The sequence below is a fragment of the Malaclemys terrapin genome, chromosome 7 (assembly GCF_027887155.1).
Source record: "Malaclemys terrapin pileata isolate rMalTer1 chromosome 7, rMalTer1.hap1, whole genome shotgun sequence".
Classification (NCBI taxonomy): domain Eukaryota; kingdom Metazoa; phylum Chordata; order Testudines; family Emydidae; genus Malaclemys; species Malaclemys terrapin.
In genome coordinates, this window is record NC_071511.1 from 24,119,161 (window position 1) to 24,191,249 (window position 72,089).

General features: G+C 44.1%; 1 protein-coding gene across 1 annotated transcript; it reads right to left on the reverse strand.

Moving 5' to 3' along the window:
* Window positions 1-1,734: 1,734 nt before the first annotated feature.
* On the reverse strand, window positions 1,735-32,813 carry IP6K2 (inositol hexakisphosphate kinase 2). The gene is made up of 6 exons (XM_054033972.1): window positions 32,735-32,813; window positions 10,922-11,218; window positions 8,503-8,725; window positions 7,424-7,599; window positions 5,090-5,265; window positions 1,735-2,528 (listed from the first exon to the last, which is right to left on the reverse strand). Exons 2-6 carry the CDS (start codon window positions 11,121-11,123, stop codon window positions 2,031-2,033), a joined length of 1,275 nt encoding a protein of 424 aa, XP_053889947.1. The 5' UTR covers window positions 11,124-11,218; window positions 32,735-32,813; the 3' UTR covers window positions 1,735-2,030.
* Between the last annotated feature and the right edge of the window lie 39,276 nt (window positions 32,814-72,089).

Sequence of the window (72,089 nt, forward strand, 5' to 3'; positions counted from 1 at the left end):
GAAAAGCTAGAAACACTTTGCAGTGAGTGACCCATCCTCTTCCACTTCGGTATTTCAACTCATTGCATCATTTTCTCACATCCCTCACAGAGGTGGAGGAGGATTTCATTGGTTAATTCTTATAAAGCATTTTGAAACTGAAAAATGCAAAGGTTATTTAGGGTTCATTTCTCTAGTATTCATGCTGATGTTGTGGGTAGTTACACACAGAAACAGCTAGTCCTATACCAGCCCAGCAGTGCTCCATCACATCCAGCATCTTTTCTGGCTGTGGCCAGTACCAGGTGCTTCAGAGGGAAATGCAAGAAACGCATTAGTGAACAATGATGGATAACGTGCCCATAGGGGAAATTGCTCCTGAATCATAGGCAGTTAGTGGTTAGGGGTTTGCCCTAAAACCCATCACATTTTTATCCTATCAAATCTAAGTGTGAATTCTCATTGTATGTATAAAATGCTAATTTTTTTGAACCGCGTTAAAGCTTTTGGCTTTTATAATATTGTGTAGCAGTGAGTTCCACAAGTTAATTGCATGTTGGAATTTAACATGAACTGATGTGTAACTACTGCCAAAAACTGATGGCCACTATAAGAAACCAAAACTATGAGAAGAGCTGACAGGAAAGACTTAGTAAACCTCTCTAATAAATTTAAGAATAGCATTCTCAGAATATTAAGCAGCCTCAGGCCTTAAACAGGTATGGTCAGAAGAAAATCAGCAACTGGTGGGCTTTGAATAGGGGACCATAACATCACCCAGGGATTCAATGTGTTGCCTGGAAATCAATGTCTGCCAGTAAGAGACCAAAGACCAGCAGAGCCAATCTTCTATCTTGACTACTGCAACATCCTCCTCTCTGGCCTCTCCCAATACATACATCCCACTCCCCTCGGATGCATTTGAATACAACTGTTAAGATCATCTTCCTGGCCCATTCTGCCAACATCACTCCATTTGTTTAATCGCTTCACTGGGTCATTCATAACTTGTCTACTCTGTCTCTTGTCACATCACCTCATCTACTCTGCCAGCAATGCCAGCTTCACCTGCACGGATGTCAAATGCTTCCAAACAACCACCTTAGCCTTTTCTTCCATGCTGCCCCTTGTACATGGGACTCTGTCCATGAATTAATCCATAAGGCCATTACCCTCTCTTTCCTCAAATCCCTCCTTAAGACCCACCTTTACTGTGACTTATGATAGATCAGCCAATCAGCGATTGATTGTACATAAACTGGGAAAAGCTGCTATGTATTTTTAAAAACTGAAGATGATTTGGCATCATCAGGTCGTGCAATAGCTAATCTGAAACTGGGTGATCTTTGTTACCCTCGTCTTCCCTCACTGGGTCACACTTGTTTATTGCATCTTGTTGCAAATTAGATTTTAAGCCCTTTAGGGGATGGGTTTTCATATTGTGCAGCAATCCACCAATAGCTGTGACTGAACTCAAACTAAGCTGAAGGTTAATCCTTTGAGGAGTTATTAATATTTTGGTTCAATTTATCTTTATGGTAATATTGTACAAACTATCCAAATGGGGTATTTACCCCCATGAGATTTATAGTAATGAGATCCTGAATTACTATAAAAACAATTTATTGGATATTTTTAAGATAATAATTATTTGCCCCTCAATATCCAGTGATCAAACCCAGTTTCTGTACTATATGACTGGGAAGATCTGGGAACTCTGATTCTCTTTCCTAATCACCAGCAAGGACACCATCATCAATTACAATGAACAAAAAGAATTTTATTGGAATATATACACACCGGGATAACAGAGGTATCTGAATAATCAAATATGGAATGTTTAAGAAAGAGTTAAAATAAATAAGGATACCAAGATTTGCCAGTGCTAGGTCCAGCACCATTGTAAGTAAATGCCCTCCTCTGAACAAGTCTGACTCTGATGGGACCAACCCAACAGAGTCTGTAAATATTCCTACCACTAGAAAGTGGCCAATAATTTTGGAATACAAAGAGTCACTATAGTGCTTTCTACTGATGTGCATTCAAACTGTTTATTCGCTGTTTTCGTCTCTTATTTCTTTAATAATACCTATTAAGTTCTGGAGTCCAAAAACATAACCTGTGTCTTGGCCCTCATGCACCACACTATCTTCCCCATAGTACTTGCAGGTCGTGTGGGCAAAGTCTATCATACGGACATCAACAGTACTAGCAGTGGGCTTGTATGCATATGCTCCAGCTGATTCATCCGAAGACTCCTCTGAGAGATCCTCCAAGTCCTCTGGGTCTGAGTCCACAGTCACTTCCTGCAACTCCTTGCCATCATAAATGATAAGCAAGGAGCTGGAATAGAAACGGTAAGACTCCTGTTTTTCTAAGACAGATTCGAGTTCAGTCAATTTCTTTATAACTGGTTCAAAGAGTTCCCTGCGCAGGTATTTGCCATTATGAAAGAATTGGTAAAGTGCTTCTTTAAATCCTTGGACTGAAAGCTTTCGCCCATGGTATTTATTCATGAACATTAACTGGCCAGTGCCCGTCTGGTAGACCTGTATAGGAGAGAAGAACAAAAGGAATGGTTGGATTGCCAGCAATGGTAACTCTGAATCATACTCCAGAAAAATTAACAATGTCCCAGTAGAGAGAAAAGGTTTGTCTCTTAAAATAGCTCTTATGCAGTTGGAGGGGAAAGCATCCTAGCAATCACAGCCCACCAATATCTGAGGTATTGCTAGTCACAAAGGAAACTGAAAATTCCTCAGGCTTAGACTTGAGCTTTTCCATTTTGAAAAACGGGATGAAGAATTTAAGTAAGATTAGGAAGGCTGAGGCCAAGATTTCTGAATCAAGTTACAACATGTAGGGCAGCCACTCCATATCACTCACTCCATTAGCAACTACTGCATGCCTCTGCTGGCAGCCTTACCAAACCTATTCCCAGAACTGCTGGAAGTCTGAATGACAGCAATTGCCCATATGAAACATTGAAGCAAGCCCCCATACAGAAGAAGAAATTCTCCAGTTCTGAATTGGTTGGTCAAGTGCCCAACCATGTTCTTCAGAATACATTGGGACAACTAAATGTGCAGGAAGAGCAGCCAGTTGTGTTTGCATTGAGCTGTCTAAATGGAGTAGAAAGAAACCACACCAGTTTGCAAATGAGATCGTGGCAACTGTTAATTCAAAGCACCTTCCTCTCTATCCAGGTTTTAACTTTAAGCATCTAAATCCTTGCAAAATTGGAGCCAAAGTGATTTATTAGTCTAGTATAGTTCAGCAATGTGGGTTTTGCCCACATGCTCAGAGTCTAACTGATTGCCATATTTGGGGTAGGGAAGGAATTTTGCCAGAGACCAAGAGATTTTTGCCTTCCTCTGCAGCATAGGGCACGGGTCACTTGTAAGTTGCAACTAGTGGAAACGGTGAATTCTTTATAACTTGAAGTCTTTAAACCATGATTTGAGGACTTCAGTAACTCAGCCAGCAGTTAGGGTTCTCTTACAGGAGTGGATGGGTGAGATTCTGTGGCCTGCAATGTGCAGGAGGTCAGACTAGATGATCATGATGGCCCCTTCTGGCCTTAAAGTCTATGAATCTTTAAGAAAAGGGTAATTTTAGCAATCCGTAATCATTGCTTTTTCCTACAAACTGAGAACGTCATTTACGTCAAACCCACAGATCAGGTGGACTCTATATTTAAATGGAACAACCACCCTCTACAGCTCTGTATGTTTCTCCAGCAGAGGCCTCTATGTCTGAAGGGCACACACACTAAATGGGCTGGAACAGGAAACCAGAACCATTCTCTCAGTTGAGCACCAATATGGTGGTGAACAAATGCGGTACTCCTCCCCAGCCATCTCGGCTGACCAGTTCTCTGTTCTCAATACATGAGTTTAGGGCAGCAGTGAGCGGAGTGCCAGCCACAGGAATACTCACTTTCCCAAACAGAGCAGGGAGTGCTGAGTGAACACATCAGGCATCGGGGGAGTCTACTGGATGGAAAAGGAAGTACCCCACAGAACAATTGTGAATGGAAGTGGGTAGAGAAGTCATTTTCTCCACCTACTAAGGCCACTGGGAAGAAAAAACATGCCCTCTCCCTACCAACATCTACGGATGAAAGAGAAGAGGCTTAACTTTCCCACACAGAAGCTGGAAGGAGAAGAACAGACAGTCCTCACTCCAATTCATAGCAGCAGAGGGGCAGAGTGGTGGCTCTTCAACACCACTGGAGCTGCAGTGAAGCAGTTAAGGCATTTCATAGGACTCAATCAAGTCACTCAGTCGCCAGAGATATGCAAGCTGCAGGAATTACTTTAAATGAAAGCTTAAGCTGTTCCCTCATTGTATCTGCACTGTAATCTTCTCACACATATTTAATGATCAACTTCTTGTTTGCACATTACACAAAGTTTACTTTCGGCAGTGAAAAGAATCCAGAAGTTCCAAGTCCCCAGGATAGTACTAACTGTAAGAGTTGTTGCTGCTGTTCTGATAGCCAAATGGTAAGATCCATGCACAGTGAGAGAAGACAGACAGGTTTGTTTTCTGATCTACGGCTCACAAGACACACTCACTGTGATGCAGAGGGAGAGCTGCAGGTTGCTATGCAGTCACTCCTCTGATTGAGTAGTGATATCGGTTTACTTTGAAGAAAGCCATCAAATTTTCTTCAGTTAGAAAGGTGAATGAAAGGTAGGACCTCTCATAAGAACATAACATACTCTCAAAGGTAGGGGTATGAAGTGGGATGATTGGATAATAAGGAGATGTCTAAAACTACAAATACAAAGAATTTAATGGATTAAGAAAGCAACAAAATTCATTTTCCTATTGTCACCTTAATAAGATAATGCAGTTTGTTTGTGATTGGCTGGAAATTTACTGAGCTCACTTTCCTGCTATTACCAGTCAATCATACTTGTAACTCTGGGAGACAGATATTTTCCTCAATTCTGAGCAGCTGAAGGCTTGTTTCAGAAGAAAGTTACAGTCTTTGCTAATAGTACCCAACCACAAAGGTACAAGTAGAAAGTGTTTAAAAAATGTCTCTTCAAATATAGCCTGTTTTATTCCCAACCCTACCCGCAATCCATTTCAGACTCACCTGCATGCCACACACTCGGACCCCAATAACCGCTGAAGTACTTTGCTGACACTTCCGGATCTGGTTAGCTTTCTTCTCTTCTGATGCATCATCTCCATGCTGCCGGGTTCCCATTTTAAGGTCCAACACACATGGCACTTCGTATCGAGAGGTTAGATTTTCCAGCAAGATAAATTCTGACTGGTTAAGGAAAAAGCCTTACAATAAGAAACACAGGTTTTAAAATGCATTCTGACAGCCCCATTCCAAGTGAAGGTAGTGGTGAAGTTAAAGTTAAACTGAGAAAAAGGCTAAAAAACAGGGGCATCCAAACTTTGCCCAATCATGACTCCACTAGCAACTTAGTAAGAACCAAACGGATACACCTACTTTGCATTAAACAAAGTAGATGGCACATGACCTAATCTCTCATTTGGATGTGAAGTCCAAAGAGGCTATAGGTTCCAGCTTGCACTGCTCTCTCACTCTACAAGCACCTCCAAATTTGAGATGAAAATCACTAGGGGCTCCATTATTTACTAGGCTGGCCACCATCTGGCAATCCACAATCTAATTTTAAGTTCTCCATGGAGTGAGTAAACCTAGCAGACACTATTTCCATAAAGGGAGGAAAAACGTTTCAGTGATGAAGGCACTGGACTGGGATTCACGAGATCTGGATTCAATTTCCTGTTCTGCCAGACACATCCCACATGACCTTGGGAAAGTCACTAAAATTCTCTTTGTGCCTTGGTTCCTCATCTCTAAAAGGAGGGGATAACACTTCCTTCTGTCACAAAAGTGTTATGAGGATAAGTTCATAAATGTTTGGGAAGACCTGAGATACTATGGTAATGGGGGCCCATTAAATTATCTAGCTAGGAACTTATCACTAGGTTTGTGAGGCTAGCCCCTGGGAGAATTCTATTTGCATTAATCATTCTCCATGGTTCTAACGGGTTAATTATGTTTATGCATACACATTTTTAGTGATCCAATCACCAAAACTCCTCACATACAAGATTTCCTTCCCTAAGCATGTAGGTCTTAAGATCTTTACAGCATCTGTGCCAGTTGCAAGCAGAATGCATTCAAGGCTCTTTGTGCCTTATTATGGAAGAGAACCAACATCACTCTAAAGCTGTGGTGGGCAACCTGCGACTCATCAGGGTAATCCACTGGCGGGCCATGAGACAGTTTGTTTACATTGACCGTCCGCAAGCATGGCCGCCCGCAGCTCCCAGTGACCGAGGTTCGCCGTTCCTGGCCAATGGGAGCTGTGGGAAGTGGTGCGGGCTGTAGGGACATGCTGGCCATTGCTTCCCGCAGCTCCCATTGGCTAGGAACAGCAAACCAGTCACTAGGAGCTGCGAGCGGCCGTGCTTGCAGATGGTCAATATAAACAAACTGTCTCGCGGCCTGACAGCGGGTTATCCTGATGGGCCGCATGAACCCCATGGGCCACAGGTTGCCCACCACTTCTCTAAAGGTTCACAGGCATATAGACTCCTTTTGTCTTTACTGGAGTTAAGAGGGCGTGCTCTGACGGCTGCACTGGCACTAATGGAACAAGGAAATCTCATTTTCCATCACATGAACAATCCTACACTCTCAGAGCCGGTAAGCATAATCTGCTTCTGCTTTTAGGAGCTTGCATTTACTAAGGATTTTCATCTTTTCTCAGTTATAAACCCAGATTGAATTTTAGGTTCAGTTTGCTTTCACCAAAAAATTAGCTGAAATTAGCAAGCTGCTGGCAGCAGAGGACTAGCCTGTACAAAAAAAGTTTCCAAAAGTACTGCTATTTTCTCACTCAAGGAATCAAAATGTTCCACCTTTGACTAATTAAAAGCCAACAATCCCCACGTATTTTAAAAAAAATAGTATCTGAGAAGATACATTTTTGGAATTGTGAGGGTGGAGGAGTGAAGGTTAAATCCTTTGACATCATCCTAATATATGCAACAAATATAACTGCTCATGCCAAGGAAAGCAGCAGCAGAACTCCACTCCTCTAAACTCATGTATTAGTAAACTTGTCGAGTCAGTGATCACTTCACCTAGGATGCTGGAAACTTTTCCACTAACAGAGATTCATACTAAAGTAGATTCCTTGAGTTGCCCTGCACAGATGTGTTTAAGTGTTGGGAAAGCCCAAATTTTGGCAAAGAGTAACGATCCCTTCACAGTCACCTTCTATCTAACAAACCATGGTTTCAGATAATCTTATTCTGTGTTATAGCTACACAGTCTGGGTTGGGCTTTTGGGGGGTGGGGGGAGGGGCATTTGCTAAGAAAAAAAGCAGAATCCCTCCTTGTTCTGCTGTTGAGAGAGAGACTTCTGGGAAAGGATACTATATTGGTTCCGATGTTTTGCATTTTCCTTCATCCGCCGTAACTGCTGCTGGTGACATTTCATACTCCAAGGGTTATGATGCTTAAACTGTGAACTGACATTCCCCTTTTTCTCTACACTGTAATACAAGACTTCAGATTTCTTCAGCCACTCAAATTCTTCCTCTAATTTGTGACTAGAAAACAAAAAAATAAAGAAGTCAGAAGCCAAATGGAGAAAGTAAGTACCCTACTTTTAAAAGGAAAAGATATGTAAAGCTTGAACAAATTATATTATACACTGCTGACCCTCAACCACTCAACGCTTTCAATTAGCCTATTCATATGTACCTCAAAATACTTCTACCAACAGCTGGCAAAATCCATTATTTCATTATACATGGGTCTGATCACGTTTCCCATTGTTGATATTTCAGTCTTTGTAAATCTGCTTCCACAATATGACCATATGCTAATTTATATTTGCAGATTTCAACAGACCCTATGAAACAAACAGTAATGAGAGCTACAGAATCCCTCACCCGCTTGCTAGAAGTTTTCCAGATTTCCATTTTGTTACAGCTCTCTGGTAACTGCCGCTACAATATATTGCAGATCAGGGGGTTTGAATTGGGAACAGGTTTGCAGGAATCCTGCTTTACCTCTAACTGCATTTTTCCTTATTCACCCATGCAAAAAAGATTCCAGTAGACTCATTCAGCATAGCTGAAATTTTCCCTTGCAGAGTTATGCTTCTGCAGACACTACAGTTAAAAACTAACCAGAATCCTAGAACCTTCCTCAACTGACCACTGCAAAGATTTAATTGTGACGGGGCTCAAATGAAATTTGCCTGAATGGAAACCACTTCTGCTACCGAAAGTGTTTCACAGTGGAGAGAAGAGACAAACAGAAATGAGTGGGAGGAAGAGACATATGGCAGAAGAAACAAAAAGACTGGATAAAACCTCCATTCTAGCATTGAAAAGTAGCCCCAATGTGTTTAATTTTAGTCATATCTGCATCAGACCAGATAAGAATAAAATTAAACACATGGAGGTTATGTTTCAAAGCTTTACACTCACTTCCTTTTGACCTACCTTTTCATTTTTTCCTCTTTCCTGTGCTGCCGGACCCATTCCTTAGTTATCTTGTCATTTTCTAATAATACAGTCTTTTTGTTAGACCACCGTAACAACTTATTTTTGGGTTCGCAGTCAGAATTATCTATGCTTTCCAAGTTATCATGGTCCCCATTTAATGGATAGGCTATTAGACACAGATTTCCATCTTCATCCTCTTCAAAGCTCACCGACACCACACCTGGGGAAAGAAAGGAGATGACCAGTTAGTAATCAATTAAATGACATGCAAACACTTTATACAACATGATTTTACATGAAAAATATAGCAACTTTTGTTTTTTCTCTTACCCAGGTCCTTAGTTTTTATCTTGCCACAGGCCAAAACTCATCTGTCAACCTAACAAATATCAAAACACCTAGACAAAATGACACCTCACAGAGAAGACAATTTATCATGTAGACAAAACAATAGTGACAGAAGCGATTTTTCTCTCTGATGCACAGAGTCAAATAGAAATCAAATAATAACAGGAGACGATTTCAATTATTGAAAAATTTTATTAATTTAAAAAAAGTCTGACTGGTCTGACCCTAGGAGAGATGTAAAACATTTTATATTTACATCTTGCAGTGAAAAATAACCTGCATAGAAACACCAAAAGCTTTAAGTTTTGCATGACAGCAAAGCAAAAAGCATTTATCCAGATTTTTTTGCGGGTTAATAGATTCCAAGGGCAAGGAAAGGCTTCAAGCAGAGCAAAACAAGAAAAACGTTACACATTACAACAGATACTAGTTCAAAGGCTTCCACTTAGAATCACCACGTTTAATTTTACACTTTTTCCCCCTTTTTGGGGTATATATTTTATTGATGTTGGTTGTGCAGCGGTCTTGTGAAATAAAGAACAAAAAGCAATACAAAGCAAATCTGATCGTAGTACATAGAAACATGGTGAACCTTGAAAGCATTTTTTCCTCCTCATCTCAAGAGTCTCTAGAATACTGCATTGTATATTAAGAGTCTTAGAGGAAAGTTCTGACAGGGTTGCCCCCAGTGCCATATTAGAAAGTTTCAATGATTATCGAAGAAGCCGTAACAATTGGCTGAATGTTTTTTTATTTTTTTTTTCTCAGTCCTTTCTCTTTATCCTCAAATCAATCAATCTGCACAGTTCTTGCAGCACATCACTCGGCCGGAGGGGAGAGTTCGCGGCGAGAGATTGGCACTTCTGAGCTGGGCAGGCGGTTCTGGGACCTACAGTAGCTGGGGTAGGGAGTGCAGAAGCTCTGACTGACAGTCCTGCTGCCACATAGGAAAGGACTACAGGAAAAAATGGGGGAGCCAGCTAGCAAATGGCCTTTGGCTTTATCCTGGAAAAAACAACAGAGATGGACCAAATGAGGCCCCCTTACCCCTAAATCCCTCCCACACTCCCCAAAAAAGAAAAACCACATATACTAGTACAATTGTTCTACAACATTTTGTAAAGTATCATTTATAGACCATATTTTCTTCAACAATTCCAAAAGAGCTTTTAATAAGATGTGTTCAAACCTCTCAGCAAGTATGTGAACATTCAGGCAATATAACTTTGAAACATCTCTGAAGTCCTCCTCCAATTTTACAATCAATATCAAAAGAAACTTGGCCACCCTTACTCAGTGTTCAAGTCTAAAATGCTTTAAAAAGCAATTCAAAAATGAATAAATGCTTCAAACTTATTTTATCAATTAATCACCAGACAGCAGTTAATGGAATACCCCAAAGAGAGAAGCATTTCATTTAACTAGTGCAATGCTTAAAAGAACTGGAATTTCCACTCCTACATACCATCTGACTCAGCCTCATCACGGCTACTTGATCCTTGCCTACCTAAATGACACGAATTTTCGTTTCCTTAAGGGCAAAAACAAACTGCAAATGTTTAACAAGATACTTTTCAACTTTCTTTGCTATACTGACGTTATATATGGTGATTAATATGAGAGTTAGAGGACAACCCAAAACACAAAACAATACAGCTAAACTTCCACAAAACATGTATTCAGGCAATCTTACCCAGCCCCTGAAGACACACATTAAACAAGAGGCAACAAAATAAAAAAAAAAAAGAATTAAAATCAGAAATAAAAATGAACGTATTACTGATAACATTTACAAGCTGTTAGCTACTTACCTGTCTGTGCCTAAGGGAGATATATGGGCTGTCACCAGCAGAGTTGCTCTACTCTAATGCTGTTAGTCAGCCCAAAGACCCACTGGCAAGCATCTCCACCCTGCATCTCCACAGCCTGGCTCAGACAACATCAAAATACATGAAAAGAAAACCCCTAAAATCTCTTCGGCGCAGAAGAGATTTTAGAGGAAACAGAGCACACTGGGATTTAGAAAAGAGAAAAAAGCCCAACCCCTTTCTAAGGTTTCGTAACATACCTTCATACTGTGGAGTGAATTTACGCATTTCTGTTGGGAGAGTTTCATAGAATTGGTGTTCCCTCTGGATGAGGGGTTTACAGATGGTCTTGTCATTAAACCGGAGGACACAGGAGTGACCCCCAACCTGGTGGACAAAAGGCTCGAGCAGGACTCCCTTGGCATAGTGCTCCACTTCCATAGCTCCAAATGCTGGGCTCATCCTTGTAGCACATTAGATAAAACAATGTGGCAATGGTGAAGGCAGTTCAGAAGTAGACCTGTCTCCCAAAAGGCGTTTATTCCAGTTCAAAAAGTCTGTTAAAACAAGTAGAATAGAAACCTTTGTGTTAGTAACTTTGTATGTTGAGGTCTGAGCAACCGAAGCCAACAGTTACTTTCATAAGGCACAGCAAAGGAAACTGAATGTAAACAATCCTCTATGCAAGGTGAAACTGAAAAGAACCCACAGCTTTAAGTGCAGAGGCAAATAAGAGTGAGATCATACAGGCAGAGAAAAACAAAGCCACTTACCCCTCCCACCAAAGCCTCAGCCAATGGGAATTATATTTAGCTGCTACGCAGACCCATAATGAAGGAGGGGAACGAGATGAGGCAATACAAAAGAAGGGAAGGGTAACAAACATGCTGCCTCTCTCAGCTGCTCTCCTTACTAGCCCTCAGCATTTTCTTATCAACAGAAAGGCCCATGGGACAATCTGAAGATTAAACTTCATGTTTTAGCACTTTATTTTACATACTCATATTAGATACTAAGAGTTTAGATCCAAGTTAGGCTTTACGTATAAGCTATTATGTACACTTACAGAACTACACAATTCAATCATTGTCAATCCATGCATAAGTTTCCATTTAATGTATGATATTTTACTAACTTTCAACACAAACACAAGCTATAAAGAATGAAAGACTAGTTAAAAACTCCCACTAAATTGACAAATCTTTTCCAGAGCTGAAAAAAAAAAAAAAAAAAAAAAAACTTATAAAAATCCAAGCTGAGCAACTTTCTACAATGTATTATTTCAAAGTAATTTAGAACAGAAACATGCTATGCACTGTTCATGTTATCTGTAAAAAATATTGATCACAGTAATTAAACTTTTAATCAGTTTAACTTTTTGTATCATTCAGTAATTTTCAAATGTACTATATACTGCATAACTAAAGGCAGAGAATCTTTAGTAGAAAGCCGCCAGATAACAAATAGCACCCAGAAGACTGCAGATCAACCACCATTCAACAATTTCAGTTACCTGTTATTTTACTGTTTCATTTTACAAATAACAGTACAGAATGAAAAAAATCACAGACTAGCAAATTTAGGTTGAGTAATAGTAATGTGAGACTCCGCTTTAATGATTAACTTTAGTATCTAAAAAATGAACCGACAGCTTTATTCCATCTTAAAGAACGTTACATGAACAATTTCAAAGAAACTAAAAGTATTCAAGGTCACTGGGCTATTTTTGTTTGTCCTTCTCAGATATTTAACAGCTTTAGTTTACCTTTAAAACTAAACAACTAGAAGCTTATGGCAGTGACGATAGGTCTGACAGGCAACCAGGTTAATACAACTAAAAATATCTACAGTGCTTTTTCATACATAAGAACATTAAGCTGTTTATCTGCCTAATTTAATTTACCAGAAACAGCAGGTCAACCAATTAAATCCTGACTGCTGGAAAATATACCTTCAACTAAGACGCCTGTCAGTGGAATTATTCCCAGGCATACTCAAATTAACAATGTATAAAAATTACAAATTTCCCAAGTATGGAGAACACACTACGCAATAAAACTAACTACTAGATTTTTATACCAAGATTGAATTAGAGAAACAAAAGCAAATTTATCTATCAATTTAATCAATTCTCTAGCAAAGGTATTTAACACCTAACGTACAACAATGCGCACTCAACAAATTGTGCAATATTGTATTTGATATTCTAGTTACATTTTATATTGGGGGAGGCCTGTCCCCTTGCCAATCTAAATGGATTTTCCAATATTTTTCAGAATACAATCACAATCTACTTGGCAAGAGAAAAACGTTATATCTACATTAACAGAAATGCTAAGAATTCATTTACTTTTTAGCTGGACCTATACAAATACAAACTGAAGACTTACAATATTTATTTGGAACTAGCTTGTTTAAAATACAAGCATGGTATAATAGGATTTTTTTAGTCTGGAACTTGCTGGTACTGAAATTTGTCATCATCCTACCTCATGAATACTAACTGGCCCAGCCAATGTAAGCAACACTGTCTTATCCAGAAGATGGCACTCTTAGTATTTTTCAGTTGCAGAAAATTATGGAATATATCCTCTGAACTTATTCTACTGCATTTCTACCCACCTTATGAAAATATACTATTATGCTGCCTTCTACCCAGATTGCAACAGTCAAGCACCACTATACTTGTCAGTTTCTGAGATACAAGTCAACATACAAGTCTATTTAAAAGCAGATATTCCAATGTGCTAAGAGAGGGATACATTTCAATGGACAACTATTTTTGTTTTGAGGGTTGCTTGCATACATCAAACTGTTTCATATACATTTTTTCAATCAAATTTTAAAATCCCCAAAGACTTAATCAGGCTTCCTGGGGCAAACAACTCCAGCCCTCCTGAATTTTGTTCAATCCTAGATAACAAAGCCTTGTCTACAAACAAATAATTAAAGCAGAACAGTTTTTTTTTGTAAGGTACATTTAAAAGCAGTATGTCACCACCTCATGCAGATGTCATTATACCAGTAACAGCTTATTTCAGTATGTAAAGGGGAATAAGCTACACCAGTATAAGCACTTTTATACCAGCATAACTGAGTCCACACTAGAGGTTGTACTAGGATAATTTATTTTGTTGTTAAAATAGTTATTTAAAAAAAAAAATCACACTCCTTAACTTAGGTATACAGATACAAAATCGGTGTGGAGACCAGGCCTAAACTTGTGTCAGAACAGCAGAATTTATATTGAAAAGTATGCTTATTAGCACTACAGAAAGGAAATAAATATCTGCCAAAAGGAGAATATTCACCTTAGAAAAAACACACCATGCCCCTCCCTCATATCCCCAGTGAGCTCATTAGTTCTTCAGTGTAACTTCAGAACTTGTTTTCTTTCATATAGACCCAAATGGTCCATAAGGTATTTGCACCCTGTGTATTTAGAAAACAAAAGTCACTTGGGTATGACATTACCCGGTATGTAGCTCAACAGGAAAAAAATCCTACTACTTTTATCATTAAATCTGTATTTGATAAAGGCACCATATATATTATGCCATATCTAATGCAAGCGTTAAATCAGAATTAAGCCATATGTATGTTCTCAAAATTTCACATAAAACACAGCAATTATCAAATTCATTATTTCATATTTAGGCAAAGTTTTCAGTGTGTGGATTTGGGGTCATCAGTACATAGATCCTGCAAAAAGGTCCTATTTTGAGTAAGCGCGAGAGGTAAATACAAATCCTTCAGAGTAATGTGAAAAAAACAACACGGAAGGGGACTTTCACTGTGGTTGTGTTATGCAAACTCTCCTTATATTTTCATATTACCACATTTAATTAAATAGTGTGTATATTCTGCATCGGTGTTCTCAAAGTATTGATGTAGGAATGTGCTTTAGGAACGTGCCAGATAGTGTAAAATGAAATCTTACACACACAATCAAACAAAGCTAATGCTGTTAAAATCTTGAGGCTGGGATACACAGGGAAATTTACTGCTATAATTATAATTAATTCTCCATGTGAACACTCTTATCTGGAATAAGAGTAACTTTTTCTGGTTTAGCATATTTCACTTCGGAAGCAGTATAAACTTAAGCTAGAAAAAGCCACCCATTCCCCGAGAATCAGAGTCGCCACACAGGGAGTTATTCCAGAATAGGTATAGCAGTATAATCATGCTGGGACACTTTACTATGCAGACAAGCACTTAGATAACAAAACTCAGTTTGGAACTAGGCTTTATTCTCAAGACAGACTTTGAGGTAAGAAATCCTGGTTCTACTTCCTCACAACCCAAGCTCAGATTTAGACTGATTGCCTAACACTATAATGGATTCACCCAGTGAGTGTGTTAGATAATTCTGGGATTCTGTCCCCCAGATGTGCTGTACTAATATAAATTAATTCTCTGTACTCTTTAGGTAAGAAGGAGAACAGAAAGAACAGTTTGATTAAATGACTTTCACAAGGTCAGTGACAACTGAGTTAGGGTGACCAGATGTCCCAATTTTATAGGGACAGTCCCGATTTTGGGGGCTTTTTCTTATATAGGCACCTATTACCCCCACCTCTGTCCCGATTTTTCACGCTTGCTATCTGGTCACCCTAAACTGAGTTAATGGAATGGAATTGACTCAGAGTTCCCGGTTCCCAGTAGCATTCTGTCTCTGCTATGTTTTGGACTGCTTATCTAGCACATCTTTTGGTAAAGAGATGTGTCAGCAAAAGAGACAAAGATAAACAGAGGATGCATTAAAGCAGTGGTCTCCAAAGTGGGGTGTGCAAGAGGATCCTTGGGGGTGTGTGGCAGAAGGAGCGCTTTTTTTTTTGCGCACGCCAGCAAAAATGGTAGAGCCGGCACAGCAGGGGGTGCGTGCTCAAAATTTTTTACTGATACGGGTGCGTGATCAAAAAAGTTTGGAGACCACTGCATTAAAGGATATTTCTTTACTTATACCATACATTTCAAAAGGGGAAAGTCAGAGAAATTTAACTCTAAAGAACTGGATGTAAGATCTGCTTTATATAGCTTTTATTAAAAACTAACCCAATGAATGATTTAATGTCATTATTAAGATACTAACACTTCTGGATAGTCAACTGTAAAACCAGAAGGAAAACATGTACACACATGAAATCTCTGTTCGGAAGAAACTCAAGAATATCTCAAGAGAGTACCTTATTTCTCTAAGTGGAGACTACATTTAAATGCACTGACTTTATTCTCACAGGCATTCACATGACCAGCTGACCATCCAAAGCATATCAGTAAGGATTAAGTTTTGATAAGGTGACTAATCATTTATATTAATCATAAGCGCTAAACACAAAGCAATCCATGGAGAATTTCACCAGATTTGCTTGCACTGTGCCTATGTCTAACTGACACTAACAGCATCAATGGAACAAATTCATTAGAACAAAATCTGTTCAGCAGGAAAGCTGAAGAAGAGCTACCCTATCGTCGAGTCATTCCATTAAACACCTTATACACCCAGAAGGATAATGCCTACAGGCCCTACTAATTCCAAGACATCTTAAGAGCAAGAATGCAATTCTCTTTAAGAGTGTGATGAATGTATTGTACAAGAAACATACCCCACTTCCACCAAGCTCCTCATGAGAGCTCCCTTTCCTGTTTCATTATTATAGTCCCACAAATGTGCACAGTACTTTATAGACAGTAAGACAAGGCCCCCAAGCCAAAGAACTTACAACCTAAACATACAACATGAAAACTTAACCTTTGCCTCTCATATTTCAACTTTCATATTTACTCCTTCCTGTTCTGACTCACTGTAACAGCAACATCTTCACTTCCCTCTCACTTGCCAATTTTTCCATCCTTTCCCTCATAGTCCAGGGGCCCAGGAATTACAGAAAGATTTAATTCAGAACCAATTATTTTTACTTAAGTCAATAGGCTGCTATGGGCATGAAACAGAGTCCAAGATGAGAGAAGTTCATTGCAAACATATTCCAAAGATATTTCATGTTGCTAGGGGCTGGGAGGGAGGACAAGCTCTCCCTGGACTCTGCCTTCTGAGAAAGCTGCAGCCTTTTAAGCTTTTATTTTAAGCTGTTGCTGCCATTCAGCTGAACAGGCTACATGTTCTTGTGCTTTGCTGCAGGAGCTGGCTCTCTCTAGGTGCTTTCAAGAGAACAGCACAAGTAACTGCAATTTGTATTAACTCCTTAAGATGAATGGGGAAAGGTAAACAAAAATCTAAACCAACTGCATATGTTGGAAACTAAACATTTTTACACAACTTAGAGAGCAAAAATTTCTCAATGAAAGATGTTTCTTAGAGCTCAAAGAAGAACAGGAGTACTTGTGGCACCTTAGAGACTAACAAATTTATTAGAGCATAAGCTTTCGTGGACTACAGCCCACTTCTTCGGATGCGGATACAGACTAACACGGCTGCTACTCTGAAACCTGTCTTAGAGCTCAGTGACATCTAGGAAATGAGCCATATATGGAGGGAAAATGTTCAAGCGTTTAGTAAATTTAGTTAAAATTAGTGGCATATGGAAACACATTTTTTCTCTGCTACCTTTCCATCGCTCAAAACCGGCTGAACAGATTTTGTGCATGCACACATATGCGATACCTTTGAGCTAAGATCACAAACAGTTTCCATCCAAGTTAATTTTGTTTGAGAAAATTAGGAGGAACCGAAGAAGGGCGTTAAGTCACTTTGATTTAAATCAGTCCACCCTGAGCAGATGTCAAGAGCTCAGGAGAAGGATCTGGACACACCACAAGCCTCTGTCCTAAGCCCAGAGAGTACTGGTGAGTGGTGAGGAAACTGAGGCAGGGAACCTACCTGTGTTTCTGTCTGTAAACCCAGAGCACTCACAATGTTGGAGGTCTGGAACAGAATTTGCTTAAGCTACCGAGGAGCCTGTCAACACTGGTCCTGATGCCTAGGGCAGCTGGGTTCTATGCTCCCATTTCCATGGAGGGGTAAAGGACGGAGCGCATATGCCCAGGAAATGTGCTAGAGAGACCAAGGAAAGGAAGTGTTGCAGCCTCTCTCAGTCCAAGGGAAACTGAAGAGGACATAGTGTCTGAAGCCCTACAAAGAAGCCTGGTAAGAGTTCAGCCAGGGAATGCTCTACCAGGACTGTGTATGAAACTTACAAAAACAAAAACTATGTTTACATTTATTTAAGGGATTAAACCTGCAGATGTCCTCTGTCTGAAATCATCTTGCTGAAATAATAATAAAAATAATGTAATAAAAAATAAAGTTGACTGGAATAGCGCCTGCTGAAACAGAGCCATCAAGATAAAAAGATGTTTGGCAGTAGAAAATGAAACTTACCCTTCCTTGTAATTCAAGGCATCAGGATTTATTCAGCATATTAAGATCAAATTCCCTCAAATTAATTCTATCATGGAAAACAGTTACGTATGACAATAAGGTGGAGGAGTTTGCAGGAAAAATGTTTTGATTCCACATTTTTAATTGCATTATAAAACTGGCCTAAACTTTCCAATGTAATTTCTCTTCCAAAGAGACTTCAGTCAATATACCAAGTTGGTAAATGTTTACCCAGTACTAGAAATAGATAGGATGTACCTGAGCAGTATTCAGGAGTTAAGTGATCAAGATCTTGCATAATAAATTATAGGTTTACCTTTTGACAGGAACCTACAAGAAATTTTTTGTTTGTGGCAGTATTTTAATGCTACATATAAATCCCTTCCCACAAGAAACTACTTAATCTATCTTTCATGTTAGTTTTTGTTTATTCAATTTGGATCAATAATTCAATTTAGCCTCACAATCTGTCCAGCTGTCCTAACATAATAGCAGTAAAAAAAGCGACTAATCGTTTAAACTTTAGAGACGAACTACCCACTATTTTATTTCTCAGTCCTCATGGAAAATCCATTCATTAAAAATGGTTGTACTAAACTAAAATGGAGAACCATGTTCTCCATTATAGCTCTTAAGTAAAAGTGACCTGTTCTCTTTAAAGGGTGGAAAGCTCCCTTCTACCACTCATTTTCTGTACCTCCTATGCAACTTTGACTTCCCTTTAAATAATCAAAAACAATTTAAATGGTATTTCTGTGTGTTTCTAAAATGTTATCCCTTTTGAGATATACATGCTGAGACTACATAATCATATACTCGCCACTGTACCCTAAAAGATAAACTTTAAAACATCAGCTAACAATGCTTTTTTGTGTTAATATAGGAAAGACAGACAGACATTTCAGTTTGGCAAAGAACAGTGTTTATTAGTGATGTAGGACTATCAAAATGTACTAACGTTGATCACTAGAACACTATTTTACTAATTTTGGGTTCCTTCTTGTAAGCAACAAAGTTTGGGTTTTTCAAAATTAGCTGATAATGCACGTTTAATACAGTAGGATTAATGATTTGCTTGTTTTTCCCCTGACACTGCTGCAAGTATGCTGTTGCTTGAGAAAAATGAAACTGAACAAGTAATGCAAGAGCAAAATGACAGAATGCTGCAGCGGGGAAAAAAAATCTACTGTAGTGCGTTGCTTGCTGCATTCCCTTTACAACCTTGTTTAGTGTCAAGAAATATACTGATCTCTTCAGCAGTTTGGAAACAGACTCAGTAAATCTGTCTGATGCAGCTCAATTTAAAAGAAAATATCAAAACTAAGATTATACCCAATGTTGCCTGGTTTGCCAGGTGCAACTCTAAATACAGACAGCTGTGCTGAACAGTGCCCTTTGGTTGCTTGTAAAGCAAGTAAGAGGAAGACGACAAGGGTAAGCCAGAGTAGAGCCTTCTCCATAATTCTTTTAGTTTATGCATTTCTGCATCACATCAGTCAGCATATTGATTTTTTTAAAACTGTCTTGACAACTTAAGGCACCTGCATACCAAACAAAGTCTTCTAAAGGATCTTCCTTGAGAAGCTCCTACAAATCCAAGATACCTTGGTAGGTAAAATTTACTCTCCTAGGTCTGTAGTATGTACAGTCCCTCAGTCCCTATTCTGCCATAGACTTCCTTTGTGGCCTTGAGCAAGTCTCAGCCTTTCTGTATCTGTAAAAAGTGGATAACTGCACTTCTCTATCTCACAGGGATGCTGTGGTGATAAATACATCAAAGATCATGAGCACTCCAATACTATGGTCATTGGGGCCAGGTAAGTACATTAGGTAGAAAGGTATTTTAAAGACAAGTTTGACAGCTAAAGGGATACCTATTTTCTACCTGAGTCAGCAAAATTACCCATTAGAATGTCACTCTTTTCTACAAATACCTTCCCCTACCCCTAAATTCCAGTTATTACCCCTTTACATACAATCTGATCCAGCAATAGATTATCAGTAGCGTTCTGTGTCAGAATCAAGACATTTTAAACACGTAAAACCAAAAATCTATACCATCCAAAGCAGTTGCCACTAACAACAGTTTTGATAAAACAAAAGTCTGTAGGGGTAATAGAACAGCTGCATTTATCCATCCTCACTCAAATGACTGGCAAGAATGCAACTGTAAATGCTACCGCTTCCTAGGAATTACCGGATATAGGTATCATAGTACATAATGCTGGACACAATTATATACAACTGCTTATAAGAAATCTGATGTTGTAACATTTGCTTTATTACCTACCTCCATGAAACACCACAATTCCAGTCTTCTCTAACCCAGTTCTATTTCCATTTAACAGGAGTGTAATTTCCCTGGCCCTCTTCTGGAGATATGCCCAAAATACTTTTAAAAAATTCCCTAAGGTAACCTGAATAACTCTAGTATATTCATTCAGTTTGTGAGAAGATTATGAAACACAAACCTACAAAAAAAACCAATTTCACCAATGTGTAACAGTAAGCTGCTGCTGCCTGGAGCTTACCCATCGCCTCACCAAGTAGTCTTTTCAGATATTGAGAATACAAGCACCCAACTTGGTCTAAATCATTTTACACCTTGTTTCCTACACATAAAATACCAAAGAAAAATGACAGTTCTATTTTTTACTAGATCTATTTTTCCTCTTTAGTGAAACAAAACCAAGTTGGAGAGGTTACAGAGCTTTTCCTGCTCAGACAAGAACACATTCATCTGATCCATGCAGCTCTCAAGTTACATAATACCTGGAAAAACAAATTTATTTTCCAAGGACATAACTGCCATAGTAACTAATGACCCTAAATCACCTATTCTAAGCTACTTGAACTTCTTGGAAATGGACCAAAAAAATCTGTTTTGGGCACTAGTTCCTAAAAATACCATCCAAAAGCTATGAAAAATTTCAATAGTGTTCTTTGACAAAGAAATTAAGTGTTTGGTTAAAATACTGAACAGTTACATAATTTAAATATAGAAATATCTCTACAAGAAAACTATTTTTAGAAGGATGATTTAAATGTCTGACTTCTGCAGGAGACTCATGAATTGAAACTAATGGTGTACATGAATGGCTAATTAGAGACAGTTTCAGTATAGAATATAAGATAACAGTTAGAACTCAGATCCATTGCTTAAGAAAACATTCAAGCTCTGAAAAATTTGGGAGTGGGCTACTTTCCAGTGGTTAAAACAGACTGAGAGGTTAATGTGAGTTCATGGTGTTGAAGTCTCCAGGACAATCAGCAGGGATCTCAAACAAGGAGCCTCTCTCTGAAATTAGCTTTTAATTTGTTTTTCGTTTTTTTTATTCCCAACAAAAGTTACAGCATGGTTGCTACCATTTCTGAATATGCAGCATTGAGTGAATCTTGTATTCTACCATAAACCACTCCTGGCTAACATTATACAAATTGCTAAACTTTGTAAATAAATGCTGCTATAGAAACATGTCCACTAAGTCAAAATAAATAAAATTCTATTAGATCTAATACTCATGATAAGCCACACTGATCTCTGCAATTTTCACTTTTGAACTAAAAAAACCCACTCATATGTCCCTGCTGTGCTGTAAATTCATGAATTCAAACTTAAGGGCTGTAAAACATGTTTTGGTATCAAGAGCTTCATTACACTAATTAGTCATTTCCCTAAAGGAAGATTTTTTTATGAAGTTCTGTCCAACAGCTACATTGTTTTGACTAAGAATTTTTTCTTACTCATATTCAGTTCACAACCTCCTAATCCTAATGTTTTTCTTGCTCTTCCACATCTGGGTCTCAGCACATATTTTAAGGAGATAAATACTTTAAATTTAGGAGAGGGTTTTCAAAGGACACTAAGGGAATTAGGTGCCCAAATCCTACTCACTTCCAATGTGATTTGGAAGCATAACTCCTTAGGCTCTTTTGAAAATCCCAGTTTAAATTTTTATAAATGCATGTAAACCACAAGTGTTCTTTTATTGTAGAAAGTCGAGTGACTGAAAGCCATCATCACATAACCTAATAATGTGTGCCTTGTAATGACTAATTACAATTTAAAATAAAAGTTTCCAATAGCAGATTCCTAGTCTTCTAACACCTACTTCTGATGTATCATGGCAGAGTGAGCCTGCACTCTGAAGATATATCCATAAGGTTCATGAATGGCTATGTACCAGGATTGAACTCACAACCGTGGGTTTAGCAGGCCAATGCTCAAACCACTGAGTGATCCCTCCCCCCCCTTAGAAACTATATTAAATGCATTTAAGGCAACAACCAGTGCTAAGCATGTCACCTTAGTGTAATACTGCTACCTACTCCTACATTTTTAATGTAAATAGCAAATTATTTAGAGGGACATCAGGTATCTGTTCCTGCCCTAAGTTCAATTTCAAGTCAACAACATATCAAAGGCTCTTTTGGCAGCAGCACACCATTGTTGTCCACAAAGGTACAACTTTATTTGACTAAAGTCAGAAATTTCTGCCAAGGCTGTGACCAACATCCTCTCCTTTGAGCATATACATTTGAGAGATTCTGCAATTATGATAATGCACTCATAGCATTTTGTTATAATTTTTGAAAAATATCCAGCCAGCTTTTTTTGTTTGTTGACATTTCATTTTTTTTTTTTTTTTTTCAAATGAAGAAAAAAGGTTCTGGTTTGATTTTTCAGCTTTCCCCCTCACCTTTCTCCTTTCCCCATTCACTAGACCCACTAAATCAACAGCCGATGCATCGATCGCCACACCTCCGATAAGTGTAAACAAGCCCCAAGTAAGAGCTCACTAGCAACTATAGTTAAACAAAGGTCTTATTTTTTAAAAGTAACATCTCCATCTACACTTTAATCGGGAAAATTCAACAGTTAGTTGGGACCTCTGTGTTAGGAACCTCTTTCAAGGGTTACAAAAGCAATACAGTGAGCCATCAGTATTTCAAAAAACAAGGATCCTCTTAAGAGCTTTCAAAATATAGTTGAATGCATAGGAAAATAGCTGCCCAGAGTCAACAGGAGTTGCATTTATTATGCATAGCCACCAGGGCACTGAAGTGGGGAGGGAGACCAATCTCTTATGAAATCTTTCCCAGCCACACCAGATCAGATCAGGATAAACAGAGGCAGAATAGAAAAGGGCGTCTCGTAAGCAAAATTTCTTAATTGGTGATACTGTGCAATCTGACTGGAAAAAACATTTCTCTACAGTACTTGTCTCTGCTGTGATTCAAGTAAAATATTAAAGCAGGTGAGGGTCTAATTCTTTCCCTGTCACAACCACAAAATTTCCTCTAATTAAATACTGTTCAACAATGAACTTTTCCAATCAAATTATATCAAGGCGGTCTTGTTTTTTCTTCTTTACAGCATTATTCAGATGCATTTCACACAAAAATTTATATTGGACTTACTCCACACTTTTCATCCTTTTGTGTTGAGAGGTTGGCTTTCCCGGGCACCATACATGGTTAATAACATACTCACCAAAACCACCATTGCCAAGAAGTTCACCTATTCCAATCTGTAAACTAGGTCATGAGATTCAAACAGCAATGTGAAACCACCTGAGTAGCAACCGGATGGTCCACAGTGGCAGGTCCCATCACCTGAACTCCAAAATGCACTTTAAAATAATTATTTTGTTATAATTAGCCCATCTGATGCGGGATGACCACATCAATATTATGCCTGTATGATGTGTTACTTTTTACCAGAAGTACTTGTGGCACCTTAGAGACTAACAAATTTATTAGAGCATAAGCTTTTGTGGGCTACAACCCACTTCTTCGGATGCATATAGAGTGAAACATATATTGAGGAGATATATATACACACATACAGAGAGCATGAACAGGTGGGAGTTGTCTTACCAACTCTGAGAGGCCAATTAAGTAGGAGAAAAAAAATCACAATAGCAGTCAGTGTTTCTGCACTACAAGCAAAGGTGGTGAAGGTTACTTTATTCAAACTGAGCGTCCAATAGGACTTCACAGGCAAAAAGCCATTGGCAGGACCCATCACCCACCCAAACAAGAACTGAAAATTCCTAGGAGGTTGCTGACAGCCTACTTCCTTCTCCACAGCCAGGGGGCAGCCATATCCAGTAAATCATTCATGGCCTGGAATAGGACTAAGAATATCAATGAAAATTAAATTCCCCACGACTTGAAACTTGGAAAGAGTCCAGCACTAATGTTGTTTGCATATTTCTTATTCCTGTACATGCTGATGCACTGGGGTAAAAATTTGTCTCTACTGAAGGCAATGATTTAATTGGGATTAGGATTTCATCAGATTTTTGTTTTAATTTGCAGGATTACATTCTCACATGCATGCAGACAAACAAATTATTGAAATGATGTTGGCTAGAAGAGATCAAATATTTTCCATGTTCAAGATTACAGGTTATTTTCAGAAGACCTATGACTATATCTTAATTACTTTGTCTGGCTTTAATTCCCTCTATATTCTGTTAAGAAGAGTTTTACATGCATGGAAACAAGAACAAGGTAAGCAATCTAGCAAGTGCAAGTTGAAACCAGCAGGCACAGCTTATCTGTCTGTAAAAGTCTACAGGATCACATTCACAGCAAGGAGAGGATGACAGGTCTAATATCTGCTCTCTGGAATCCAGTGTACATATTAATGACATCTAAGTAGAAGATAGTCTATTCTCAAAGTAAACAAGTCATTCCAACTGTATATAAAGTCATATTTACTCTGAACTGATACTCTAAATACATAAACATATATCAATCCAAAACCATACCAGTCAGCAGATTTCTCAAAGTAGTAGTGAAAGTTACTTTTAACAGGGAATCAGACAACAGGAACTACTTGTTTAAAAAGCTCCCCACTTCTTAAATAAAGCAACAATAGTACAGGAACTCCTCACTTAACGTTGTAGTTGCGTTCCTGAAAAATGCAACTTTAAGCGAAACGATATTAAGCTAATCCAATTTTCCCCATAAGAACTAATGTAAACAAAGGGGTTAGGTTACAGGGAATTTTTTTTCACCAGACAAAAGACTATGTATATATACATATACATAAAAACACAGTATAAGTTTTAAACAATTTAATACTGGTACACAGTGATGATGATTGTGAAGCTTGGTTGGGGTGGAGGAGTCAGAGGGTGAGATATTTCCCAGGGAATTCCTTATTGCTAGTTAATTTAGCAGATGACTGAGCCCTCAAGGGTTAACTCTTACAAGACTCTACAAGGCAGCAGGAAAGGAGGGAGGGCAGACAGAGAGACACACCCTGTGTTTCAGAGTAGCAGCCCTGTTAGTCTGTATCCGCAAAAAGAAGAACAGAAGTACTTGTGGCACCTTAGAGACTAACAAATTTATTAGAGCATAAGCTTTCGTGGACTACAGCCCACTTCTTCTGTGTGTGAGAGGAAAAATGCACATTTCCCCTTTAAGTAGCTGACCCCAGGCTTAAGTACACTGCCTTGTTAATTAAATCAGCTTGCTGAGACCTGAGACAGAGCTACTGCCTAGAAGCTCCCTCCTCCCCCGCTCTATGGAAGATGGGGTAAGCGGGGAGCAGGGGAGGCACCCTGACATTAGCCCCCCTTCCCCCCCGTGCAGCAAGCAGGAGTCTCTGGGAGCAGCTCCAAGTAGAGGACAGGAGCAGCACATGGCAGTGGGGGGAGGGACAGCTGCTGCACAGGGAACTTAGGGGAGTGGGGAGCTGCCGATCCACCCTGGTTCCAACGGGCTGCTCTTCCTGCAAGCAGTGGACAAAACAGGCGGTTGCCAAAGGAAGTCAGAAGGGAGCATTTCACAACTTTAAACGAGCATGTTCCCAATTGATCATCAACTTAACATGGAAACAATGTTAACCAGGACAACTTTAAGTGAGGAGTTCCTGTATCTACTAATGCTAGTAGCATCAGACAATATAGGTTACCCTTGGTTTGATTACTTTGCTTTCTTTGCAGGTTTGAGTCCTAGACCATGCAAGTTTCAGCGCTGTAAAGTGGCAGTGTAGACAGTGCATCAGCGCTGGGAGCTACTCCCCTCATAGGGGTGGGATTTTTACAGCGCTGGGAGAGCTCTCCCCCAGCACTGGTGCCAAGACTACACAGCCACGTTAAAGCGCTGCCACAGCAACAAGTAGGCAAGCAGTTTATTAGCAATAGCATTTCTCACCTTTGTACCCAGGAGCTGTGTTAATCTGATTGATATCATAATGAAAGTCTATAACCACAATACTGTCTAAATATCTCATATACAGCACAGATGATTTACTGTACATTTGGAACTGATCCAAACACAAAACAGGAGCAATTGCTAAAAGAAAGTCCTCTTTTTCAATGAGCATGAAACAGAGATTCACCCACACTTCCTGACAAACCTCAGATGCTGTAAAAGCTTTGTGCATCATACTACTGCATAGCTACTTGAGTATTCTGGTCAAGACCCTCTATGTATAATGAAAACAGACTAAAATTGAGCATAGGAAAAATGACAAATTCTAGTTGGTAGAAGGCTTAATAAAGCTAAAAAGTTCAACATCCTGGGATATTTTTAGCAATGTAAATGTGGTGGGGGGGCAGCTTATTTTTTAAAAGTCTGCTTTTAATCATTATATACGCTAGTCAAGAAATTAGGCTAGATCTCAGTCATGTGAGCCACAGAATGAGACTGAGGGCTGTATAAAAGAGACTGCAATAGGAGACTGCTCTAAGGAAGAAGAAAAGTCCTAATAGCTCATTTTTTAAAAGTTCTTAATATCCATTTAATCAGCGTAGACAGCACTTGACAAAAAGTGTTCTCTGATAAATTTAAAGTCTAAACACAAAAGATCAGGGGAGAGGGTATACTAGGATTATTAATGAGAATGGGCTGTTTAAACAGGAAGGATTTAAGAGAGAGAAGGTATCTGGCACGAGAGACCATTCATTACAGGGGTCATCACAACAGAAATGCTCAAAGCAGGGAGCATACAAAGGAGATGAAGACAAGTAAGACTATCTATATAGTCTATACCTACACTATGGGTCATAACCCATAGTGTAGATGCGCCCCTACCGTCATGGAAGCAGTTTTTCCATTGCTGTAGGAACTCCACCTCCCCAAGTTCTGGTAGCGAGGTCAATAGAAGCATTCTTCCTTTGATTTAATTGCATTTACACAAGGGGTTAGGTTAGCATAGCTACAGCACTCGGCGGTGGATTTTTACACCCACAGGTATGTTGAGCTAAATGTTAGGTATAGATCAGGCCTAATGTAAAAGAATTGGGATGAGGGCAGGAAGTGGAAAGTTAGAGCAGAAAGGGAAGATGATGTAATGCCCCGAAGATGAGGCCAAGGAACTTGTATTTGAAGTGGCAAATCAGGAAGTCAATAAGCAGCATGAGAAGAAGCAGAATTTTGGACAGACTGGATGAGAGGCAAGGAGGCTAGAGGAGAGACCGAGAGGCTCCGCGTTAGCTAAAAAGCTACCTAAAATCTATGTAATCACTATTACAATGTATCTACTTCCATCTACCAGACTACAAGCAGCAAATCTTGTGTCACTGTCTTACAAAAAATTAAAACTGCCTGGTCTTTTCTCTTTAACCAAAATTACTCTTGTGTGTGTTATATCCTGAACATGAAGAAATTGAGACTGGAAGAAAAGTCAGTGTCAGTCTACTGAACAGACCTGAAGTTTCCAGCTTGAATGACAACTGTTTAATTTCTGTGAAAGGACGAACTTTCCTCTATTCAAACAACCCTGGCTCTGGAGGCCATTACTGATTTGAATAGCGCTTTTTTAAATTAAAAATTAAACAATATGAACAAACATGCTTTACTAGGTTTTGCAGTTTTGATGCTTCTTAAGCTACAGTTCTTAAGGTCTTTTAACTTATTAAATAAAGATAAATGTAGTAAACATCTAGGATAATAATCCTTCTACATCGGTTTACAAAGCAAGAGTACTGCTCACATCCATTCTAAGGATTAGTGTTATCACATTAGATCCACCCCAATCTTTCTAATACAACTAGACATAAAAACACATTGCTGCATGAAACAGGAAGTTAAAAAAAACAACTTTGGTGGGTAAGCCATCAACTCAATGCCTCCAGAGACACTTAGCCAGCACCTGTCTACAGGCATTTAATAGGGTTTTAATTTTAGCAAACCTTGTTTTCTTCCGCTTTCAAGATGTGTAGTGAATTTTAAACCACTGTCTGGCAAACAAAAGTGGTATCTAGTTCCTATAGCACATTACAAGGCATTTCCACTTGTGTTAAACATATTATGCTCTCTCTTGGTAATTGTATTTTTGTTACAGAATAGGACAGAGGGACCAATTTTTAAACCAACAAAAATGAAGTGTTTTTCCTCTATTAACAAAAATCCCAACAAAAAGTTCTGATGAGATGTTTCTAACCAAAATCTGTAATACAACATCTCAACATACCTTAAAACGATTATCAGAAAAAATATTGTAATTAAACAGTTATACAGTGTATTTTACAGATGGTTCCTGCATAGTTACAAAAATACATTAACCTTGAACAGAAAACAGAAAACCAGAGGAAGGAATTTAGGTACAAAGGAAAAATCCTCTTCCCCTGCAATGGAAAATTTTAATCTCTTCAAGCAGGTTGCAGAGATGCTTAGCAGGACTTGCGTTGCCTAGATACCAATCACACCTTCTTGCCAATAGAGACAAACTAACCATCATCAAATGAAACAATGGACAAGTGAATGAACTAAACTAGTGGGATTTTTATTCCCTTGTTCCTCTGCACATCAACAACAAATCGCACATTCTAATGTAGAAAGGGCCAGTTAAAGATTGATTTAGCGCTAACTCATCAAATGTAATGGAAAAATACTGATAAGCTCTAGCCACAATAATCAACAGGAACACAATATTCATTAGTCTCAAATGACCTTGGCTCTGAAACAGTGTTTTGCTCCTACCCTAACATTATGAACAGAATGACAGGTAGTATAATGCCAATTTCCTAAATTGTATTCCTGACTCAGAGTTAAAGAAAAAAATAGAATTACCAAGGCAGCACTTTTAACAGCACTGCCAGAAAGAAATATATTAATAAGAATTAGCATTTAAATATTGCTATAGTTTAGCCTTTTGATCAGATAGTTGAATTTTGTGAGCATATTCTTAGCTACAGAACAAGTTACACATTAGAGAAAGCAATAAAAATCAAATGCAGATGATGCACTTCACTATCAAATCTCACAATCTCCTGAAAATATTTAATTTATATCTTGGCTTAATGTTAAAGATTGCAACAAATTACAATGGACTACAATTAAACAAAAACTATCTTCAGACCTTGTCTACACCAAGATTTTTTTCCTAAAATTTCCCACTATAGCTACCAAGTCAGTTTCACTGGTATAAGCTAAACTAAGATGCCATGATTTTGGACACTGTATTCTAGACCTGTTCTTACCAGGGTTAGATGAAACAGTGGTTAAAATGCTTGTGGGAAAGCACCTGGAGCCCTCTATATTAATACTCCCACTGTTGCTGTAGATGAACCAGTGGTAACAAAAGGGAGGTAATGTGGTCTAGTGGACAGGCCACAAGACAGTGATTCAGGATACCATTCCGAGCTCTGCCACCACCTATCTGTGACATTGGGCAAAACACTTTACCTTTCTGTACCTCCACTTCCCCTCCCACCACTTGTATTCTTCAAGTGTAACTCTTCAAGACAGGGGGACTGTCCTATGTTACATGTAATATCTATCATAATTTGGACCCCAATCTTGGCTGGACCCTCTAGATGCTATTGTAATACAAATCCTAACATAGATGTGGCCTTAGAGAAAATTGGCCCATTTAAATAAATGAATGGTCTACTTGCCTATATGAAATCACCATCATAACTTAAATTATTTGGGTGTTTAATATTAGTTTCCAATAAATTCCTGCAACTCACTCCTTTCTGTACAAGCCTTGTCTTACTTATCCTAGTCACTAATATTCTCTACACATATTTTGTTTCTTAAATATAATGGTGTAAAAAATATTTTAAAAAACTGTAAAAAAACAACCAATACTATTATTTAACTTGCCCTTCTAGATACAAAATCCCTTTGGGGCTCCTATGTCCTAGTTAAATTAGGTTTTTTTTTGGTCTAAACTGACTACATATTTTCCTTCAGTGTATTCACAGAACAGTAACATTTCTGACATTTGCTGCCCATGCCCCTTTAGCCAACATACCAAGGCAATCTCAAAAAAGGAAGCAAAAACATTTGTCTAAGTTACATTTACTAGGCAGAGGAAGATACAAAAATAAGGAGGTACAATAGCAAGGTCTAGGCATAGAGCCCTAGCGGGAAGCTCAGGCCTCACCCCAGCTGCTGGAATCCTTTCTAGAATGGTGCTCCTCAACCCTGCTCAAGGGTCTCCATCTACCTAATAAACTTCTAGGGCTGTCACTCTGTGAGTCACTCTGAAGCTCAGAATATCTGTTGAGTCAGTGTGAAGTGATGGAAACAGCTACAGGCATGGTTGAGAACTCCTCTTGTTTAGATTTTCACCAGGTTTAATCATCACCGAAATTCATGGACTGTTACATCCAATATTTAAGTTCACAAACTTTTTGATTTTACGAATCACACCCATGAGACAGAATGGGCTTTCAAAACCTCTAGAAAGGGGTGTCTGATAAATTTGAAATTCTCCTCTCCACTGGGGGGGGGGGTGGAGGGGGTAAGAGAGGAGGAAGAAATTGTGTTACCCGTAATATGTATTCCTAACCAGTTTCCAAGCTTTAATACTTCCAAAATATAACAAAGCAAGATACACAAAAGTAACATATATATATACACACAAGTTTGACTTTAAAATAGGAACATATTCAATTTAAATAACTTTGTAAATGGAGTGAGAACTAAATGATACGAAACAAAATGGACTCAGTTCAAAGATCCTCTTTTTAGTTTCTCTTTTTAAGCTTCAAATTCAGCATGCACAACTCCCACATATTCCTAGCAGCAGCTCTCCAATGGGTTTATAGCTACATAATTACTGAATAAGATCAATCAAGTTTCAAAATCAAAGGGTGTCTGAAGCTTTTGAAACTAAAAAATATCTTACGCCCACATTAGTTTTAATTTCCAGAGCCAATCTCTTATGTTCAATGTTTGTCATAAGAAAAAGGCAGCAAAAACAACTCTGCATCTTTAGAGCCATTCTCCTCAAAGCTTTTCTGGAATATTCAAAGGATAAGAACACAAGATTCATTTATTAAAATATTGGTTTTGAAATAACCGTGGAATATATTTGCCTGCTGTATCAAAGAAAAAGAAGAAAGCCCATAACTATATGGCAATTCAGTGTATGACTACACTAGAAAAGAAAGGTGTACTTTAACATGTGTTAGCTAATGGGTTATTTCTTTCTAGAGAAGGCAAGGCCCAAAACAGGATGGTTTGGTACATAACTACAACAGGAGTTTATTTTGGCAGCAATGTTAATACAACAGTAACCACATTTTACAAACCCCAGAATTACAAAACCTCACTTAATCCAAAATGCCTTTTTGTCTCTGTGCCTGAGAACACTATTACATGCACCCTCAATTTTATGAGCCCTTGATTTTACAAAACATTTGTAGAACAGGGTTTCTACTGCATGCAGTGTAATACTTTGGAATTACGATTAACAAATATTTATTTAAATCAAGAAGTGTTTCCTTATACAAAAGATGTAATTACCTTATTCCATTTCTGTAATTTTTCAGTGGCTTTGGAGCAAATACTAAATTTAATTTGTATCCACTACACTCAACAACAACAAATACAGCCCTTCTCCCCCGACTATCTTAGCAGATAAGCAATATTGTTTCCATATTGGCAAGTAACACTGAATAAGGAATGAAAAACTATCCGCTTTTACTCTTACTATAAAACCACGCTTTGTAAAACCCTGGCTTTGTTGCCTCAGAAGTTCTGCCTACCTCATAATTTAATGACATCCAGAAACTTGTTTGGGGGCAAAGGAAAGGGAGTGAAGAGGAATGCTCCCCTTCATAAGCATGATGCTCGGGTGCTAAAAGTGCTCCCACCCCACAGTTATAAATTCCTCCCGAACCCCTACAGAGGAAAATGCATTCACTGAATGAAACCCGGTGCAACATGAAGCCAGTCCGCACGCACAGAAACTGGGGCTCACGAGCATCTCTTTGAGGGGGTGGAAGTGGGACCCCTGTGTGTGCATCAGCCAAACACCAGGACGAGGCAGCCCCATGCTTCTGGGCACGCCTGGCACGGCACCAACGCCAGCCGCACGAGGGGAAGTCAGGGGCGGATTGGGGCGTGCGGGGGAACTAGGCAGCAAGGGCGGCGGGTTACAACACCCATGGGGGGGGGGGGAATGCTGGGGATTTCCGCGTCCCACGGGGAGGCAGGACCTGCACTGCCCCAGCAATGACACGCAGAGCTCTGCGGACCCGCAGCCCAGCCCAGCCCGACCGGGGGGACAAGGATCCAGTTAGCACAGCTGGCCTGGCCCGGCCCGGCGCAGGGTCCCCATGGGAGGCGCGTAACCTCCACAGGCCGGCTCCGCTTGCCCAGGCTACCGAGCGGTCTGTCAGCGGGGCCGGGCGCGGCCGCCCGAACCGCTGTGGGGACTGGGAGGGGCCGGTCCCAGGAGCCGAGGGGAGCTGCCGGAAGGGGGGTGGAGAGGATCGGTGGGGCCCGAACGGGGGTGGGAGGGGCAAGTTACCTGGATCTCAGAACCCCGCGGCCAGCCGCTTCGGCTCTTTTGTTTCTCTGAAGCCAAAATGGCGGCGCCGAGCAGGGCAGCTCCCTGCGGCCTGGCCCCGCCTCTGCCCCCCCTCTTCCCATTGGTTCTGCGGAGGCAGCTGCTCGCTGATTGGGTGCCCGCGAGAGGCATTGTTGCTAGGGCCGCCGGAGCTGGCGGCCAGGCAGCGCGTGCCACCTGACTGAGGCCAAGGGGAGGGGGGGAAGAGCTGGTGGAAGCTGGGCTTTGAGCGGGGCTGGCAGGGAGATGCCGCCTGAGCGTGCCCCGTGGGGGGCTGCCCCCACCTCGATAGGGGACTCTTCCCTGCCCTCCACTTGCAAGAGCAGGGCCACGGTGCCCACATAGTGTGGGGGTCCTAGCAACTCCTCTTCCTTGGACCCCGTAAGCCCTGGTTCTCCTAGGCTTTGGCCTAGCAATGGATGTGGCCAGCCAGCCCTCCTTTGGTTTGCTGACTCGCTTGCTCCACTTCTAGCTCGCAGGTTGTACACAAGGGTGAGGTGCAGTACCCAGCACTCCAGCATACCCTGTCACATGATGCCATGGGCCTTTGTGCTACAATCCCCTTAGTGGTCCAGCAGGTGCAAGTGTTCCTGTCTCCACCATCCCTCTGAGAGCCCATCTGCAGCCAGTTGAAGCAAAAGCTGTAACAGAGTCATACAGAACACGTAAAGATGATCTTACTTTTTAGTCCTACTTTTGCTCCTGTTATGTTGGTAAAATCCCATCTCATTCCTCCTAAACCTTTAGGGAACATTCATTCGTGTTCTCACTCCCCAGATCCTTACTGTGACTCAACCTGAGTGATCACCCTATTGTAAAAAATGCACTAGGCCTAATGCTTTGTGAAGTCACAATGATGGGGGCCCAACTGCAACCCTATTAATGGACCTATGACAATAGAGCTGCCATCCTGGAAAGAATATAAAAAACGAATAAAAATAATAAGATTATTGCAGTTCAGTTTACTAAGCAACAGACTCTCTCTGCCATCTATTTAGTCTAGGGCTGCCAATCAATCGCAGTTAATGCATGCAATTAATGCAAAACTAACTAGATTTAAAAAATAGTCACAATCATTTTTAATCAAACTGTTAAACAATAATAGAAAACCAGTTTTGCATTCTGTGTTGTAATTGAAATCAATATATTTGAAAATGCAGAAAAAATCCAAAAATAGTTTTAATAAATTTAAAGGGGTATTTTATTATTGTTGAATAGTGTGATTAAAACTGTGATTAATCACAACTATTTTTTTTACTCTCAGAATTAATTGGGATTTTTTTTGTTAGCCCTAATTTAGTTATGAGATCAGACATGTCCACATAGGTATAAATTACTAGCATTTTATGCTAATTTTAAATACATAAAAGGTCAGGAAACTAAAAGTGGTAAAAAAACATTGCAATGTTGTCACACAAAGCACCCAGTAAAGAACTCTGTACCAAAAGCGATGCTTAGAAGTTTCATAGCATCCCTAGATATCAGATGCTGTGGCACTACTGTGAACAGCCAGAGCATGCTATGGAATGGCATGCATCTCACATCTCATCTCCCACATTTGACCTGTGAATTCCTATCTCAAGCGTACAACAAAGAGCAAATGTTCCTTAGTGGCTATCTATTTGGAAATATGCAGTGTCACTTCACAAATGAGGTTTACAGGGGAGGGATCTTTCAGCTGTATCTGTTTTAAAAGCACCATACACACATGCAGCACAATATAAATAATAATTAAAGGCCTTGGGTTTTTTAACCTCAAATCTTCCCCCCTCCCCATTTTTTATGTTGCAGCAATAGTGAGATTAGCTCAAGGGTTTCTGTTAAGAGTCTCCAGATTTGTCTGTTTGGAACCTTGCAGATTATTCTCAGTAGAAGCCTTTGGCTCTGGAATTTGCTTTCCCAAGACGTGACTTTTGTTGGCTGTTTTAAGATTCTATTCTAAATTCTGTTCTCTCAGACCTTTGCCTGGGATGGGTGGCTGTGGAGTATGGCCATAGCTTGTTAGATTGGCAGTTACTGTTTACATGGGCATGGATGCGCTAGAAATCATGGAATTGCCCCAAAGTGCATGTCTGATTTGTGTTTATTTGTCACTGGGTGGTGGATGCAGAAGTGCAGCCCTTTGAGCCCATTGCCTATGTAAAAAGAAGAACAGGAGTACTTGTGGCACCTTAGAGACTAACAAATTTATTAGAGCATAAACTTTCGTGGACTACAGCCCACTTCTTCGGATTGCCTATGTGTAACTATTATACTTCCAGAGGGGTGAGTATATTATATTATTATTAATGGCAGTATTAGGTTTCCTCACACCTTGTTCCTGATTGCACCTCCCTCCGACCTTCTTATGTAGATTCATGTGAGCACAGTCCAGGTTATAGAGGTCCCCCAGATGCCATAACCCATCTAGTTTTCCTAAGATCAGTTTCCCTGATGCAGTTCATGACTGTAATAAGATGTTAACACCAGGCCTCATTTGGCAGGTGCAATATTGTGTCTCACCTCTCAGTCGCCACACTTCCCTTCATTGCTCCATTGCTCTCATGTTCCTTTTCTAAACAGCTGCCATCGTTCTCCAAGTCCTCTTGCACCTCTCAGCTCTGTCATTAGCTAATGACTTGGTTACATTTTGAGACATGGATACAATATCAATGCCTTAGTTGCTTGGCCCTGCAGGTGACCCCACTGGATCAAGCCTTTGGTAGCCTGGCACTCCAGGTGACCCTATAATTCTTATTTTGAACCCTCACCCTGGGCTCTGTCTTGTCATTGTATAAAAGACATTTAGCTCTGAATGGAGGCGAGAGCTCCAGGAAAATGATTTTCTTGCCCAAACAAGGGAAATGCACCTTGTACAAAGCATTAGCACTGAGGCATTTTATTGATCCAGACAATCTCAAAAGTGTCTGCTTCTCGGAGTGGCACACTCACAAAACAAACCATATTTTGCTTCTGCAAACACCTACCTTTTCTTTGAGAGCTGGTGAAAAGTGCCAGGTTGACAGTTGTGGAAACTAAAGACTCTTCGGTTCACCCACAGAACTGATACAGCATGGGGAGCAGCACAGCAAGCTTCTCCTTCCCCTACTGGGCCTTATCTATAATCCAAAGGGAAAACCCTCTAACAGGAAGTTCATGCACATTCAGTGTTTGGCTTCTCTGCTGAGACTGTCAACAAAAGGCAGCATCATGGTAATGGGGCTCTTAGAGCACATATAACCAAGGCACTAGGACCCACTCCTTTTATATACAGCAGTGAAGAGCTATCAGATGAGGATAGCTTCAGTTCACTATCTGAAGGTTATTTTTGCCATAGTCAGGGCATGTCTACACTACAGGTGTTACAGCAGCACAGCTACAATGCTATAGCTAGGCTGTTGTAAAACCTCTTCCATCATTGTAGGAGCTCCCTCTCCCCAAGCAAGAGTAATTAGGTTGATGGGCAGCAGGGATTAGGTTGGCATAGTTATAGTGCTCAGGGCTGTGAATTCACCCTGAAACACTGTAGCTATGCCCAGTGCTTAATTTGTGCCAGGACCTCTAGGCTTGGCAGTTCATTGTCCCAGCACCTCTGGGCTTGGCAGTTCATTGTCCCAGCACCTCTGGGCTTGGCAGTTCATTGTCCCGGCACATCTAGGCTTGCCGCATCAGTTACGAAAATAAAAAAAATGCTTGATCTCTGGCACCTAATTGCTCTTTCATTACAAATTAAGTACTGGCCATGCCAACCTAACCTTTAAGTGTAGACCAGACCTTATAATTTTAAAAAAGACTTTAAAACTATCTGAGATTCTGCAACACAAGATGGCAGAATAAAATCCATGGACTGCACACCAAATCAACCCTGTTCAAATCCGTTATAGCACTTTCCTAATCCTGTGATCCTCCCTATCTCCCAAAACCCTTTATTCTAGCTACAGGATGTGGCTAGCACAACATTCATGGTGATTTGCTCTCTGGGGCTTGGATTGTTACACATTGTGTTGTTTTCCAAACAAATTCTTCTTAGATGATAAGAGGGTTCATTGGGCTGTGTTTGATTCAATACACAAAAGGATCACAGCACATGTTTTAGTCACCAGGACAGATTGACAGTGCCATGCTGTCAAAAAGAGCTCTGTGTAGCTCGAAAGCTTGTCTCTTTCACCAACAGATGTTGGGTCACTAAAAAGCTATTACCTCACCTATCTTGTCTCTCTAATATGCTGTAAAGAGGCACTTTAGAACAGAGTGTGGTAGAAATGCACTCAGTTCTATTCTCAACCCTGGCAGAGTCATGAAATAATAATTATAACAAAACCACTGGAAAAAGAATAAATGACTGAAAGACTAATTTCTCTTCAGATCAGAAGCAAAGACAGCTGCCTGGGCAATGACAACCTGATGAATGAGTCGTGGATGGTGCACATGTCAGGCCTTTGTTTACTGAGAATCTGGGCTCCGAGTTCTGCTCTGGGATTTCTCTAAAGTTGCAGGAGTGGGTAGGCAGACAGCTGTCATTTTAATGAGCTAGGGCATGGAGGAATCACAGGTGAATCATTCTGCCAGGAGCTGTAATTAATAGATAATATGTACTCCCAGGGCCGGCACAACCCATTAGGTGACCTAGGCGGTTACCTAGGGTGCTACAATTTGGGGGGCGGCGACCGCAGCAGTATTTCGGCAGCGGGACCTTCCGCTGCCACTGTGGGGGGCGGCATTTCAGGGCGGGACCGTCCGCCGCCTAGGGCAGCAGAAAAGCTGGCAGCGCTCCTGTGTACTCCACTCTAAGCTCATTTTAATTGTGGCGATCAGATCCAGGGAATCACTAATAAATCCATAATGTGCAATTTAAGACTTTATTTTTTCAGCTAGGATCCAGAAAAGCTTGGAGACCTCAAGTCTACACTGCTTCTGAAGTCAATTATAGAAAGACTGGCTGACTGAGCAGAGTATTGAACTATGGAGCCTTGGTTCTCTTGCTCACTAATTAAAATCAAGCTGTAAGAGGGAATGTCTTTACTTTTAGGGTGCCCCCTCATTCCTGGATGCAGCATTGCAGGGAACTTCACCTTTTGTACCCCACCCTGTCCTGTTGGCCACTTCCTTGCCTGTGATAGCCAGTCCCTGCTGGTGTCTTCTCCTGACTCCTTTCCTGGGTTTTCTGTGGCTCAGCCTTCCAGCCAAATCAGGTTAACAGTTCACTCTCCTTCCAGGGTAACAAAAGATCCAGCTTAAAGTCTAAATCAAATGCCCAAACTAATAGATCTTCTGCTCCTCTCAGACTCCACTAAAGTTCTTTGCTCCGTGGCCTCTTCTCCTGGACCTGCAGAGTTTCTCTTATCATGCTTCTTCCCCAGCAGGATTCCCCCTTCACCAGGGACTCTGCTGGAGGATCTCCTTGATCCTTTTAGGCCCTATCTCAGGGCTTCCCTTCCACTGGAGCCTACTCTATTTCAGTGGATGACAGCCTGACTTCCTCAAGCTCTTCCCAGAGGGGACAGCCCCTTATTCCTCCGGCCAGATTTTTCCTTTATCTGCTGAGTTTCCAGCTCTATTTAAGTAGCACACTCCCTGCTTCACCACCAGACTGGGGATCACTATTTCTAATTAAGACCCCTTATACCAAAATGGGGTATAATTAACCCTTATGTTGCCAGCTCAAGAGTGAGGCTGAGGGATAGCTTCTAAAGAGACAAGGTGGATGAGGTGATATCTTTTACTGGACCAACTTCCATTGGAGAGCTGCTAAGGCAGTGGCTCTCAAACTTTTTTTTTTTTTACTGGTGACCCCTTTCACATAGCAAGCCTCTGAGTGCGACCCCCCTTATGAATTAAAAACACTTTTTAATATATTTAACACCATTATAAATGCTGGAGGCAAAGCAGGTTTTGGGGTGGAGGTTAACAGGTCACGACCCTCCATGTAATAACCTTGCGATCCCCTAAGGGGTCCCAACCCCCAGTTTGAGAACCCCTGTGCTAAGGCATGGGAAGGCTGAGCCCAACTTGCCTGAAGGACCAGCCACCCCATGATACCAACCCAGCCTGCTGATGCGTGAAAGTCTTTGTGTGCCTCAGTTCCCCATCTGTAAAATGGGGGAGAATATGACTTCCTTTCTCCCAATTTTGTCTATTTATGATGTAAGCATTTTAAGGGAGGGTTATGTCTCTTACTGAGTGTTTATACAATGCCTACCACAGTGCAGGCCCAAGGTGCTACTATAATATAAAGAATAATCACATATTAAAAAAGTGTTAAAAGAACATTATTTAGATTGCAAAGTCAAGCACACACCAAAGTTAGGAAATGTCAGAATTAAATGTCTCATGCAATCTTAATTCAACCCCCCTCTACAAAAGGATAGTCTTCAGCTCCATGATCAAATACTATTTTTGCCCCAGGATCCTTGCCTCATTAAATAACATTCTTTTAACATAGGATTTTTATTTGTTTTATGGAATTTCCTAGGGTGTTTTTCTTAAACTAAAAAGATGAAAACAAATTGTGTTATGTGCAACTGTAGCAACTCGCCAGCCTGCATCCACTAGTAGGGCGTGAACCCTCAACCTTCAGCACAACTTGAACAGGACTAGCTACATTAGCTGGCAGCAGCAGAAGACTATTATACTGGGGGGAAAGGGTAGTCAGGGGAGCCGAGCCTGGTGCTTGCTCTCCCCACCCCCGATTGTGAGGGGAGCTCCTTCCCCATGTGGTGTCCCGGGGAGAGGGGAGGCTGGGCCACGTGCTGGTAGGCAAGGAGAGCCTGGTCTGGTTCTCTCTACTCAAAGGAAGCTATCTGCTCCTAAAGGTCCCAGTACCATGTGCGCTGCTGCTTGGGCCAGTGCATGACCTCAATCTTAGGACTTGTCCACATGGGGAAACTGACTTCCAAAGCAAAATAATTAGAGTGAAATAAAGTCACTTTTATTCCAAAATACAATATTCATACGGGCAGTTATACTGGCATAGCTACAGTGGTGTAATTATGCTGCCATAGTTCTGCCATTTATTTTCCGCAGGTACACAAGCCCTGAGATTAGAATGCATGCTGCCAATATTGTATTGCCAACACAAGCAACAGAAGGGAAATAGTGATTTTCAGAAGTTTCCGTTCAGATTTGATTGAAAGAGAATTTGGTAGGAGAAAATTAAAAAAAGCACTTATCTGGCCCAGGGCTCTCCATTTGCCCATGGCAAACAATGGAGATGTTGACAAAAGGCAATTTCCTGCAATATCTTGGATAAAACTTACTGAATTAAGTTAAACATTATTGAATTAAGTTTAATATCATTGGGGTCCACTGTATTAAAAATGCTATTGTTTGTGTGCTATTGTAGGATTGTATGTAATTTTTCCAGGAGAGTGACTAATGTAAACCTTGGGGAAATGTTAGAAACTTCAAAGAACTGTTTGGGACAATACCTGTAAAGTAGTTGGGAAGCCTCTTGAAACTACACCCTGGAGGGAAAAAAACCCTTGTCTACTCACCTGGCTCCTGAAGACTTCAGATCAGAGACTCCTGACCTGTACAAAGGATTGACTAAACTTTTCCTGAGTGTGCTAGTTTTGAGCTGAGGCTGTTATGAACTTGTGATCAGAGAAGAGACCCCTTTGTGGGATTTGAAGGACCAATCACCTCCTAAACCTAAACAGAGGGGGGGCTACCGATTTCCTCTATAATAGTTACCATCTGAATCCCTACCCCAGCTTCAACAGACCTTGAGTCGAGTGTTCAAACTCACCCTCTTCCTGGGATTTGGCTTTATTGGTAAATCAAAACTACTAACAAAATCTAAACCTAAGCTTCCTCCTCGGATCCAAAGATACAGGCCCTGCTCCCCTTGTATCCTGGCTGTAGCTAACTCCACTCACTTGTTGGCAAGGCTCAGCAGTAATTACCCCAAATGTTAACAGTGTTTTAGCATCCAAGCCTAGGATGACTGAACAGAAGAGCTCAACCTTCCTATACAGAGTGTTAGGCTGGCACCCTGTTAATGTGGGGGTCAGTCCAGCTACTAGTGGGCAGATGCTCCCATCCCAGCTGGTACCATTGTTGCAGCCTGAATAGAGCTGGGAAATCACAACTCTCCTCCATAGTGTAATAAATGAATACATAATAATAGTAAAAAAAGACTAGAAAATCTACAAATTTACTGTTGCCTCTTGGGAACAGCTTTATTCATTCCTCTGGGCTTGGTGCTCTTATGTAGTGAATATGAGAAAGAGTTAACAGTACAGCGGTGCTGTCCCCATCTCATCTTTGTTGAAGCAGGAAAGAGCAACCAGACTGAGCTTCCTGTTGTCGCTCCCCACACCTCCCCTGCAGCACACCCCTGAGCGTGCTTCCTGGCTCACTGGGTCTGTTTCCTGATTCTGATTTTTGGATTTTCAGTTTCTCCCACTTTTCATAGTGAAGGTTCCTTACAAGAAGTAAAGTTTGGAATGAACCAGGCCGACTATACTCCCCTCTTGCCCTGGAGGGGCTCCCACTGGTGGAGATCTGCAGGTGGCAGAATGGGGAAAACTTACCTTCTCCTTCTGTTGCCTGTACTGTGTCTGCTCCATGGCCTAGAAGACTTCATTTTTCAGGGCTGTCAGTTCAGCACCTTTCACCTGCTCTTTAATAACAGAAAAATGAGTGTCACTCAGTATTCCACCAAGTGTTGGATTTACTGTCATGATGGGCTAAAGCACTCTCTGTCTCTCTCACTAACAGACCTGAGCAGTACCACCTCTGCAGACATGCTTCTTTTCCTTTGTAGGTTTATAGACATCTAGGAGTCATAAAGGACACCGCCAGCTCTGCCTATAATGACCCTCCAAACGCCCTTCAAAGATCCATGTTTTGGAGATTCTCCAACCCAGCAGGGCTGGCCTGGACTTTGCTTCCTCCAGAGTTCAGCATCAACCTGGCTTCTTCAGTGGGCTGAAAGAGCCTCTGGAAAGCAGAGGCTCCTTACCGCCTGTCTAGGCTTTGAATACACTTCCCCTCCAGCATCTTCCATCCAGGAGTGATCTTGTGACTCCAACTGTGCTTCCCACTGCACTGCCACTTGATTCTCTCAGATAGTCCCATTGAAGACAAATATGAATATATAAAACCCAGGGACCAAAACCTGCTGTCCTTTCAGAAGGCAGATACCCACTGAAGCCACTGCAAGGGTTAGCCTGAAATCTGGTGGAGCACAGATTTTTGAGAGGCAGAATGCAGGCCTTTTCAGCTTAATCCCTTCCATGCTGCATGGCCATGTGCACATGGACAGCAGTTTAAGCGAATGTCTCTTCATTGGAATGAACCATCAGGCCATATGAAGCATTATTAATCTTACATTTATTACAGTAGTGGCTAAGGACCAACCATTGTTCTAGGCAGTTACAAACACAGAGAAGCTGACTGTAAGCTCTTTAAGACAGGGCCAATCAATGCTATGCCTGGTCACAAAGCAGCATCAGGTAGAGTCATTTTCATGGCACGTCTGGTTTTGTCCTGAAGCAGATGCATCAATATCCCATGAGTGAGGCTGTTCCTTCAGAACTGTTCATCCAGCAAGAAATCTGATGAGAGAGACATTTCTTGCAAGATTTCCAGCCCATTTTCCAGATCAATAAAAGCTCAAATGATTGGGACCACCAGCATCATTTGAACGTGTGTTTATTTATCTGACTCCCAGAATCATTTCAGGTTCACCAATAGTAAAGTCCTGGATTCCACTGAAAACCTTTCCATTTCCAGTTAAGCCAATTTGATGGTTGTAAGATTTTGATCCAATAAATAAAATAAATGAGAAATATTTCCCTGCAAAAATGTGGAAGGAGGTGAAATTGCACAAATTGCACAGATTACGTAAGAGTTTTGGTCCCACAGGACTTTATCTTCGCTCATGACAACTCACTTGCAGAGACCAGTACACAACCCATTTGTGTTGGGATATGTATGTTACATCTTCCCTGACGCAGCATGTGTTCTCTGTTTATAGAAATTAAATGCAACTTCCACTCACGACAATAGAATTTTTTTGACAATACTGTACCCTATTTAACCCAACCCTTCAGCAGCCAATCAGCCACAGACAAAGTGTTTGTGATGCTGATGTTCAGAACCAGTGAAAGAGACTTTCCAGCATGCACGGACCCAGCTCTCCCCACAGTTACTAACTAGATCACTCTGTGCTCTTTGTTGCAGATGGGCTCTGTCAACCTGTGGTTGTGTCTTCTATGGACAGGGCCTCTTCTCTCTGGACAGGTTTTTCCTCCTAGTTTTTTATCTTGTCCACTGCTGTTGCTCGTTCCCTCCAGTCTGGCCACCAACAATGCTGCCCCTTGATTCAGCCACCAGGGAAAGCATACGACTGCAGCGTTCAGACATCACAATAGCTACCGCATTTGTTTTACCTTTGCAGGGTTTGGGGTTTTTTTGTTCCCTCTCCCCCTCCAATTTTAATGGAAAAGTTCTGCCAGACTTTAATGAATGAAAAATGGCAGGTTGACTCAGGAAGCAATTCCACTTGCTCATGGAAAGCTTGGACTTCCACCAAAGTAGACCACTCCCCACCTGTGCACCTGTACTTTTGCAAAGCCCCATCCCTTTCCTTTGGGATATTTATCCTGGCTGACCACCTTGGTGGCACTTTCTCATCCAGGCCTAGATGGTTAAGCAAGAGGACTAACATTGTGGCTGCTCCATACAACATTTGGCAAGGGTTGATAGGGACTAGAATGATTAGGATTCTATTTCCAGATACTAAATATGCTACATCTGCCACATGAGAGGAACCCCCTGGATGCTCCCAGCCCAGAACCTTCTGGGTATTGACACGAGTATTCTGGGCAATGCCAATAGGACAGATTAAGAGTCATCACCTTTAACTGAGAACATCAGTTCTTGTGTGTTTCACCTTTTGATCTGACCCTTCACAACAGATCTCCCTGCTACAGGATTTCTTTCTCTTGTTCTTAGTGCAGTGCCACTTGGTTATGTAATTAGACAGCTCACCCTGCCTTGTAATGTAAATATCTGGACATCTGCTAAAGAGAGCTGCACTAAGCTAATAAAAAGAACTTTATAAATCACCCAGAATAAAAACAAGGCTGTACTCACGACGTCACAAATGGAATAGATGTAGGAACAAACAAAGAATATCGTGATAATGCCAACACATGGAAGAAGGGGGGGAGTGCTGTCCAGTGGTGAAAGCAGGGGACTAGGAGCCAGGAAAATTGCAATTTCACAAATATTACAATTGCTTTGCTGTGGGACACTGGGTGAGTTAGTTAACCTTCCCAAGCCTTTGTTTCTTCTCTTTAAAGAGAAGGTAATGGGACCTCCTTCTCAGGGGGATTGTGAAGTTTGCAAAGTCCTTTGAGATCCTGGAAGGAGGAGGATTTCTGAAGAAAGTACTAATTATTGTTATTAATATGCAAAACTCTGTGGAACAATAACCATAGTGAGTGAAAGAGGAACACAATAGCTCAGGAGGACTGGCTTTGTAGGAGAGGGGGTTATATGTCGGGTTATACAACCTCAGCCAGTAAAACATATGTTGGGTCAGTGACAGATTCTGACTATTAGGCCATGTCAATGTATATTCTAACTCACTGGACACATGTAAGGATTGTTTGGGTTGTGAGACAGCAAGCACAGCCAAGTAGATTACATTGTGCCCCTTCAGGAAGATGCTGCATATTTCTATTTTGGGGCCCATTTAGTGCTGGAGGCAAAGAGAACTCCCCAAGGTCAGTAGCTTTCCACAGACATCCCTAATCAGTATGGAATGTTGGGTGTATATTTTCATCAAGTGCCTTGTCTACATGCCTGGGAATCCGGTCAGTCACTAACTAAAGCCCCCATTCCTCGTGTTAGGAGGCCTCTGGCACAGCTCACATAGTGTAATGGATACAATTTCCTAGTCAGAGTCAGGACAGGAGGTGGAGCTTCATTGCAGGCCCACTGGATGCCAATTAATCTGGCAGGGTTTAGAATTCCTCGCTGGTTACTGTAATGCTGTTCCACTCAGTTATGTAATCCTACAGGTCCCTTTGGGACTGCTTTTCATTTTGAGCTGGTAAGAGTTTTATTCCTTTGCTCTTCCTCTCCCAGCCATACCCTGCTCTAACTGCGGCTGCAGAACTGTGTGCAGAGAGAACAATAGGAATTGGGAAATAGTAACTTGATTCTGGGTTTTAGCAGCTACATCTTCTCACCTGACTGCCCCGTACGAGGGGATTCCCCCTGTGGCACAGAGCCAGGATAATGGCCCTATACCAATCCTCCACTTGAGCTCAAGCTTGTATTAAGGAGGAAAGGGTGTACTATAGTAGTGCATCTCTACAGTCTGGCTCTCCTGGGCTGCTAGATGAGATCCCTCAGGGAGTGTTGCTGTCCAGGTGTAAATGAGAGCAAACCCAGAGCTGCTCTAGCTTATGATGGGGCTTGAATTGGGTTCCAGAATACCAGCGGTGTAAAGGGCGTGTAGAGCCAAAAGTTGGTTCTGATACATGCTTTATTGACTTCTGACCTCCCACGTCACTATAAAAATGGAACATTCCATGGTCATAGCAGAAAAGTGATGTCATTCTGTCTACATATTCCTAACCACCCATCACTGCGGTGCCTATGCACTTAGCGTATGGCTACAGCTCAATTAAAAACCCGCAGCTGGCATGTCCCAGCTGACTCAAGCTTGCCGGGAAGGGGCTGTTTAACTGTGGTGTAGATGTTCAGGGTCAGAATGGAGCCCAGGCTCTAGGACCCTCCCACCTTGCACGTTCCTAGAACCCAGGCTCCATCCGGACACCAAACATCGACACCGCAATTAAACAGCCCCTTAGCCCGAGCCTGAATCAGCTGGCCTGGGCCAGCCATGGGTGTCTAATGGCAGCATAGACATGCCCTGAGGGGCCAATCAAAAATCAAGGTATTTGGAATGTTAGGGAGTCGAAGGATCTGGGTGGTAGAAAATGAGCTAATGACGGCTTCAAAGTTCCATTGTTATGTCATCAGGATTCACCGAGAGCAGGTCGGAAGCTATGAGCTACAAAATACATTGCTGGCACATCCACGGGGGGAAATGAGATGCACAAGGCCACAGGCGGGGGAGGCTCAATACGGCAGCCCAGAGGAAAAGGGAAGAAGGAAGGTGAGGGTTAGCTATGCATATAGAATGAAAGCAGATATTAGTTTAGGGCTCAGCAAAAGCCAAATTCAGGATTAAATAGTTAGGGCCAGATCCTCAGCTGGTGTACATTTGGATAGCTACACTGAATTCAACAGAGCTATGCCAATTTACACCAGTTGAGGATCTGACCCATTGTTTATTACCAAGCTCTCAACTGATTCCTCCTAAATTACTGAGGCCAAAGTGGCAACAATGAATAATCAAAGGCCTTCCAGTTACTGCAATCTGTTTATTTTCTCTTTAAGTCGAAAGCCCAGAGTGGGGACGGGATTGCTAGCAGCCATCACTGACCTATGAGAAGATATTCTGCTACTGATTAAAATAGGACAAGCAGGCACATGTGCGCACACACAGCCCCCATTGTGAGAGCAAGTGCAGCTGACCTTCTTGTTAGACTGAGTCTATCAGCAAGATCAATAATATGACTAATTATCTGTTTTACTGTAGTGCCACTAAAGCTATGCAGGGAATTTCAATATCAATCATGAGGATTTCTCTTCTCAATTCCCAGAGCTGCAGCAAGCATCCCTCATCTGGGCAATTTGTGTAGAGATTATTAAACCAAACTGCCTTCACTGCAGCTGGGCCAAGGTTAATCCCGCCAGCCACAGCAGTTGAGTCCATGTGAGAAACTGTCATGACAGCACGGGATGGGCAAAGCAGCTGGCATGTGCACACATCCTTACACGTGCAAGTGGAGGAGGATTGACATTGGATTTCCCCATTCTCATAAGGGAGTCAAGAGGCTTAATTCTTTCATATTTGTAAACCACATGGAACTTCTCAATGGAAAGTAGTAACAGAGGATAAAGGAGTATTATTAATAATCTCTATTAGCCTGCAGAGACAGGCACGGTACTGCTCAGTGTTGGCTACAACCATCCCAGAATACAGGCGAGAGTGCTATTTCCCCCAGCTTTGGCCTGCAAGGCAATTAAAGCAAGTGAGTAACTGGCAATGCAGAGCTGTGTTGTGATATAGCAGCCTCACCTCATAATGCTGCATTAGTGTGGGACATCATCACATAGCAATGCCACATAAGTGTAGCACAACAGCATGCACTGATGCCACTAGACAAACGGGCAGCAGCTCAAGTATTTCTGTCAGGGCCGCCCAGAGGATTCAGGGGGCCTGGGGCAAAGCAATTTCAGGGGCCCCTTCCATTAAAAAAAATTGCAATACTATAGAATACTATATTCTCATGGGGGGCCCCTGCGAGGCCCAGGGCAATTTGCCCCACTTCCCCTCCACCCCCCCTCTGGGCAGCCCTGATAACTGTCTGGTGTGCGTGCATCCACTCACAGAGCCTGCTGCACTTGACAGCTTGAGGCTGCCTCATTTCCTCATTTTGTAGCAGCTGCGGGTGCATTTTCAATGGCAAATATACCCAAAGGCTAAAAACGCAACTTTTTCTCTCTCTCTGAAGCTGCTGTGTAGGCCTTTTTTTGGTTTCATGAGGCACCAGTATAACAGGGGCCCACGGAAGTTAAACAAACACTGATGGAAGCATGAAAAAGAAAATCCTCCTACATGTGGTGGGGAAGATGACCCAGAAAGTTGTGTGTATTAACTATGGTACCTCAAAGGGAGCCTCCTAGTCAAAAGGTGGCCTGCAAAGGATAAGAAAAGGGTTCATGCTGCTTCCCCTAGCCCCTGGCTTCTTATATTGTGAGCAGAGAAGCCCTGAAGAGTGTTCCATTTTTTAACATTACAAATTCACACCTTTTCTATCCAGGTAGATTTTATGGTGGTTGGAGAAGTAGTGAAATGAAGACTTGACATTTCAAAGGTAAAAAAAAACAAGCAGGAAAAACTTCTTTGTGGAAAAAATATCATCCCCCAATCATGTCAGGCCTATTTATCCGTTAGAAGGAAGCAAAAGGGCGTAAATATTTGTTTGTTTTGAACAAATGTTTTGCGGGTCACCTCTGTGTGGCTTCAAACCACTACGATTACATGGACCGAAATCGGTAGGAGCTAAGATCCCTTAGTGCAAGCTAGAAGTAAAATGCAGTCATTTTATGAAACAAAAAGCAATCTAGGGAAATAGCCAAGACTGGTAAAGTGCTCACCTCTAAATTGGCAGGTCGAGTCTAGCTCTGCCCTGTAGTGGCAAAAGTAATCATTTGTTGGTTATTGGGCGTCTTCTGTGACATGAGCTGGGGGAGGGGGCTCACTCTGGTGCCAGTAGGCAAGTATATGCATTACAGTTGGCATTGATTAGCCCACTCCTTGAGTATCTATCTCTGCAGAAAGGCCAATAATTGAATGTGTCATGGTGTGTTAAATCCACTCATCCTTATAGGAAAGGCCACTGTATGTACCAAATCTGCAGACTCCTTGCTGCTGTATCGGGATCCAAAATTTTAGTGTTCATTTAAAAGACAGTTACGTTGCCAGTCATGGTTGCTAAGGTAACCTAGAAAATGAGGCTCGAGTCTAACCACAGTCGTGGTGTTTACCTCATTCTGCAGGACAACTGAAACAATAGCTCTGACAGGTGCGAATGGCTCCATTCATCTAAATGGGGTGTTCACACTGAAAGCTAAAGATGACAGGCTCATGTTAACATAGTTAGCTATTTCTGTTTTAGCAGAAATATCCTGCTAATCTCACATTATCCCAAATTGCCATTTTAGGAACCCAGAGACCCGCTTTCGAAACCTTCAACTTCCTCATGACATCATCTTCAGTACAGTCAGGTGTTAATGCAAAAGTCTGCAGCACATTGAAAATATGTAGACAGTATAAAAATATAAAAAGTAACTGTACTGAGCAATTGTTCATTTGCATATTTAATTCAATACAAAACCTTCCAATTCTGAATTTAAATAAAACACCGACAGAATTTCCAGTCTGCTCCACCAGAGCACTGCAGAACCCAGGGACTTGAGAATTCGGGTCGTGTTGTGCTCTAGAGTACACAGAACCTTGCTCAAAGAGCCTCAAGTTGGTCACTTGAGATCAGATTTTAGGGCCAGCATGTGGGAGCTCACCCTGCTCTCGTATTAGAATGTGAATAAACACAGGGCTTAGTCTCCAGGGCTACACATGGCATTGTGAGACCACTGATGGGATGCTGCCTCCAATTCTGGTGTCCACACTTTAAAGAAAGGATATTGGAAAATAGCTGAGTTCAGAGAAGAGCTCCAAGAATGACGTGAGGTCTAGAAAACAAGCCTTGCACAAGAGACTTAAGAAGCTCAAGCTATTTAGTTTATTGATCAGAAGCTAAATAAGTGACTTGATTGTGCTCTACAAGTACCTGCACAGGGAGAAAATATCTGATGCCAGAGGGTACTTCAGTCTAGTGGACAAAGACATAACAAGATCCAGTGGCTCGAAATTGAAGTCAGAAAAATGTAATCTGGAAATAAGATGCAGTTTTTGACCTCTGGAACAGTTTGCCAAGGGATGCAAGAATCACTGAGTGAACTTCTATGACCTGTGTCAGGCAGGAGCTTGGACTAGATGAGCTAAGCGGTGAGGGGAGAGACGGGATAGGAGAAGGAGAAGGAAAGGTATGTGGCAGCAGAGCACAGGGACACATATGGAAGGAGGAGGATGGAAGAAAATGAGGGCAGGGAGCAGTCCCCTCTGTTCCTGTGACTCCAGTGACCGATCTTGTTCTGCTCACATGGCAGCAGGAAGGGGAGCCTGTGCTCAGTCATCTGTCTTTAAATCTTAGGTCAGGTAGGTTCGCGGTGGGGTGTTTGTGTTTCATTTGTTGTTTAGGTGAGTAACTACAGTTTATTTCAAGCATTAAATAGGAAGGCACAAGTGAATGCAGCCATTGTTGGTCACTCCCCAGTGTGGGCCCTTTGGCAGGGTGAGGCAGGCCTGCACTGTTACTACCAGGCTGTGCTGTGCCAGTTCCAGAGAGAAGCAGAGGCCTTTCTATCTGGAATGAGGAAGCATCCTCCTAGAGATCGGGCTTGCAAATGTAAGTGTGTGTGTTGCCAAGGCCTGGCTCCCAGCTCTGCCAGTCACCTCCATCGTGATCCCTACTCTGCTATTCCAGTCCTGCTGCTGCACCCCAGTCCTCCAACCATACACAAGTGACTTATCATTCCACCACATTGCTGAAATGCTTGACATTAAACTATGTTTCAGCAGTGACTATTATGTGCCAAGGCATGCTGCCACTGCCAGGCACCCAATTTCACTTGTTTCCACTTTTAAGCGTCTCATACTGGTGTACAAATAATTATAGCTTCCATTGTTGGCTGTATATCTATTTTTGTTTAACTCCTTTATCTGTCAAGCTCTATTGCAGAATTTACTACCTCTGTGATATCAACCTGTCCTTCCTCCAAGTCAGCTGTATTTTATTTCCAATCCTGCATGGCAAACAGATGCACTGGTCTTACTGACATTCAAAGCGGATAGCTTTGTTTCCCCTGTCAGCTTTCCTTCAACTCCTTGCTCAGATAATCCCCACAAGCTCTGATAATTCTCTGTGCCAGCAGCCTGGTTCCACTTTGGTTAACTATCACAGGAGTGTCAGAGGGTGACCCCCTCCTGGATTGCCCTTCTGCACAAGCTATGGCACAACAGGTGTGCCTGCCTCAGTTTCCCCTTCTGTTTGACCAGGAAAGGAACAGTCTCTCAGGGCTCAGTACAAAGTCCCACCTCTGGCCACAGTTTATTCACACATACACTAGTGCAGTAATTCCCCCAAAACCTTTGTAGTAGAACCGTTCTCAACAAGCCCACCATAAATGTCAAGGTACAAGAGCAATTTTCCTTTCCCCTCTCCAGGGGCATAACTTCCAGGTCACCCACCTATGAGTCCCCAAACATTCTGTTCCCAGTTCCTTTCTGCCTTTGTTCCAGGGCCCCAGTTGCATGACTCCATTGCCCAAGCAGAGTCCAATGACTCAGCCCTTTTCCGCCTCCCAGCACTGCCTGTAGAGCTCAGGGCAGTCAGCAGATTAGCCACGGAACTAGCCACCTAGCCAGTGGCTCCCTCTTCCCATGGAGGGCTTACTGGGCTTTCTGCTCTCTGCAGACTCTGTCTCTCCAAGGCAGCTCTCACCTGCCCCTTTTCTTTGCTCCTCCAGTCTGTGCTCTCAGGCATCCCGCACCTGCCAATCTTTCACTCCCAGACAGCTCTGACCCACCAGCTCTCTCCCCCATCTAGGGCTCAGGTGCCATCTTTTAAACCCAACTGGGAGGCAGCTGATGTGTCACAGGTGCACCCTGTGACATCAGTCCCGAGATAGGCTCTCCCAACAATCTCTAGAAACAATTTTTCTCTCTCCTCAGTGGTTCAGTAGTTCTGGACCCAAGGTGCCGTGCTTGGGCTCTGAGGGCTATGAGCTGTTTATACTGGGTATACACACTGGCCACTTGTTCACACAAGGCAAGTCATTGTACATTACGTGCCATACACCAAAACACTTCCACTCATCCACCAACACCCTAAACAATCTGCTGCTGCTCTTCTACCTCCATAGCTAAACTGGGGGGGTTGTCATTGGGCAGTAGGCTAGGGGCTTGATTCTTGTCTGATGTATGCCCATTTTCCACTGCCTTTCTCTCCTGTCTTCAGTGGAGTTACCCTGATTTACATGGGGGTAAGATAAGAATCAGCCCCTTTATCGTTAAGTTAGAAGCGAAGGCTTATTTATTGAATTTAGAGTTTTTCCTTACTTGAAGCCATTGACAACTGATTTAGAAGCTTACTACCTTTATTGCAGAACACCAACTCTCTCCCAAAGCAACCAGTGCTCGCTCTCTCTCTGTAGGGCCTCTCTCAGCTGTTTCTCGGCAGATCAGAATTGCCCTTTCTAGGAAGTTCTGCCTTGGCATTGTTTTACAACTCAGATGACAAACGCAAGCCAGTCAAGGGACTTGCCCAAGCACACGTTGAGTCAGTGGCTGTGCCCACACTGGCACCCAGCTGATATTTACTGACAATCATCCTGTAAAAGGCTATCTGAGTCACACTCACAATTATCCCTCTCCCACAAGTCATAAAAAACAGTGAATCAGGGATTCTTGCACAAGGCCCCTGTGATAAATGGGGGGCAGTGTGAGGGGATAGCTCCCTTTTATGGACACCCAGCCAGCCAGTAGCTATAAAAATCCCACTTAGTAGCTGTTCTCTAATTGCTCTACCTATAAAGGGTTAAAAAGTCTAACCTATGCATAGCAGTGAAAGGAAGTGAGTGGGCACCTGGCTAAAAGAGCCAATGGGAAGGCTAGAACGTTTAAAAATCGAAACAAGACTCCCCTTTTGTCTGTCTGTTGTTCTCCGGGGATAGGCGGACAGGACAGAGTTATGTGTAAGAAGTTTTGGGCCAGGTATGAAAAAATCATCAGTATCATACCTAGAAACTACTCATTTAAAACCTGCAGATATGTAAGCAGATCAGGAAATGTCTAGGAAGACGTGATTAGGTTTATTCCTTTTATTTCGTTATGGCTTGTGGATTCCTCTGTGCTAACCCAAGGCGCTTTTTGTTTTGCTTGTAACCTTTAAGCTGGACCTCAAGAAAGGTTAACTTGGATGCTTAATCCTTGTAGGTTTTTTTTTTTTTTTTAATCTAGCAAATGCTTAAGTTCCCAAATGTATTTTCTTTCTTTAAATTTTATTAATAAAATTTACCTTTTTTAAGAACAGAATTGGATTTTTGTGTCTTAAGAGGTTTGTGCACGTTGTTTAATTAGCTGGTGGCAACAGCTGATTTCTTTTCTTTTTTTCCCCCCTTTTCTCAGCTCTTCCCCGGAGGGGGGATGAAAGGTCTTGAAGGTACCCCACAGAAAGGAATTCCCAAGTGAGCCTTCCTGGTCTCTCAAAAGGGTTCTGCACTTGGGTGGTGGCAGCATCTACCCATCCAAAGTCAGAGAAAAGCTGTAACCTTGGGAGTTTAATACAAGCCTGGAGTGGCAAGTATTAATTTTTAGAATCCTTGCGGGCCCCCACATTCTGCACTAGAAGTGACAGAGTGGGGAATCAGCCTGACAGCCCCTCTGTAAACACTGGTCAAAAGAGGCCTTATCAGAATGAAGTCTCCAGATCTCCCTCTTCACTTAGCTGCAAGAGTGATGGTTTATCTGAGCACTTCGTCAATGGCAGGCCCAAGTTTGTGTGTGTGAGTGAGGCAGCCAGATAGTCTGGAAGCTGCAGGTCAATCTCCCCAACAGGAAATGGCATGGTTTACCATGTTACATGAATCTTCGGGAAAGGTACCTTGCAGACATGATGGCATGGTTGCATTAGGGCCCAAGAAACCAGGTTCAGGTGTGACCTTGAGGTCTCTTATGGAGGAAAGTTTAGTAAAATAAAAAAGAACATGCCCATTGACACTCCAAGTAGAGCAGTTCACGGCACTCTCTCACTGACAGCAGCTTCTTTCACAATACAGCCATGTGTCAAAGTGTTTGCATTTGAACCTACCCATGCTTGTATCAATGCACTCTGGGAAAATCTGAGCAGCTGTCCCGTAGTGCTGCAGCAGGGGACAGAATACCCAGGAAGCATACACAGAGGCACCAGTGGAATGTGGGTAAATGCACTCTGCTATACTGTACTGCACAGAGAGCTGGAAGGAAAGAGACCCAAACTGGTCATACCCACACAGGCAGAGGCTCACAGCTAAACAGCAAAATAACAGTATGTGTGCTGAACCAGCCACAGTCAGCTAGCCATATAGCAGTTTAGGCCTGGGTCAGGGGTAGAACATGGTTAGCTATCATGGTTACTAACGGAATACTAATCATGTTGTTTGTGGACACTGACCACATTTTGAGCCAACCACATCAGGAAATTAGGCTAAAGGTTGTAGTATGGAAGGGATCTAAGACCAGAGATGGGGAGGAAAGGCAGCCTAGAATAAAGGTGAAGGATGGCACCTCATGCGGGATGACCGAAATGACGGGATAGACTGAGTCACTCTGTGTGGACAGAGGAGGAACCAGAGGACTGCATTATGGTCAGTCTGTTTGGTATTAGGCTTTTGCCATTTGTAGATGTGTGTCTCAAAGAATCACTTACAGAAATGTGCCAACAATCAGCCCGATTGGGAAGAAGACAAGACTTCTCCTCCTTCCCATGGTTTGTTAAGCAGCCAGACTTCTGCTCCGCAGTCCCAGCAGGGTCACCTATGGTGACCGAATGGCTTTGTGGTTAACGCTTTATAAACCACTCCAGCAGGAGGGACCCAAATTCCAGTGTTAGGGTGACCATATGTCCCGTTTTTGCCGGGACCATCCCTTTTTTAAGCCCTGTCCCAGAAGTCCGGCCTTTTTTTTTTCCAAAGGGAGGCATTTGTCCTGTTTGCTCTTGCCAACGTGATCAAGGGGGTGGGGTGGGGTGGGGTGGGGGGAAGGGTTCCAGCGACCATTGGCGCCGACTTCTGCTTGCGCTGGTGGGTGCTGGACCCCCCTCTGTCCCCGGCCCCACCCCGACTCCACCCCCGCCCCCATTCCAACCCCTTCCCTAAAGTCCCTGCCCCAGCTCCGCCCCCTTTTACCTCTATTCTGAGCCCGTCCCCAAATCCCTGCCTCGGCCCTGCCTCTTCCCCACCTCCTCCCCTAAGCACGCCATGTTCCCACTCCTCCCCGTCCCTCACGGAGCTTGCTACACCGCAAGCGCTGGGCAGTAGGCGGAGGAGCAGGGTTGCAGCGCACTCAGGGGAGGAGGCGGAGCGGAGGTGAGGTGGGGCAGGGAGGGGAGCTTGGCTGCTGGTGGGTACAGAGCACCCACTAATTTTTCCCCATGGATGCTCCAGCCCCGGTGCACCCATGGAGTTGACCAGCAACAGCATTAAGCGGAGTGGGGGCTTCCTGTGGGTGGCTGGGAGTGTCCCATTTTCTCTTTGGGAAATATGGTCACCCTACCCAGTGTGGACAACCCCAGGTGAACATCTCCCTGCTTTGCATGCTGCCAGCCCAACCTGCCATACTCTTTGGCTAGCAGAGCAGGGCTCAGCTTTCTTGGAGGCAAAGAATGGGGGAGCGGAGCAGAGAGGAGAAACAGACAAGGGGGGCCAAATTCAACCCAGGCATAACAACTGAAATCATGGATGGATGTGACTCACAGAGACCTAGAAGGGAAGATCTGCTGTCAGATGCAAAGAGCAGATCCCTCTCTCCCTCTGCATATTACACAGAATGCCTCTTCTTCATTACAGCAAAGAATAAATAAGGAGCCTGTTCCCTGGATACTTGTTTTCCTCCCGCGCTGTTACCCAAGGGCTGACAATTACCCCAGCTCAGATCTGAGCTCTAGCAAATCCCTGCTAATCAGCTAAATTGCACCTTGGGCAGGGATTGCAGAGGCCAAAGAGAACATTCTGGGGGAGAGATGGCGCCTACGGGAGAAGCGAGAACTTGCCAGAGAACAAAGGATGCCAGCACATTTGAGAACAGAGGATTAGGGTAGGGCTTGCAAGGGGCAGGAGGGACGGAATTCCACTCTCAGGTTGCTATGATAGTTGCTTTCTTGTTACTGATCCAATAAACAGTATGTGTATGTGGAGAGCTGTAACCTAGGCACATTGTAATTAAAAAAGCTATTATGCAACCTGGGCTATGCCATTAAAATCTTCCCTCGGGCTTTGGGGAGAAAAAAAAAAGCTGGGATATCCTCCTCCTGGTAACTAATCCAAAATATGAACCTCCGAGACGTAAAGCTAAGCTAACAACATAAGAGGGGTTGGTAGAGAAGGGAGGTGAACTGCCCACAGCAGCAACACCAGTCTGGGATGGCTCCTGCTGAGTTGTATGAAGACTCCACTGCATTTGGAGTCAATAGGAAGAGAGAATCTAATCAGCTGCCAGGATCTATAACTCCATGTCCATGCTGTAGGGCTCTGGAAACATGGCGATATTTCTGCTTCCTGGGGGTTAGCCCCTTGCCGCACTGTGCTAGAATAAGATGCGGAGGCAGGAACGGGCCAATATTTGAGCACTCAGAATACATTTTCTATGGATGTTCCGTCTGCACTAGTTATGCTGAAACTTGGGGCTATGTTTGGAATCTACCCAGGGAAGTGCCTGTCACTTCACATGCAGTGTCATTCCATTTCAAAAACAACGGGGACGGTTGGGTGGTTTTTCATTTACCACCTCTACCCCCAGTCACATCTGTCCAGGCCAGCCAGGGCCATTAGCCCACTCTAGAAGATCAACTCAATGTGGATTTAGATCACCAGGGAAATTAGTTCACTGGTCTCAGATTAGTGTCACTGATCATTTGTCAGATGGAAGCTGCTACACAAATTAGTCGACTATACTGTCTCTGCTCAAGGAAGACCCTGGACTGGCATAGCAGGGGCACTGTGGGTCATGAGCGAGGCGCATCAACAAAGACATTGTGGGGCCCGGTCCTGGAATAGAAGAGATTGCTGAGGGTCAAGCTTAGGGCTTGTCTACATGGGGAAGTTAGAGCACAGTAAGTTAGAGTGTGAATTTAAAGTGCACTAACTCCTGGTTTCAGAGTAACAGCCGTGTTAGTCTGTATCCGCAAAAAGAAGAACAGGAGTACTTGTGGCACCTTAGAGACTAACAAATTTATTAGAGCATAAGCTTTCGTGGACTACAGCCCACTTCATCGGATGCATATAGAATGGAACATATATTGAGGAGATATATATACACACATACAGAGAGCATAAACAGGTGGGAGTTGTCTTACCAACTCTGAGAGGCCAATTAATTAAGAGAAAAAAAACTTTTTTTCCCCTTGTAAGTATTCTCACACTTCTTATCAAACTGTCTGTACTTGGCTAGCTTGATTATCACTTCAAAAGTTTTTTTTCTCTTAATTAATTGGCCTCTCAGAGTTGGTAAGACAACTCCCACCTGTTTATGCTCTCTGTATGTGTGTATATATATCTCCTCAATATATGTTCCATTCTATATGCATCCGATGAAGTGGGCTGTAGTCCACGAAAGCTTTTGCTCTAATAAATTTGTTAGTCTCTAAGGTGCCACAAGTACTCCTGTTCTTCTTTTAACTCCTGGTGTGGACACTCGAACTGGGCACTGTGAGCGCCCTCAGGCAGTTAGCTTAGTACACTTCCAAAGTACATTACACTAATGCACACAAAGGCATACCTAATGTGCAGTAAGTGTGTCCACACAGGGAGTTAGTGCAGAGTAGCTAGCATGCACTGGCTATAGTGAGCTTTTTCCCTGTGCAGACCAGCTCTTGTTAAGGTGCATTGGCAGATCTGTGTTATTAAATTCATCCAAAATTAAATTAAAAATAAAGCATGAGACAGACAAACCCACCCACTTCCATTCAAACAGCAGTAATAACACATTAAGAAAATCTACCATGAGGCTATCTATTCACGTCATGCTAAGAAAAAAGTGGTAACAGCCAGGCACATCTAATCAGAAGAAAAACCTATATATAGTCCTATATAATAAACTACATCTGGAAGAAGATGATAGGGAGGAGAATGATTCAAAAGGGTAAATAGGCTTGAGCATTTCAGCTAGCGGGATGGCGCTTTCATCTAAAGAGAGGCAGCCATCTAGAAAACCCTCTCTGGACACCACCCTTTCAATGACTAATGTTAACTAGCCCCAGGCCCTCTCACCACAGAGGGAACATACTGTATCCGACCAAATGGGATAACCCCCTACTTGGACTTTGCTTGCAGGCGGGAGATGAGCCAGTTCAGAGAGATAAAACAAGAGGGGCCCTTTGACTTCACAGATGTGGAAATGAATGGGCCGGGCCGAAAGATACGCTCCAGTGGAATGTGTAGGAACAGCTGCTGGGCTTCATGAGGTGGAACAGGCGCCTTGGGAGATTGTTTCCGACACACATGGAGCTATACATAGTCTGTGCTTTACATCTACAGAATGGCAGAAACCCAACCCCACCATTCACAAGGAGAAGGGAGCGCTGCACCCACACATCACTGCATGCAGTAGATCTGTCCTCCCAAGAAAAGTCAACACTCCCTCTCTCCCCTCTACAAAACCTGTTGAGTCATTCCATGCCACCAGCCAGTAGGAGGGAAAGTCGGAGCAAAAACACTCAGGGGAAGAGGAACAACAGAAGGGAGAAACTGCACTACACGTAGTGGCTTGGACCTATTGAGCTTGGGAGCTCCTTCCAGCTCTAATAGCTACAATACCCAAGGCCACTCACCTGCCTCAGCCCCTTAGTGGACAATACTATCAACACAGGGATGAAAAGCCTGAGAAAACATAAGAGAGGCCCTTGTGGTATCACTCACACTCTGGAGTGGGACCATCCGTGGCAATGGCTTGACCCTAGCAATAAAAGTTACGCTAGTGTCAGATGCCAGGGGTTGGGAATCCCTCTGATCTCAGCACAAGGCGCCTGCATGTATTGCTCTGTAGTCCACTAATTACACGGCAGGCAGAACTCTTGGCGGGCCCCGTCATTTATAGGCTCCCAAAATAGCTCAGAGCTGGCTGAAGTTCAGCCGAAGTAATATACGTGCTTTCCTGCCTTACACAAACCACTGGGGCCTGGTGTATTTCATCAGTGTGAGCAAGCCGAGGCCATGTGGATGTGGGGCTGGGTAACCCCAACCAGATGTTCTACTAGCTTTTTATGCTCTGGGTGCCATGTTGGGTCAATAGCACTTGTGAGAGCATGAAGTTGGCAGCTGGAGCTCTGCCCAGTCATTCTGTGTGTTCCCAGAGTTAGCACCAGAACCCAGGGGAAGGTTCAAGCTTTGCCTTTTAGCTGAGCTCATTCACTCTACCATTGAAGAGTTAAATGATCACTCATACTGGACATGGTTGCAGCACACTTCAAGGCAGAGTGAATGTGGTAGACCCTTCTCCCTGCCCCCTTTCTGCATAGGCCCCCTCTCCACTGTACCTCTTGGATTTCCTTAGAGCCTTCTTCCTGGACTCTGGTGCTACATGCACCACTGTTGCTGCTCCCACTCTTCCAGATGCCGACCAGAGCAGATCACCCTGATACTAATGCTAACGTCTTCCCAGTTCTGCTGCAAATGCAGCCCCAGGCTTGTTACATAACAGGGCTGCTCACCAGTTGCACAGCTGCTCTCTGATCCCTATTTTTAGCTTCTTCGCTCAGCTTCTCATTTTCAAAGCCACCCACTGGAAACATTTCCATTTTATCACGAAAACAACATTGCTGCAAGAATAAATTCTGAGGATATCAGAGCACTAAAATAAAAATCTCCCTATGGAAGAGAGCCCTGGGGAGCGGAGTGGGCAGCTCTTCTTTATTCTAGTGGGTGAGACACAAAACAAGCTCCTAAAGCTCCTTTCAGAACAGAAAACAATGCCGCAAACAAGAAAAGCAAATTAAAACCGAAGGGAAGCGCTGCAGCAGTGAGCTAATCGGATCAGGAGAGTGACTCAGTCCAGCTCTCACATGGAAATGAGCCCATCAGAATCCATCAGGTAGCCCTGCAAACATGAGGGTCTGGAGCATATGTACTACCCCAAACCCCCCTGGTCCCTTCCATTTAGGGGCCGATGTTGCAGCGTCCCAGGGCCTATGGAGGAAGTACACCCAATGATCTTAATATAAAGGAGTGGGGGATCAGATCGGGCAGGGAACTGTAGAACGTGTTACTCTGTGGTAGCAAGTGGAAATTCACAACATACATCAGAAAGCCACAGTGAATAATAGTAGAATCGCACCTACTCCCTTTTGATCACAGGAGAGGGAAGAAATGAGCCATCAAGGCTTGGAACATAGAAATTGTCAGGCTGGATCCAACCAGTAGTACATCTAACTCAACCTCCAGCAGTGGCCACATGAAACCCCATAATGGACAATTATGTAATATCTGCCCAGTTAGGCTTAGGAACAGTTCTTCCAAATGGAGAGGGAGTGATTGTCAGCAGATGGGTTAAGGACTAAACGGGTCATGGAGGACTGACCTCTCCTCTGACCCACCCACCCCAGGACAGGTCCTCCAAATAAGACTTAGGGTACATCTACACTACAGCGGGGAGTCGATTTAAGATACGTAAATTCAGCTACGTGAATAGCGTAGCTGAATTCGACGTATTGCAGCCGACTTACCCCGTTGTGAGGACGGCGGCAAAATCGACTTCTGCGGCTTTTTGTCGGCAGCGCTTACTACCACCTCCGCTGGTGGAGTTAGAGCGCCGATTCGGGGATCGATTGTCGCGTCCCAACGGGACGTGATAAATCGATCCCCGAGAGGTCGATTTCTACCCGCCGATTCAGGCGGGTAGTATATACCAGACCTAAGACACACTGGCAGAGGACATCGTGTGGGATAAACATGCCCTGCTGCTAAAGCTGCACAAAGTCTCAGGATACCTTAAGGACATCCATCTCCAGGGATGTCAATCCAGAGAAATAGTCACTTAAAAAGGAACAAGAGACACAAATGAAGAGGATAGTTCAGTCTCTGTGGTCTATTCATTCATCAGCCTCTCTGCAGAGAAAGCCAAGAAGGTGGCCTTCTTAGGTGTTATTTCCCTTATAGGAAGGAATCATCCGCCTCAATAGGAGGAACTGGTCCAAGACCCACCAACTGATTTTATACACGGTACCAAATGGCCTTCAGGCAAGAATAACTCTGGTGACTCCTGACCACGTTCAGACTCAGAACAACGCATTTTTTCAACGAACAGAGGGTGCTGCGTCAGAGAACACTGTAATTATTCCTCTGTGAAGAACATTCTGTTCAGTTACTTCAGAGAGCCAGGTGGTATCTGAGGGAAAGGAGCCCAGGTTCAATAAAAGCCGTAACACTCCGAGATGTAAGGGGAACAAAAGTCTCCTCGGGGCTCAGACTTGCTAATCTCAGTTGTTCCATTTGCTGGAGACAGTCAGGCCTTGGCAGGATGCCTGCTTAGAACACCGTGAATGAGACAGTGAGGCCAAGTTCCAGGTCACACGCAGGTTGCCTTTGATTTCACTTTCACAGCTGCCCAGTTGCAGGTGTTGATTCTGGGCCAGCTCCCTCAAAGCTCTCTCAGTGAATGGTCCTATTTCCCAGGTCCCCTGAAGTCCTGAAATATGCCCAGGTTTTTACAACAAGCAGAGAGAGGGAAATAGTGGGTGCTGGAAAGTCTTCTCCGCATAGCGTCAACCACTCTTCTCCTTTTCAAGCAGTGGACATTTCCCAGTGGATGAAGTTTCAGGGGCTAGTTCCCCTCCTAACAGGGGAGTCAGTGCTGCACAGATTTTATCACCACCTTCTCCCAGAGCCATCGCTGTGCTTTATCCCACCCAATCCCCTACCCTTGGAACACCCTCTCTGGACCGATCCACAAGGCCTCTACCTTCTCCTCCAAATCCTTCCTCCGGTCCCACTTCTACAATCATATGGAAACAATTGCTAATTATATCTCAGTGGAGAAGCCATTGGAGATTATAGATTGTCTGGGGGAGAGGGATAACACACAAAGTATGTTGCTCCTCTTCTTAGATTGTGAGCTCTTCAGATAGCTAGAAAATGCAGCCCCTATCTGTGCATGGGCAGCATCTGGCACACTATGGATGCAAACGGAAGACAAGTTATAACTAATAATGGTGTCTCACAGACCCTGTGGAAGTGAGGCATTGTGAGCACCTTTGAGAAACGAGCTCCTTTCTGTAAGATGCACTCAGGGTGAGTCCAGCTCATCCAGCACAGACCAGTAAGATACGAATCCCAAGGTGTGGAGAATGAATAAAGTAACTATGAAACTGGCCAGGGTTTTTGTGAGTTCCTCAGAAGAAGGAGCTATCTACAAAGAGCTTCCCACAACTGGAGTCACCCTTAATGGGACGATCACTAATCTGGACTGTTGTATCCATCCTTAGAGTCTTCACATACTGATGACATCAGGAGCACCCTATTCACTTGCTACAAATATAACTTCAGCATTGACATGTGGAGGTGCTGGGAGCCCATATACTCACCAAATTCTGGCACAAGCTCAGGGTGCTCAACCCCTTGAATCTTGAGAGAAGTAAGCTGGACCCGTGGGCTCAGAGAACTCATTTGCCAAGGCTCCAGAGCAAACAGAGCTGACTTTGTCACAGTGGGGCAAGGCACTGGTGTTGAAAGCTTATTCCCCCCACACTGCCTGTGCTATGGGGATAAATGGGGATTGCACTCTCCAGGGCTGTCAACCCACCTTTCACCAGCATGAAACAAAGAACAAACACATTATCTTTGTATACAGACACCCTTACTAGTTCCCAGGAAGAGACTGGAATACTATGACACCCATGTGAAACAGTGGATAGATTTCAGGGTCAGCCTAGCAGATTCTAGAACATCCCCCAGGACTGAAAGACTAAAACCTCTGAAGTAAAATGTGATGGCGGTGGTGGCAGTGGGGTGCGATTGCCCTGAAAGCTGCTCCCCACTGTGAAATTTGTTCCCCACCTCCTCTTTGTGCTACTCAGCAGGGAAACGCCTTGGCTCAGTTATCCGCAGAGGGTGAATTCTAGCCCAGCGGCTAACGATTTGCCAAAAAAATGCATTCAAATTCAATAGTTAGTAATGATTTGGGAATCGTGACACACTAACCCCAACAGGCAGCCTGGGGCTTCCATAAGTGGCATACATTGCTCTGAACTTCCTGTTACTGCAAAGTCATTTGACTGATGTGACTGAGTCATGACGCTTCATGGAGTGAATTTGATCAGCCTAACCTCATTCCCAGCAGTCCGGTAACTTCCCACAGGAACAGTAATACTGCTCCGTACTGCGATAGCCCTTTTCAACCCGCTCTCAAAGCACTATACAAAGGTGGGTCAGAAGAGAAGCACTGTCTCCATTTTAAGAGGGAGAGAAACCAAGGCACAGAGAACAGAAGTGATTTGCCCAAGGTCACCTCAGCAGAAAGCCTGATGCTAGAGCAGGGGTTGGCAACCTATGGCACTCGTGCCAAAGGTGGCACGCGAGCTGATTTTCAGTGGCACTCTGCTGCCGGCTTGAGGTTCCATCTGCCGGCCGCACTCAGCCTGCTGCCGGTCCAGGGTTCTGGCCGCCGGCCCCCTGCCAGCCGGGGTCTGGGCCGCCGGCCCCACTCAGCCCTCCTGCCAGCCCGGGATACCAGCAGCCGGCCCAGCGCTCTGTTGCTGCCCCCAGCTGTGGCCCACTGGCCCCAGCCTGGGACAGTGAGGGGTGCAGACAGTGGCAAGAGGGGGCGCAGCTCAGCACCCCCACCTTAAAAATTGTTCCAGGCCACTGGGATATTTTTAAGTCCTGGTTTGCTGCTTATATCAGACCACGTGGAACAGTGCACTGCATTTGACATTGTGCGTGCCATCTGTCGCCATTTTTCCCCCCACTGTGAGTTGAGGGGTACATTTGACAAAATGGCAGCTCCAAAGAAAGCAAAGTTAGATGTCCTTTCATTTCAGCCTTCTTGGACAGACATTTGGATTTATTCAAAAGAAGGACCATGCTGTTTGTGCTTTCTGTTGTGAAAGTGTTGTTTGTTGCACATCAAGTGTTCGATGACATTTTGAAACGAAGCATGAGAAAACCTTTCTTGATGAAGCAGACAAGACTGAATCGATCAAAAAGGCAGTAGCAAGATATGAGAAGCAAAGCAGTGTTTTTAAAAGCTTAAGTGTAAGTAAAAATCAAGCCACAGAAGGAAGTTACAAGATTGCACAGTGCATTGCAAAAAATGGAAAGCCATTTACAGGTGGGGAATATATAAAATAAGTTTTTCTCAGCAGTTCGGAGGTTTTGTTCAATGATTTGCCAAATAAAGATATGATCATATCTAGACTAAAAGAACTGCCTGTCTCTGCCAGAACAGTTGAGACACACAAGCAAAATGGCAGAAAACATTAAGGAAAAGCAGATGACTGCATTAATAGACAGTAGTGTTTAGCGTTGCAGTTGATGAGAGCATGGATATAAACGACATTCCACGTCTGGCAATTGTTGCAAGATATTGTGCTTTCGATGAAATCCAAGAAGAACTTTTTTTGACTAAAACCCCTGCATGGCACAACAAAGGGGGAAGATATAGTTGAAAGTTTTGTAAACCATTTTGAAGAACGAGGAATTGACATCAGAAAAATATTGTGTGTGACAACAGATAGTGCTCCTGCGATGGTTGGAAAACAGAAGAGATTTGTAAAGTTACTTAAAGATCAAACTGGCCGCCCAACAGTCAAATTTCAGTGGATCATCCATCAAGAAAACCTGTGTGCTAAAATTTCTTCAGAGCTTAATAATGTGATGAATACAGTGGTGCGAATTGTGAATTTCCTTGTTGCTTGATCTGCTTTGACTCACAGACAGTTTCAAGCACTGCTAGAAGAGAAGGACAGTGCTTATATTCCACTTCTACTTCACAGCAACATTCGGTGGCTAAGTCGTGGCAAGGTTTTGGTGCGCTTTGTAAAATGTTTTGATGCAATCAAGGCCTTTTTGTCGGAAAAAGGACAAAAATACCCCAAACTGGATGATGACAAATGGCTGTGTAAGCTCATGTTTCTAACTGACATCACCGCTCACCTAAACGAACTCAACCTCTGTCTCCAGGGTGTAGGGCAAACGGTTCTGGATCTTTATGAAGCCTGGAAAACATTTGTTGTAAAACTAGCAGTTTTTTCTCGGGATATTCGAACTTCTACTTTCTGCTACTTCCAACACATAAAAGAGCTATTGACACGTTGCACGGTCAGTGTCGATGAGATTGGAAGGTACATGCAAGAACTGGAATCAGAATTTTCTGACAGATTTCAAGATTTCCAGCGATTTGACCCAATTCTTTCTTTTCTAATTAAACCTGAAAAGTTCAACGAAAGCTACTTGGATTTGTCTGTATTTCAGTGGATGGGTGTTGAAGATTTAGAAATGCAGCTCATTGAGTTAAAAAGCTCAGAATTGTGGGCATCAAAGTTTGTAGCTCTGCGGAGTGCACTTGAAGCTACTGAGAAAGATCATGGGGCCTCTATTCCGACCTGCTGGACGTCCCTGCTAGTGAAATTTAACTGTTTGAAGAAAATTGCGTTTGCAATGCTTTCAGCATTTGGATCCACATACCTGTGTGAACAGGTATTTTCACACATGAAAATCTGTCCTCTGTCCCTCTCAACTGATCACTCAGAAGCCTGTGTGCAGCTTAAAGTATCCAAATACATGCCAGACACTGGAAAACTCAGCAAGGAAAAGCAAGGCCAAAGATCACACTAAACTGATAAGATCTGCATTTTAATTTAATTTTAAATGAAGCTTCTTAAACATTTTAAAAACCTTATTTACTTTACATACAACAATAGTTCAGTTATATATTATAGACTTATAGAGAGAGACCTTCTAAAAACGTTAAAATGCATTACCGGCCCACGAAACCTTACATTAGAGTAAATAAGTGAAGACTTGGCACACCATGTCTGAAAGGTTGCTGACCCCTGTGCTAGAGGCATAAGCACTGGCCAAACGTGTATTGAAAAGCCCCTGCTCTCATTTACCTGTAGCACAGAGCCGTGGTCTGTCCTGTCTTTTGCCTCTAAACATGCAGAGGCCCGTTGTCCAAGCTGACGAAATGCAGAGCTCTACCCACGGCCAGCACCAGCCTGTGTGTGAGGAATCTCCCCATCCAAGCACTCAGGAGGCTGACTGGAAAGCCTGGGTGTTGCCTTCCACCATGTGCAGGCACCAACAAGCGGCAAGCTTTCCATCTGACCTCCTCTCTCCTGCTGACTCCTCAAACCCACCTGGCCTGCAAAGTCCCGGTCAGCCGCACCCCATTCATTAGGAGCCGCTTACAGCAGGAGTCACCCTTACCGCTTAGCTCAATTAGGGCTCCATAAACATCCCCCTAGGCAGAGCTTGCCAATAGACCCACATACAGCAGTAATTACACTCCAGCTAGGAAGCAGATGCAATCTCATAAAAGCCTCACCCCCCCTCAGCGCCTCTACTTCCCTGATGCTGTCCCAGGTGTGGTCTTGATACCTAGAGGGGAAATGTCTCCTGGACAGCAGGTGCTTGTTAACCCCAGTTACTAGTGGTAAGAGGCTATTACAGTTAGTTTGGGGTGTCAGGAGATTAGGACTCTCAGTCTGTAGGAAGATGCTGCTTACCCGCTCTCTGTATCTCCCATCCCAGCCTTGCTCAGATGCCGCCCTGCCCCCCTCCATCCCCCACCTCCCTATTCAAGGAATTACTCTGCAAAAGTTAAAGTATCAGAGGGGTAGCCGTGTTAGTCTGGATCTGTAAAAAGCAACAGAGGGTCCTGTGGCACTTTTAAGACTAACAGATGTATTGGAGCATAAGCTTTTGTGGGTGAATGCCCACTTCGTCATTCACCCACGAAAGCTTATGCTCCAATACATCTGTTAGTCTTAAAAGTGCCACAGGACCCACTGTTGCTTTCTGCAAAGTTAGTGGACAATCACACTTCACTGTCCAACGTTCCTAGTGGCAAAAACCTTCCTCCTCCTCCACCTTATCTGGAAAAAGCGGATAGGGTGACCAGACAGCAAGTGTGAAAAATCAGGACAGGGGGTGGGGGGGTGATAGGACACCATCTAAGAAAAAGACCCCAAAATTGGGACATCTGGTCACCCTAAAAGCGGAGCAGAGAGCTTAGAATCTCTCAGGGGAGGGGCATGTGAAGTTTGGAAACAAATCTAGTGCAGTGTAAAATGTAACTCAAATCTGGGTCTCCCATCTAGCCCCAACCCTACACCTAGCTAGGATCACCCTCTAGCCCTAATCTACAATCTGGCCTCAACTGTAACCTTAGCCTGAGGCCACATCCAGTCACAACCCTAACCCTAGCCAGGGGCCATGATCCGACCCTAACCCAGGGCCACAATCTAGCCCCAATCCTGACCTCAGAGTGAGACCACAATCTGGTCCAACCCCAAATCCAGCCCAGGGCTATCCATAGGCCCCAATCTTAGCCAACCTACATATAATCCAGAACAAAGAATTGAACAGATTCAACGCACGTGCGTGCCATCCAGATTCCAGGCCATACACGTCACAGCTGGAGATTCAGCTGCTCACATGCCTCACTGCCACAATCCCTTTGGTCCTGCCACGTGATTTCCACATGGACCCAAACACATCTCATCTCACTCATACTAACCTAGCCCATTCTCCCATGCACATATTATCCACAGATAAAGGAAACGCCTCAGGCTAAGTGCAACTGACAAAATGTGGAGCCTACCACTAGGGTTTAAAAAATAAATATTGATAACATGGAAAATAGGATTTAAGGGATTTGAACCCATTATTCACATCCAGATCATGGCATCTGCCATCATTCACTTCCCGATGATGCACAGCAGCAGCACGGGCAGCACTCTGTGTATTGGGTGCTCGTGTTTTGTGTGCTCCAGGGGTGTTGACTGGCTGACCACCGATCAGTGCTCCAAGGTGAATTTTGTCACCCTGTGGGGCTAAGGAAACACTTAACATTTCTGCATCACCTTTTTATATACAGCACCAAAGAGATGCAACCACCTCTGGTGAGGGGAGGCAGCAGCTATTACCGCTCAACACTACAAGCTATAGTGTGACTACCACAAACAGCACACAGTCCTGCAGCAGGGACAGGGAAAATCCTGACCAAGGACACCAGACATAAACCCCAGCACTTACAAGAAGTGCCCTGGGACCTTACTGTCCATGCAGGCCAGAGCGGAGCTTGGCTTTTCCTCCTTATCTACTGAAAGTCCACTTGGGAAGGCAGAGCGCCTGGGAGGGGCTTGTTCTGTATCCTGCTCCTTGACCATCACTGTAACTGCGTGAGGTTCAGTTATTAACATGTTAGTCTCACCAACCGTGTGCTCATGCACCAGATATCAGGCTGCAGTTTAAGAGCAGTAACCTCGTACCTCTCCCATAAAAGCTTTTCCCTTGGTTTATTCATGTCTCTTGGCATTATAGCTGCTGCTGTTTAGCACTCGCAGAGCTAGGACTTAGAGAGGAAGGGGACACACCCAGACCCTCATTCACACCGTATTCCCTGTCCTGCCTCCGCACAGGCGGAACTGGGCAGCTCCACTTATTATTTTTCCCACTATTTGGAGCAGTGGGGCAACTGGGATGGTTTTATGAGCACATGGCCTGGGGCAGAGAGGGGCTCGTTATGTAGCCAGTTTTTGATCAGTCTGCTCTAGAGGATGGAATAGTCATGCACTGCATCTCAGCTGCTCTGCAGCCAGGCCCCCTTTTCGGCCACAGCTCCCAAGGGAGGCAGCTCTCCCTCCTCCTGTCTTGTGTCCCAGAGACACCTTCCCTGCCAAAAGGATGGACAGTAAGAGTGAGCACACTAGGCCCCTCAGCTCACTTCACTGGCCAAACATTCCCCCTCAGGAGAGGCCTGGCCCAGTAGAACAGGCTCTGTCCCCACAGACTCGGCCGTTGGGCTTCAAGTAGGGTTACCATACGTCCGGATTTTCCCGGACATGTCCGGCTTTTGGGGGCTCAAATCCCCGTCCGGGGGGAAATCCCCAAAAGCCGGGCATGTCCGGGAAAATCAGGAGGGCTCTTTGGCCGGGGCCGCGGGGCCGGGGGCATGGTGCCGAGCCCGGCCGGGCGCGCGGTGCCGGGCCGGGGTCGCAGTGCCGGTCCGGGGTGGGCGCGGGGCCGGGCGGGGAGCCGGGGGCGCGGTGCCGGTCCGGGAGCCGAGGAGTCCGGGGGGTCCGCGGGGCCGTGAGGGCCGGGGGGTCTGCGAGCCGGGGCGTCCGCTGGGCCGGGAGCCGGGGGGTCCGCTGGGCCGCGGGGTCCGCTGGGCCGGGAGGTCCGCGAGCCGGGGGGTCCGCGGGGTCCGCTGGGCCGCGAGCCGGGGGGGTCCGCTGGGCCGCGGGGTCCGCTGGGCCGGGAGGTCCGTGAGCCGGGGGGTCCACGGGGTCCGCTGGGCCGGTGGGTCCGCTGGGCCGCGAGCCGGGGGGGTCCGCTGGGCCGTGGGGCCAGGAGCCGGGGGGGTCTGCTGGGCCATGGGATCCGCTGGGCCGGGAGGTCCGCGGGGCCGGGAGCCGGAGGGGTCCGCGGGGCCGCGAGCCGGAGGGGCCGCGGGGTCCGCTGGGCCGGGGGGGCCGCTGGGCTGCGGGCCGGGGGGTCCGCTGGGCCGCGGGGCCAGGAGCCGGGGGGTCCGCTGGGCCGCGGGCCGGAGGGGCCGGGGGGGCCGCTGGGCTGCGAGCCGGGGGGGCCGCGGGGCCGCGAGCCGGGGAGTCCGGGGGGCCGGCAGTGCTGGGCGGGCCAGGGGTGGTGGGCCGGGGCCGGCACCCCAGGGCCCGAGCCGACCCAGGCTGGAGCCGCCGGGGGACCAGCCTGGGCCGCGCCTCCTCCCCCCACACCGCCCCTTACCTGCTACAGGCTTCCCGCGACTCAAATGTTCGCGGGAAGCAGGGGAGGGGGCGGAGACTTTGGGAGGGGGCGGAGTTGGGGTGGGGGCGTGGGCGGGGCTGGGGGCGGGGCCGGGGTCCCTGGGGGTGTCCTCCATTTGGAGGCACAAAATATGGTAACCCTACTTCAAGTGGAATTTAAACAAAAATTATCGAGCTTCAAAACCACACTCCCAATCCTGGAGGTCAGGGATCATTTGGTCCCAGGACAGTCCCTAGGAGAAGGTTTGGGCCAGGCCGGTGACTCTAGGCTCATGAGCTGTGCAGTGCCACGTGAGTAGGGTCAGAGTCCCAAGTCCTTGCATCCCCATGCCGGCTGACGGGGCTGGGAGTTCTGCAAAAGCAGCATGTTCAGCCCCTGGGGAGAAGAGGGAACATCAGTCAGTCCCTCACCTCCAGAAGGTAATGCTCTAGGATCCCAGAGGAGAAAGGAGTGTGTTGTATAATAAACAGTGACCCCTTTGGCTGATGAGGGGCTACAGTGATGGGCTCCAAATGAGCAGCCTGCCCAGTTAGTGTTGGCCAGCAGGGAGGACTCAGATGGCTTTGGCACCTTCTAAACCAGGGGTGGGTAAACTACGGCCTGGGAGCCACATCCGGCCCTCCAGATGTTTTAATCCGGCCTTCAAGCTCCCCCCAGGGAGTGGGATCCGGGGTTTGCCCTGCTCCAGCGCTCCAGCCAGGGAGTGGGGTCAGGGACTTGCCCCACTCCGTGTGGCTCCTGGCTCCTACATGTAGGCACAGCCAGGGGGCTCTGCAAGCTGCCCCCACCCCAAGTGCTGCCCCCACAGCTCCCTTCCCGACCAATGGGAGCTGAAGGGGCGGCACTTGCGGACAGGGCAGCATGCAGAGCCACCTGGTCACGCCTCCACGTAGGAGTCGGAGCGGAGACATGCCGCTGCTTCTGGGAGCTGCTTGAGGTAAGCGCTGCCCAAAGCCTGCACCCCTGACCCCCTGCCAGGCTCCTGCCCCAGCCCTGATCCCCCCCTCCCACCCTCCAAACCCCTCGGTCCCAACCCAGAGCACCCTCCTTCACCCCCAACCCCTCATCCCCATCCCTACCCCAGAGCCCGCACCTCCAGCCAGAGCCCTCATTCCCCCCACCATACCCGCATCCCAACCCCCTGCCCCAGACAGGAGCCCCCTCCTGCACCCTGAACTCCTCATTTCTAGCAACACCCCAGAGCCCACACCCCCTGCTGGAGCCCGCACCCCAACCCCCAATTTCATGAGCATTCATGGCCCGTCATACAATTTCCATACCCAGATGTAGCCCTCAGGCCAAAAAGTTTGCCCACCCCTGTTCTAAACTGTTGTCTGAGCTGCTCCGGAGACACCCTCTGCTATACATGACCCCAGGGAGGCATGGAGGTGCTGAGGCACCAGGGTGATGGACACATAGTAAATACATGGATTAAACAGAGAGAGGTTTATGGTGCAGAGGCTCCCCATGCGCAGGGCAGCTGCCTAGCTGTGCACTGGAGTTCAGTTCCAAAGCCTACACCCAGGGAGCAACCGGCCCGTTCCTTGGACATTCAGCAGGGGTTCTCCTCTCATAGTGGAAGGAGCAGGACCCATGCAAAGCACCAACAACATAAAAGACAGAGCACCCCCATTTCCCCAACCCCCTCCAAAGAGCTCTGAAAGGGGATTGCTGTCTCTTTGGGACTTGGGAACGATTTCCCACTGTTATTTGCCCAGCTGAGCTGTTTCCAGCTCTCCTACCAACTGCGCATCACTTAGCACTCTCAGTCATTGTCACTCAACCACGTCAGGATATTTTGACCCTCCTCTCCCTGCCTGGACAGGATTATCAGCCAGGAACACCTGGCCCCAGCTGGCAATCCAGGGACAACAGATGAATCATCTGTTACCTGTGATAAAGCCAATTGGCCAGAAGGAGAGCATTGTTGGGGCAATACCACAATGCCCCGCAGAACTGCTTATTTAGCTAGCCTTGGTCAATGGGGTCCTTCTGGGAACAACGTGTGCCTGACGTCAGCCATGGAGCAGTGAGGCCGCTCTGCCAGAGCCCCATTGTGTAAATATCCCCATTGTTTTCAGTGGAGAAGCCACTGGCTCTGCACAGGTCAGGACAAAGGGGAGATTTAAATGGACATTCATTCATGCTCTGGTACTGAGCTGCCCTCGGCTCCCAGCACAAAGGACTGCAGGGCTTGGACCAGGCCTGTGTATCTGGAAATATCAATACAGTCAATCAACACAGCTGAGACACTGTCATAGGGAAACCCACTGACCCAGAGAACAGGGGGAAATAGATAGCTGCGTGGGCGGGAGGGGGAGAGGAGGAAATGGGTGAAACTACCAGCTTCTATTGCTTCAAAATGAGGGAATAAGTTACAGCATGGGCAGGCTGTGCCATCTTCTCCTGCACCGTACAGCTCACTTCAGTCTGCTCTCCCCGACCCCGGCTGCCCCAGCTCTGCTAGGCACTGCAGTCCTAACTTACAGCATCTCTGTGGGTGTGGGCCTGAGCCAATAGAGCAGTGGGGGCAGGCCTCACACATGGACCTGAACAGTCTCTGCCTGAGCGCACATGGGAAAAGCCCAGTTCCATTAGAGACTCCCCCATTCTCATAGAATATCAGGGTTGGAAGGGACCTCAGGAGGTCATCTAGTCCAACCCCCTGCACAAAGCAGGACCAGTCCCCAGACAGATTTTGACCCCAGTTCCCTAAATGCCCCCCTCAAAGATTGAACTCATAACCCTGGGTTTAACAGGCCAATGCGCAAAACGCTGAGCTATCCCTCTCCCCTCTCAAACCCCTGCCGCCCTCCTTGTCCCCTCATCTGTCAGCCATGGCAGGACAGGTTCCTCCCAATTAGGCCAGCACCAACAGCAGCCACAG

Coding starts and splice junctions, on each gene's coding strand:
- IP6K2 (XM_054033972.1), bottom strand. CDS start 11,123: ATGAGCCCAGCATTTGGAGCTATGGAAGTGGAGCACTATGCCAAGGGA. Junction 7,600..8,502: donor AAAGAGGAAAAAATGAAAAG/GTAGGTCAAAAG, acceptor TTTGTTTTCTAG/TCACAAATTAGAGGAAGAAT. Junction 5,266..7,423: donor AAAACATCGGAACCAATATA/GTATCCTTTCCC, acceptor TTAACCAGTCAG/AATTTATCTTGCTGGAAAAT.